Source organism: Coenobita brevimanus, chromosome 87, assembly GCF_032717465.1.
Source record: "Coenobita brevimanus isolate Jiangsu-jjx chromosome 87, ASM3271746v2, whole genome shotgun sequence".
In the NCBI taxonomy this organism is placed as follows: domain Eukaryota; kingdom Metazoa; phylum Arthropoda; class Malacostraca; order Decapoda; family Coenobitidae; genus Coenobita; species Coenobita brevimanus.
Window position 1 is genome coordinate 27,726,200 of NC_137040.1, and position 72,089 is coordinate 27,798,288.

General features: G+C 42.7%; 1 protein-coding gene across 1 annotated transcript; it reads right to left on the bottom strand.

Moving 5' to 3' along the window:
- Positions 1–6,444: 6,444 nt before the first annotated feature.
- On the bottom strand, positions 6,445–45,819 carry LOC145411042 (ionotropic receptor 93a-like). Its single transcript, XM_080281104.1, has 6 exons — positions 45,806–45,819; positions 45,512–45,647; positions 43,966–44,231; positions 42,861–42,995; positions 31,678–31,864; positions 6,445–6,720 (listed from the first exon to the last, which is right to left on the bottom strand). The coding sequence occupies exons 1-6, from the start codon at positions 45,817–45,819 to the stop codon at positions 6,445–6,447; spliced, it is 1,014 nt and encodes a 337-aa protein (XP_080137230.1).
- Between the last annotated feature and the right edge of the window lie 26,270 nt (positions 45,820–72,089).

Below are 72,089 nucleotides of genomic sequence, written 5' to 3' on the forward strand. Positions count from 1 at the left end.
TCCTATTACACTAAGAAGGCAAATGCCCCTATGATTACCACACACTTATTTTTCCCCTTTTCCTTTGTACAACGGAATAATCATGCCTGACTTCCAATCCTCCGGGACTCTGCCTTCCTCCCAGGCTAATCTGCACGTCTTCCACTTCCATTCTACTGCTATCTCTCCCCCATGCTTCAGCATTTCACCACACTCTCCATCAATTCCTCGGACTTTCCCCAATTTGGCTCTCTTCATTGCATCCACAACTTCCATCGTACTGATTTCCTCCTGTCTTCTCACCTCCTTCTTTCTCCCAGCCATTCCCCAGCCACTTATACTAGCATTATTTCCACTCTCTGTGTTCAACAAATTAATAAAGTGTTCTCTCCATTTGCTCACTTTTTCTCCCTTCTCCACTAGTAATCTACCATTTTTATCTTTCACTCCCCTGCTAGCTTCACTGCCACCCTGTCTTACTCTCTTCACCTCTTTCCAGAACATTTTCTCACAATCCCTCCACTTTACACTCAAATTTCTTCCAAATTCCTCATCCACTCATTCTTACTCTCCCTTACTAATATTTTCACCTCTCTCTTCCATTCTACATATAACTTTCTCTTCCGCCTTTCAACTTCTTCCACGCCCCTATTTCTCATCCATTCATTGTATGTTTTCTTCTTTTGTACCACAGCCTGTCTCACCTCTTCATTCCACCATGCTGTTCCTTACACCCCCTTCCGTGTTCTCTGCACCCCACACACCACATCACATGCTGCACATATTTCTTCTGTGAATATCTTGCACACACCTTCCACGTCCCCCATCTACTCCAATTCATATATACCCAGTCGTTCCTCCACTTCTCTCTTATATTCTGCCTTTTTCTCATCCTCTTGTTACCTTTCCACTCTCCTTGCAGCTACTCCTTCCTCTCGTCTTTCCCTTCTTCTATTCCTCCATCTTACTTGAATTCTAATTCTGGCCACCACCAAGTAGTGGTCAGAAAGTCCACTCCCCCAACCTCTATGAGCTCTTGCATCCATTACACATCTTCGCATCCTTTCATCCACACACACATAAATCAATCATTGCCTTCCTTTCATTCAGTTCACCACCCACCCTTCTCAACACTCGCCATGTATACCTGTGGATCATTTTGTGCCTGAAGAGGGTATTGGCTATCATCAACCCCCTCCCGGCACAAATGTCCACTAACGCACTGCCTTTCTCATCTGTCCCAGCAGGCACACCCCACTCACCAACTACTCCATCCACCTTCACATTCCCTACTTTACCATTCATATCATCAATCAAAAACACTGCCATTCCCTCCAAACTTTTCCATGAACACTTCCACATTTGTCCAGAACTCTTCTCTCGTTTTGCTTGCACGATCTTGCATTGGCGCATACACGCACACAATTGCCCACATTTGTATTCCAACTTTCAATCTTAGCCACACAATTCTTGATCCAACTGATCGATACTCTCTTATGGTCTTCTTCCATCTTTTACTCACGATAATACACACTCCTTTTGCCCTCTCATTCTCACCTACTCCTGGACATACGCCCCATCCATACTCCCATTCTCTCACCCTCCTCACCATTTAGTTTCAGTTACTCCACATACATCCATTTTCGCACCCTCAAGCACCTGGACAATCTCTCTCTCTTTCAGCTCATCATTCACATCCCTTACATTCCACGTCGTGATCCATACCATGTTCTTTGTCCAGTCCTTGGTTGTCATATTTTGGTCAGTCCTTGTCCAAGGCTTCATGTTCGTCATTTTAGTTAGCTGTTTTCCGGGGAGGGGTCCTACTCTCCGCCAACCTTTTTAGTCGCCTCATACTGGGGGAGTATTCTTGAAAATCCCCCTATCCCCAGGGGGGAAAACTAAATACGTTAATTTCTCCAACAGAAAGAATCCCTCAGACTCTCACATAATTTTATATGATGTCAGTATTCCCATATCCACTACAATTGATATCCTTCGTGTCACACTAAACACCAACCTAAGCTGGAGAGCTTATGTTAAATCCCGTGCTAAAAATGCTTCTAAAAATTTTGGACTTCTGTACAGAGGTCGTGAATTCTTCACTGACGAGCAGTTGACCAAAATATACAAAAGTCATATGACTTCTCAGATTGAATACTGTTCGCCACTGTGGGGTGAATGTGGAGCGGTTGCATTGAGGCAGTTGAACAAAATTCAAAATAAAGCCATTAGATTAATCAGTAATCTGCAGGACCTTCCTCCATTATCTGTGCATAGGGATGTTGCATCTTTAGCATTATTTTACAGATACTTTTACCTTAAGTGCTCTGACGAACTTGCTTCAATTGTGCCTCCCCTTCACATTTTCTCCCGAAATACTCGGGCAGCTGGGAGCGCCCACGAACTCACACTCTCTCCTCTGCAATGCAGAACCTCTGCTTATCAAAATTCATTTTTATCCGCAGAGCTACTAATTTCTGGAATTCACTTCCTGGGAGTGGCATCCCACTAACATTTAACCCACTTTTATTTAAATCCAGTTGTTATAAACATTTTGTGAATTTAGGATGTCTTTAGGCACATTTTTTAGAATTTTCTTTGTTTTTCCTTCCTCCATTCATCGTCTTTGATAAATGTGGACTATGATATACATTTAGATGTTTATTTTCTGATTTGATGGCACTGGTGATTTCGACGTTAATATTATGTTTTTTTTTTTTTTTATGGGACATTCTTCCTCCAGTACTGTTGATTTAGGAAGTTAATTAATTATTGGAAGAGTTTATCCGAATTTAAACTCTGAAACCGTTGACCAATAGGGCGTGCGTTTCACATTCTTTTGTACGTATAAGCCGCAACATTAGTATATTGTCGTTTCCTCTTCCTTAATGCGAGATATTCATGGTAAAAACACTAATATATTGCTATTTGAAGTTGTTTACCTAAATACTGCTCTTTCCGGTGTGCAATACAGGAAATATAACTAGAGTGTAGCAGTTGCCAGATAGCACTTTCTGAGCGAAAGGTACTGAGAATCGAGTCATCACTTCCTCGGGCATTTATACACACCAAAACGCAAACACAGCCGCACACATCCTCCAACCTTACCAGAACACACGGAACGACTGGTTCATCAGAAACAGACTCACAATAGCCTCAACTAAATCTACAGTGACCCTTCTCACAAACTGCACAGCATAACATAGTCACATTCCACACCTAACTATAAAGAACACCCACCTACCACACACACACACACACACACACACACACACACCTTGGTGTAACATAAATACATCAATGTCATTTAAACAACACATCACAAACATTAAAAATAAACCAACATTAATTCTCAACGCCCTAATGGCACTTGCTCATTCATCATTCGGACACAACAAAGAAACCACCACCACAGTATACAAACAATATATGTGCTCAGTGATGAGCTATGCAAGACCTGCCTGCGTTTCTAACCTCACTGCAACACACTACAACACACTACATTATCCTACAGACCATACAGAACAAGCCCTTAAAAATAGTTGCGTGCTGCACAGCTACTACACCTACGGACCACCTACACCAAGTCATGAGAGGCACATAATTTCTTGCTGCAGCCTCCACAAACCCACACCATCCACAACACTACATGGCAGCACATCCACACACACTATGGAACGTCAAAACAACACCCAGCACACGACAGCTCAGTCGGTAGAGATGTGGCCTGCCGTCCTACTGGACCCAGGTTCAAATTCCCGCTGGGACAGGAAACAGTTTAAGGATTTGAATTTAATAAAAGCAGACTTTACTGATCTACCAGAAGACCCGCCGACATGTCGTAAAAATATCCCCGCTAATACCAATACACACAGCCCTTGCATGTATTCAATATAGATAGTGGGTGTTAGTGCTGAAGTGGTGACATGTGGGGGTGTATGGTATGTAGGAGGACTACTGGGCCTTTGGAGCAGGCTGTGAAGCCTATGGCCAGAGTCGGACACAAAAAAATAAAAAAAATACTGTCATCTCTCCCCCCCCCCCATGCCCGCCTCAAACCAGCTTCCAGAACATATGCATGCTTAAATCACTCACCGCTCCATTCAGTCACTCACAGCTGCATACACGGCCTCCTGAAATCCAACCCTCTGAATCCTACCTCCCTTGTGAGGACAGGGTTTACCTGGCCAGGCTGAGATATGGGGCATCATCCAGCCCTCTTGAGTTATCAGGAGAGGCAGGATTACTCTGTTGTGGATGCCTGTCCAGGATGCAAGACAGCACCTCATACTATTAAGCACGTTATGGAGGACTGCATTGCACACAATTGCCTGCGCCAACAACACAACATGTATTCCTTGAGAACTCTGTGGGGAAGCCCGGTCTCGGCCGTGGCCTTCCTTAGGGACTCGAAGCTGTTCGGCCAGACTGCCTAGGGAACAACTACTACTACATCAGCATAAACAACAGCAGAATTAATGAAGCAGATGGATCAGATAAAGTCATCAAGTATTTAAGACACTTTAATTAAACACTCAATCATACAAGAAACTTGTGGCATTGTGGCTGATGACGAAACACAAGGAAACTTACCTACAGTACTTAAGAACTACGAAAGTTTGGTAGTAAACATATGGACTATACGGGATTTTGTTAAAGGACCATGTAGGGATTCACGGGAATTAAAAACTTGCGTGATGAGTCCATAGGGACCTACACTGAGTCATCACATGGGGCTCAGTAAAGCACAGCTTCTTGTGCATAAAATCGTTAGTCGCTTATATGAAGTACTATATGAGACTTTGCTAGAATGAATCGCATAAGGATGAAAATTCTTAGTGGTGACTCAGTGACTAGATAGTCCAGTAAGCTTAAAATCTGTAGCGTACAATCATGAATACCAATAAAGAGACAAGGGGAATGCCAATACTGTAGTCTGCCAATTGAGGGCAGGTTAATCACACACGTCCAACTCCCCCCTAACACACACAAACACCCACCTTACCCCCACCAAAGCACTGATTTACACAGAGGATGAATTGGAGTTCTAAAGCTTCTCTCTCCCTCTCTCTCTCTCTCTCTCTCTCTCTCTCTCTCCAAATATTAATAAAACACATTTTATATTATCACATTCTTTAATGATGCTGCCAGCACATACTGATGTATATACTGACAAACTCATGTTAAATCAAGTTAGGGAGTCTAGATTTTTAGGTGTTATAATTGATGGTAAATTAAACTGCAAGTCTCAGGTAAGTGAAGTAATGGTTAAACTTAGCTCAGTAACCGGTGTAATATATAATATTCGAAATAACATTATCATTAAATGTTTAAGACAAATTTACTTATCATTAGCTTATCCACACATGTTATATTGCTCAGCTATATGGGGAGGAACATTTAAAACAAACCTTGATAGTCTTTTCATCACACACACAAAAATTGATACGTGTTTTGACCAACAGCCAGCGTTATTGTCCACACAAACCCTCTGTTCAAGGACTTAAAAAATTACATAAATTACTTGACGTTTTATCACTCCAAACTCATATTTGTATAAAAAGCATTGCACATATATCCAATTGACAGTGGTTTTCAGTTTATATCACAGAGTCCAGACAGCAGAAGGCCTAATGATCTGAGGCTTCCATCATGTAGAACATCCCATGCACAACAGAGTATAATGGTTAGAGTAGTGAAATGTTGGATCCAGTTAACAGAAGATTTAAAGTGTATTACATCATGTGATGTTTTTAAGCACAATATAAAACAAAGCTCTCCAAATAATTATTAGTATCTCTAATTCTTTTTATATATTCATTATTTCCTCTTGTTGCATTGTATAAATTATTTGTGTTACTTGTGTATAACCTGTCCAGTTGCGTGTACATCTTTTCATTATATACGATGTGTTTATATATGTATATCCATAATGTTATGTATGTGTGTAATGACTAATGTGAGAATTAAAGTTACAATTTTTTATATAAGTTTGTATTACATGTAGGTCTCGCTTTCTTCGGCATGGTATGTCTAGTGACAGGACTTCTGTATTGGAATTAGCGAGGGTATTTCTACATGTCGGTGGGTCTTCTGGTAGATCAGTAAAGTCTGTTTGTATGGAATTCAAATCCTTAAACTGTTCCCTGCCCCAGCCGGGATTCGATCCTGGGTCCATTACGACTGCAGGCCACCTCCGCATACACCTCATAAGAGTATAAGGATTTGTGAACATTTTTTTTTTTCTTAGCCCTGAAAATACAATATTAATACCATATGCCATGTACCCTTGGACGCCTTTTCTACATTATTCATGTTTCCTCCAAAGATTACTAATAGTATGAATGCAACAGTAATGTTGCCCTTAGGCTGAAGAGATCTAATACTAAATTATGCTATGGGCCTGTTTTATTAAAAAAGAAAAAAATCTGCCTGTGAGAATCGTAGGGAAAACTAATCAGTCTAATGCTGGTTTTGTAGGTCTCGGTGTAGGTGAAGGGTGAGGCTCCGACACCACTCTCTACACTCCACTACAAAGGCCACACTTCCCAGGGTGATGCCCACCAGGAGAAGTAGCAGAGGTCCCTGCATGTGGATAGTAGACAGACTCATGAAATTACTTTGGCTGTGTTCTGTTCCATCCTGTCCCTGTTGTTTTATTTCTTCCCTCCTCTTCATTCGACTTTCACGTGCAACGGCTTCCAGTGTTTCCTTTTTCCAGTGCTCATACAGACCAGCCTGAAAACAGAAAGCTACAGTAGTGAGTCATGGAAGAACTTAAATAGACTTCGTCAGGTTGCAATGTAGTAAATGTTCTAATTTAATGTAAACCTTGTAAGAATCTCTTATCCAATAGTGTTTTGACATTTGTATATATGCTTCTGTATTCTAATGCATTGGACATACTGAATTTATGCGTAGTCACCAATTATACACACAGCGTTTAATGACAATACAAAATGTTAAGAATCGATTTAACAATCTATTCTACAACTCTAACAAAGTAAAATATACTTCTTGTGGAAAATGGTACGGTGCATGGGAATCGAACAAATACAATAATTAGCACATTTAGCAAAAGCAAAAAGGACATCTTGGTACAATGAAATGGTGGCCAATACTTTTAATGATGCAAAATTCTGTATTAGATACTGTAAAATGCATCTGAAAAGAATGCTTACTACTTTGTTACAGGGTGAAAATATAAAATGGCACTTTTTAAAAATATGAATGCTGATATATTTTCAAGTTACATTCAGCAAAAATATGCAAAACACTGGTGTTTAATCGCTGAACGGAGTCTTCTGTGGAACAGATTATCTCATATAAGTCACATAGCTTTGGTTCAATCATGAACCATATATCACACTACCTGTATAAAAGAAAATGCTAACACTCCTCAAAGTTCTTGGTAATCTTTTAATTTAAGGCATTATTTTCATGTTTTAAACTTTTGATAATTATCACTCTTCCGTACATAGGCCTATATAGGACTAATGTGATTTGTAGTGCCGTCTGATATATTCCCATGTATCTCTACTGTTACTAGGGAGATACAGGTATAAATTGCAATGAATAACACGTTTGGGCTACATTTGAAGTATATGTCACGTTTTCAAGGGTTACCTGGCTCAGACTGACAAAACTGTCTGATTACAAACCTGCCCTACGGGCACATGAACAAGATCCGTTAACACTTCCTGTAAAATCCATCATTGCTAATAAAATACCTATGCTAATATAATATCTATTTGAAGCAAGATTCCATAGCATCAGTTTTGTTTTTCAGTAATCTTCTTACAGGCTTTTACTATGCAATACAAATGCATAGTTTAGTCTTCAAAGAAAACTCTTCACCGGTTATGCCTCCAAAATATAGTCAACGTTTAGGCAGATTTCACCGATTTTCGCCTGTAAGATCCTTGGCATTACACATTGTAAGAAACGTTTCTTAAACAGACACAGAAAGAGAGAGACAGGAGGGGAGGTCCTTCTAAGGAGTAGTAGTATATCAAAAGGTATTACGACCGGTACCTCAGATGTACCATGAATGAATTTACCAGGTATTAGTTGTCTTTCAAATAATGAGAGGAAAATAGAGTAGAGATGAAGGCTATCTCCACCCACCTCTCCCACCTGCGAAACTATCTATCCAACCATATACCTAGGCTGCTTCCCCCAAGGAAAGGGAGGTAGCCGAGACAGGACAACACACTCCCAATTTACTCATCCACACAAACACATTCATTCGCATCTTAGCCCCAAAGGAAGAAGGGATAGATTCTCACCGCAGAACACTGTACGAGGGTCAAATGTGCAGTGCAATCAGCGACATCCGCGGCAGGGCCCGATAGCAAAGCTGGTTTACCCCTGCCACATCATAATGGACTGATCAGCTGATCAGACCAAATGTAGGAGAATATCCCCCCAGGGCTGTGTCATCATTTATTCATTCACAATTTGTCTCCATTCATTTCTATCACGCACAGCCACTCTTCCTTGGTCAACAGACAGCCGTCTCGAATCCAACGCCCTCTTCACACTGTCCATCCATCCTATTCGTGGTCTTCTTAGCGTTACACCTCTCACATTTAATAAAGTTGTCTTCTTCACCAATCACAAGTTATCCATTCTCTTCGTATGCCAAAACCATCCCAACACCGCTTAAAGCGGTTAAACTCCGTTTATTTTTCTTATACAAAATAAATCTGTAGGAGACACACCACATTTCATTATTTATGGGACAGATAAAAAACTATCACACGAAATTCTAGAAGGTGAAAATCTGCCCATATACAACTACGATGATTAAACTCCGTTTACGTGAATTCCAAGACATACATAAAAGAGTGAAAAAACAATTAACGATGTCCAAGGAAGAAATGACACGAGGCATTTAATAAACAGGCAAAAGAATCGCCTATCAGCTTAGGAGACATTGTCTATGGTATCATTCATACGAGAGACAATATATTATCCCCGAAATTTGAGGGCTTATACAGGGTATCTAACAAAAAAGCAAACAAAGTTATAATTAGGTCACTGTCAAGTAGCGAAGAGAAACAAGTTCATATTGACCATTTAAAACGAGTTTCAAGGGAACTATCCAATAATTATGGAGCCTCGGATACCACAGAACAACCAAACATAACTCATGAAACCAATCAAGAAAACATCAATAATTACAGAAATAAATTAACCCTTCTCAGGTAAACCTATAATTTTATCCTTACTTAGGTAATGTGGGGTGTGTCAGACCCCAATCTTTAAAAAATCGTCAAGAATACTTACAACAACTTTATTGAAACAATCGCTTTTACACAGCTTCTGTAGGCCTTTTCCTTCAATTTAGTGCAAAATGTATGGAAATATATGTGACGAATTATTTTATGGAAAATTAAATGAAAAAACATTGACAAATTTTATACCATCTGAAATTAGTGGCTGCCATACCAACACTGATATGTTCCACCAGTGTTCTATCATTGCATGCTGTACAGTAATGGCCAATGTTTCTGTAAGCAGCAAGAGAAGCACGTCATAAAAAAAGAAAAAAATTGTATGGAAGATATATATATATATATATATATATATATATATATATATATATATATATATATGGGAAAATAATCACAGGTTAGGTAAAGTGGGGTCCACTGGACCCCAAAGGCCCTTTATCGCGAAAACAGAGCCAGATCCCGAACTGACCCCATCACCTCCCTAAACTAGTCTACTAGTCAGGAAGGTAGAGGGAAAACCAGATCCCAAGACCTTATAGTAATATATGAAAAACACTAAGAAAAATAGCGTAGGGTCCCACAGACCCCACATTACCTGAGGAGGGTTGCCATATACCAAACAATCAAACAGGTGCAACTGTTCCAAAATAATCTACAGTACATCATTTACATGATTTAAATATCAATTTAAACTCCTTCTATAAATGAAATAACAAGCAAGTTACTGTTCTCCGTTAGTCAACCGTAACGCACATCATCACTATCATCGACCACAGCATGATTATATTAGAAAATTAATAGATTTTTTTTTTGTAGGTAACGACGAAGGGACTTACACAATGGATTCTCCTCTACATGGCAAGAGGATATGCTCGCTTAGACCCACAACACATAGTACAGCAAGGATGCCTCATAGCTCCAACGGTCACGACGTCAATCGTAAAAGATGTCATGAGTGCTGGAATCAGTTTGGATTATTCATACGAATTACCTACTTATTTAGAGAACATCGCCAAACCCATGAGGACCCTGGACTTCATGATAGGAGACTATGTTTCACAAACACATAACACAAAGGAAGTGGATGAAATAGTGAAGTTAGCGAAATGGAAGATAGAACAGGCGAAGTCAACTATGCTCATCATGATCCAAGATCTCCCATCTCATGGAACTGAGGTATTCAGCGACACGAACAACATCACACGTACTCACCAAAAGTAAGGATTGTTTGACCTGGGTGGTTCAATTCTTGGGAGCATCTTTGGATTGGCTACAGAGGAAGACCTTCAAGAAATAAACAACACAAGTATTAAAACCGCTCAGGTACTAACATATCAAAACAAATTCGTCGCCGTACAAAACTCAGCAAGGAAGACAATCGTAAAAAAATCTACAAAAGGCAGCAAACATAGCTTATCAGAGTGTAGACAAAATAAATGCCATGGAAGGGAACATAACACTCTTCCATCACTTCTCCATTATCACGGAACACACTGACACAATTATACTCCAGCTAGATAACACTAGAGTTCGTTACAGAGCACTATTGCAAGGAATTGCAAATGCTGGTAATGGTAGGATCACAATTGACCTAAGGTACTTCCAGTTCATGAGCTACGTCAGATAATTATCCAAGGCATACATAAACATAGTTTGAAGCCTTTGTTTCGTGGTGGAGATTTCATGCTATATTATCCATATTTAGAAGCAACACTAACACCAACATCAGTAGTAGTTCATGTACCATTCATACCTGACGACCTGTTCACACTATATCAAATACACCCCTTCCCTTCTAAAACTAATAACACTTTGGTCATCATCAACATCAACACAGACACCGAACTCATGATGGTCTTCAAGAAACGGAACACTGTCACTCTCGCCAGTGAATCAACGATTGAACGAAAGTGTCGTACATCCCTACATGCTGTTCACGTTTGTCCTGCGTACAACTTCACGTTTCAGCCTACTGGAACAGTCTATTTTGAATAGGCTATCATAAGAAATCACGACATTCATAATCACTGCAACTTCACTTTTGCTCCAGATAAACTTGTACACCATCAACGCATTGGACACTCACAGTTTTTTTATTTCCCTCATAACACATCAGTTTACATAGTCTGTCCAGATATACCACCATCTCATACTTCAGCATCAGGATTATACATAGCACCAGACTACTGTGCAGTACTTACACCACCCATGTCCTCTTTATCCACCATCAATCACTACGCCATCCTCAATCATACACACAAATACTTCCACCCTCTACCTAATATGGACTTAAACATGAGTTGACTTCACCTAAGTTTGAAACTATGCAACTAATCAATGAAACAATGAAGCCCTGGGAAGATTTGAGTTTGAGTATTAAACCCATATTATGTGTATGGCCCAGCACCTACTGTCTTTAAAATCTTCTATATTGTATTTGCAGTAGTGCTGTTTGCAATGAACAGAATGCATGCAAGAATTGCAAACTTGGAGTCAGAATTTAGTGGGGGTAGAGTAAGCATTCGAGTTAACCCCCCTGAATGAAGTGTACATATTTTGTATATATTATTAATTTTATAAAAAAAAAAAAATGGAAAGACACATGATTTAGAAGTATACCAGTATCATTATATAAAATATTAATAGCTCTTACTATAATCTTAACACTGAACTATTTTTTGCATATATGCATATGACTGTTATACATAAACATTTTACAATATGTCATACAATATTCTATAATCATTTTAACTATAATACATTTGTTCAATTATGTATACAACTTGTTTAAAATGTATTATGTTTCTAAAATATTACTGAATCATTGCAATATTAACATGAATATTATATCTATGGATATTTATAATCAATGTTATGTATTAATAGATTAGCGTATGCCAATGGTAATTGCTGTCGGAGGATCGCTAGCTGGCATGACCGAGCGATGTCAGGACTCCATATAATAATAATAATACTACAACTCATAGCATGATAGATAGATAGATAGATAGAGGACAGTGTAATAGATAGGAACATCAGCCAAGGTGTGGGAATAGGAAATGTCTCAGCGAGAGTCGATGAAAGGAAATGTGTCCACATTTCTGTACGGAATGCCAAACGAACACTATGTCACCGGAAACGCTACATACACACAGACACACGGGCTTCTCGAACATTCACATGCGTCTTGCATACGTGACACTAGCCCTCCTAGGGAAGATTGGAAGAATTAGAGAGTCAGAAAGGGGCTAGCCATGGAACCGAAAGGTTGTGGAGAGAGGAAGAGAGAAGAGGAGTCCAACGAGACTTCGCTATTAAATTACGTTCCTGTGTAATACATACACTGGTCAATTTAAACTTTTCCTTAAAGATAATAAACTACAATCAACTTCTTGTATCCATCTTTAACTTCTACCTTCGAGTACATAATAACTAGAACCAAATCTCAAGATTAACATATTACAAGCTCAAGATTCACACACGCACATTCATAGATCCAATCTTCAGGGTACGGGGGTTAACTCAGTCCCCCACCCCTTTCTATGGCCTGTCTCTTATTAGGAACTAAAATAACAGAGAAGAGGGTCCCTAGTCCCCTCACCCCGCCCCCTGAAGTCTCTTTTTACAACAGGCAGGGAATACGGTGGCAGAATTCTTCCTAAACCAACCTGGCCGCAGAGTAGTAGTACCACCCCATAATGCTGCCAGATTGTGTCCCCCCCGCCACAGGGGCACGGAAAAGGAAGTTCAGCTAACACGGGGGGAAAAGGGTAGGCTAGGAAATTGGAGGAAATATTCACTCTACCACAAAGTGAGGTCTGGCATAACTCTGAACTGCTCTGTTGACGAAGTCTCAACTACCTGTGCTGGTAGACGATTCCAGATAGAGGAGATCTTATATATGAAAAAATTGCCTAACGTATCATATGGAAAGCTCACTGGAGGGAAATCAACTGCCGATTCAGATGGACTAACGAGGCTATTGTAATGAAAGTAACTTATTCAATAGGCAGTGTTGAGAGATAAATAACAAAATACATAGGTCAGTTATATATCCGTGTTTCAATATGATTTTCTCTTTACCTGCTGGTTATTTAACATAATTCTGGCATTGGAGTTTGATATTCATACTTCTTTATAGCACACACTGTTACCAGACCCATAAACACAGCTGGGATGCTACAGACAAGTAATGATTTTTATTGTCCACTTTTAACAAGGTGAGGTGATATATTGTGTGTGTGTGTGTGTGTGTGTGTGTGTGTGTGTGTGTGTGTGTGTGTGTGTTCCCGAAATATCTCAAAGAGTTGTGGAATATCCACCATGGCAAAATGACAGAAGTGATTAACTTTTGGTGAGGACTTGAACAAAGATGATCGAATACCAACCATTACATCAAATTGCATTTTGTCCAATATGTCAGCAATGGATAAAGATATATTGTTAACACGCTCCGTGCCAGTGCCATTTTAAAACGGCGTTACGTAACTGCACGCTAAGTGCCAGTGCCGTTTTAAAACATCATTTTTTTTCAAAAAATCATGGAGAGCACAATTTTCAAACTAGGCATTTAAAAATTGGTGAGGATGTATGTCAACTCTTCCACGACCTTGCCTCAGGTGCTCAGGCCTATACACCCATGTGCTGAGTCATAGCCCTCGCTCAGCCTCATTCTGCTTGTACCACTCATACTATTCAGTCATGTCTCGCTGCGGTCTCTCAGACGACAAGATTCAGGAGCTCCTGAGGGTGCCCTACACTGGCGAAAGCAACGTTGACAACGACGAGCAAGATAAGGATTATGTGCAACTGGAAGAGGAAAGTACTAGTGAGGAGGAAATACCCACACCAAGGAAATCCAGGTATGCGGGGTATGCTAGTACCCGAGGGATGAGGGTCTAGCCCTACGTGATGAGGAGGAGGATTCAGATGAGGAAGGTGAGGCTTCTAGTATTCCTGGGTGGCTGGGGAAGCTGAGGATTTCCCCATGTGGGTTTGGAAGTGTTAGGAGGAAGAGAGGGAGATTTGGGAATATTCCACTGGCCGGGGACGTGGGTGAGTCATCTCGCCCCCGTTATCCCTCACACCCACATGATCCAGCCCACCCTAGAACCTCAGGACAAAGTGTTCCTCCATTCCCCGCACCCAGCACATCCACAAAAAGTGTTCCCCAATTCTCTACACCCAGCACATCTCGTGAAAGTGTTCTTCCTTTTGCTCCATTTCCCAGCACATCGAGGGAAAGTGTTCCCCTATCCCCCACACTTCCCTGCACCTCCAGTGAGACTTTTCCCTCCTTCCCCACACTTCCCCATGCTTCCCCACGGCCCTTGGATGAGGGAGGTGATGATCCTGGTGAGGAGGAACTGATGTGGGAGTGGGAGAATGGGAGTGACTTTGTTCCAGAAAAACACCCGTTCACATATGAGCATGTTGCTGGGTGTACTGTACCTGAACTAACCCCAGCTTCAAGTAGGCTGGATTTCTTTAGAAATTTCTTTACTGTGGACTTTGTATTGAGAACTGTAGCCCTTACAAACGCCTTTGCTGCCTTTGAGTCTGCAGGGGCAACACAGACGCCACAGCCGGTTGTTTGAGGTGGACGTGAGCCTAAACGAGATGTATGTGTTCCTAGGCCTTGTACTTTTGATGAGGATTTTGAAAAAGAACCAGCTCCCATCCTACTGAACTGTAGATCCACTAATGGAAACATCAATCTTTAGGAAAGTAATGGGGAGGAATTGGTTCCAATACATCCTGAGCCGACAGCATTTCTTTGACCAACTTGACCCTGCAAATGCAAACAACACAGACAGGATGAGGAGGATACTTGTGGTTCTCGATCACCTACGTGAGAAATTTCGTACCTCCTTTTCTCCACACAGAGACCTCATCATAAATGACAGTCTTGTGCTATGGAGAGGTAATATTGCCTTCAGGCAATTTATCCCCAACAAAAGGCACAGGTTTGGTTTCAAAATCTTAGTGATGTGCGACTGTACGACTGGGTATGTGCAGGACATAACCTTGTACACAGGTGTTCAGACGGACATTGTCGATGATCGAACCTTGGGACTGTCTGGGGCTGTAGTGAAGACGATGATTGATGAGTACCTTCATCGTGGGCACGTCCTGTACCTGGACAACTGGTACACAAGCCACCTTCTGGCCAGGTACCTTCACTTTCAGGAGACAGATCTGTGTGGCACTGTGAAAAAGAGCCACAAGCACATGGTGAAGGTGGGGAGGAAGCTGCAAAGGAACGAAGTTGTATTTTACAAGGCCAACAACATCCTTCCAACAGCTGGTACCACAACAGAGAAGTCCCCCTCCTCTCGTCTGTACACAGGCCACTTGTACACCGCACCGACAGCATCGACTACAGGACAGAAGGGCGGCACCACGTCTGGAAACCAGAACCTCTCCTGGCCTATAATGTGAATATGCAACAGGTAGATCAGTCAGATGCAGTGAATTCCAGTGTGGATTGTGCCAGGCCTACGATGAAGTGGTACAAGAAACTATTCTTCCACCTCCTCGACATCAGAGTCCTAAATGCTCACCTGATCCACGCTCAGGTAAACGGTGTAAAGGAGACCTTTGAGGGCTATATTCGTGAGCTGGTGCGGGAATTACTGGGGGAATACTCAGAGGAAAGGACTGCCGCTTGCCACCGCCACACCGCTGCAACACCTATCTGCCTCACTGGTCACCACTTCCCCACGATCATCCCTCCCACTGAGACTCGTCAGAATCCTCAGCGAAGGTGTCATATGTGCGCAAATAGCACTGCAAGGCCGCGTACTCAGCAGAAGGACTCTAGGTACCTATGTGCACAATGCAACCATGGTCTGTGCATCTACCCTTGCTTTGAGGAGTACCACACTCTTAAAAACTATTGAGTAAGACAGTGAAAGACTCATAAGTGTAGGGACTGTATGTAGTGAAGTAATGTTGGTATCGTAAGTGTAAGACAATGTATTCACAGTGAGACACTCAGAAATACTCTTACAGTGCCTGTGTATATTGAAGGCATATTGTAAATAATTTACCATAAGTGTAAGTGCATTACATAGTGAAGTAAAGTTGTACGTAAGTTACCATAAATGTAAGACGAAGGATGCACAGTGAAAGAGATACGTGGCAGGTGACAGGTGTTGCAATACTAAGTGATTTATATGGGAAAAAAGTGTTATCTGTATGAAATCACGTGAAAAAAAAAATGCGTATGAAATGAACTGAAAAGTGTAAAAAAAAAACATTCCTAGACCTTCCCAGAGTAATGTTGGCCAGAATATCTGAGTTTACCTTCACAGAAAACGAGGTTTTCTCTCACCTTCGCTGCAGGCTTCTGGGAAACCACACCTGAGGGGTGGACCGGGTACTTTCAGAAAATGGACTTGTAGCCTCTGGTGAGTCTTTTAATGGTCATATTAGTTTTTCCACATCAAAATCTATCGTTTTAGCCTAAAAAAAAAAAAAAAACGAAAATTGGCCAGCACTGGTGTGCCATTTTATGTCTGAGGTGTCCAGCACGCGGCAGGTTAAAATTAGGTTTGGAGGTAGCTTGTACCTTTGCCAAGATATTTTGCCAGTGATTGGCATTTGACCCCTGAATGCTTTTGTTTTTCAATTCACTAAAAGTTTAAACAGACTTCAGAATGAGAATTCTCTTTTAAGTTTAGCCCACTAGAAACCATTATCACCCTAGTGTGAAGGTTTGGCGCATTTTCAAAACATAAATATGGAAGGAACCCCGGGTTGGGTCCTGTGATCTTTGAGACTATGACCTGATAGACGAATGGTTTTACACTAAGAACTTCCCCATAAAATCCCACGTGCAGCAACTCAGGGTTTTGGAGGGTTAAGTGTAGCGGCAGTGTATGTAACTCACTTTTCATAATATTCTTCAGAAGCAGCAGCAAAATTGTGTTATCTTTTGTGTGTAGATAACCAGCCATGTCTCGTCCAGTAATAGTTCTGCAGTAGGACTGTTGAGGTGTATGGGCAAATTGGGAGGAATTTCAACTGCTTGTGTCTAAGTTTCACCTTCTGTGTTTGCCCTCAGGAAACTATCATGGAAGGCAAGACTTTTCCTGCTCAACGAGAATATACGGTCATTCACTTATCAGGTCTCTTGGACTGTGGGTCTCGAGGTGGCTGTGCTCTCCTCTGTCGTGCTGATGTTCCATTTACGTATTTTTCTGTCTGGTCTCTCCTTCATGGTGTGGCTGGTCAATTACACCTGGGGAGGAGTGACATGTACTGTTCTCTTTATTTACCCCCCCCCTTCCACGTCCCACTGAGCCCTGACGACCTTATTTGTCAGCTTCCTAGGCCATTTGCTCTTCTAGATGACGTGAATGGGCATCATGCGTTGTGGGGTAAAAATATATGCAACACCTGTGATGATTTGGCATCACTGGCTGAGGGTTTGGACCTGGTTCCTCTGAGCACGGAAGACTTACACGGAAGACTTGATACATTTCATGTATAAACTGGTACTCTACCTGTTATTGATCTTACACTGGTATCCCATGATTCTTCACTGAACTTTTCATGTGAGATTTTGTCTGACTCGAATGGTATTGATCATCGCCCTACTGTGGTTAAAGCATTCAGCTCTGTGTCGGCGAAGCGTGTCCCTCGCTGGTCTTTGGGTACAACTGATTGGGAAAAGTTTGCGGATCACTGTATTCTCGACTGTAGTGTCCCCAACTTTCGAAGGGCTGATGATACAGAACAGTATTTCACAACTACTGTATATCAGGCTGACCTTTTTTCTATTCCACGAAAGTCTGAAAAATTCTGTAGGTGACCTGTGTCTTGTTGGCTGAGGCACGTGCTTTAGGTAGGTGTGTCCATAAAGCTCCTTGTTGGAACTTTAGGAAGAATGAAGATGTCTTCTTTTACATTCAGTTTAAGAAAGTTCGTGCCCGTTATCAGTGGATTCTAAGGAACTCATGTCAAACCTTGTGGAGAACCTATGTCCCCTCAGCCACCTTATCCACTCCTATACCATTGGTCTGGAAGAAGGTGATAAAAATAATGCGTAAGTAGTCACCTTCTCCTCCCTCGGTGCTTAAAATTCAGGGATTTTCTTTACCCAACTCCTCTGAAGGAGCTTCTGCCTTGGCAGCGCATTTTTACAATGTCTTTTGTTCAGATCCCTCCAAGCCATTTAGCTTATTCCAGCGTCGACAGGAAAGGTTAGGTATTTTATTCCTGTATACTGAATGGTAACCTTTTATGTTTTCTTTGCCGTCTGTGAACTCAAGGCTGCTCTCCAGAAGCGTAATGACTCTTCCCCTGGACCTAGTGACATTCCTTATGAAATTTCACCATTTGCCGTATGAGTCTGTATTTTTATTAATAATTTATAAATGGAAAAGGGATAAAGATAGAGTATCCACTAATTGGGGGATGCGAATGGTTCTTCCATTTCCTAAGCCACTGAAAAACTATTTTAATGAGTCTAACTATTGTGCCATTTGTTTGACATCTTGTGTATGCTGACTGTTTGAGAAGATGGTTAGAGTGAGGTTAACTAAAGAAGACGTTTATTCTCTCAGTCACAAAGAGTGCTTCACTGGATGAGATGTACATTGGACTAGCTCATCGGACATGAGTCAGCAGTCTGTGGTCTTTTGCATCTGGACGGCATCTAACAGCTTTGTTCCTTGACCTGGAAAAGGCATATGATACGGCATGGTGCCATGGTATTCTGAATTTCACAGTTTGGGTCTGCATGGCCACCAGCCATTGTTGAACCGCAGGTTTCAGGTCCGTGTGCTCTCCTCACTCTGTCCTACAAGTTGAGGCAGAGGGTGTTCCACAGAGGAGTGTGCTAAGCATTCCTTTACTTGCTGTTGCTATCACTGGCATACTTGATTCCCTGCCACAGAGGGTGTCTTCTTCCTTTTATGTGGATGACCTAGTGATATGGTTTGCTGTTTCCCAGATGTGTGCAATTGAAAGAAAGATTCAGCTGGTGCTGGAAAGGGTCGCCAGCTGGGCAGACTAGAGAGTTTTCCGTTTTTCTTCAAGCCTGAGTGTTGCAATCCAGTTTTATAGATTAAAGGGGCTGGCGCCTGCTACAGTGCATGGAGAAGACTAAGTTTCTAGGCTTAACATTTGACTCTCAGGTTACTTCAGTTTTACATTCGAAACTTCTCCGAGTCTCATGTATACAAACAATGAATTTGTTGAAGATAGGTCGCTGTCTCTGTATATACAAGGACTGATCAGCACCCCACTCCTCGTGGGGTGCTGATTAGAGTACACTCCTTCATTTACATCAAGCCTTAGTTGGATCGAAGCTTGCCTGTGGATGTGAGGTCTACTCCTCCTCTGTATACCACAGCTTAGTGTTCGCAGTCCTTTGCATCACGCAGTTTTGTGTCTTGCCACTGGTGCTTTCAGATCCTACCGAATTCTTGGCTTGTGGAAGGTGGTGTTCCTTCCTTTTATCTATAGCACAAGTTGCTAATCATTCATTGGTGGAGTTGCATAAGATGTATTCCAGAGTCATTTATTGTTGTTTGTGTATCATGGCAGTCATTTTTTCAGTATCATGTTTCTCATCCTCGCACTCCACATTCCTTTGGGTACAGGGTCAGGCAGATTGTGGGGGATTTAGGTCCCTCTGCATAGCCTGTCTGCCTCGCTCGGCAACCAAGAAGTGTACCATGGTACCTTGCCGAGGTGCAGGTGTGCAGGGATTTTTAGGATACTAAATCCTCTCTCTCTTCTGTGACGCTTCATCAGTCATCAGCTATTTTTGGAACATTCATCCACTTACAGAGGCACCCCTCCCTGTATATAAAGGCGGTTCAAAGTCACACACTTATTGTTTCTCATCCTCGCACTCCACATTCCTTGGCATACACGGTCAGGCCGATTAAGTGAGATTCAGGTTTCTCTGCAGTGTGTCTACCCAGTTCAGCTCCAAAAAATCCCTCCATGGTGCCTTCCTGAGGTGCAGGTGTGCAAGGATTCCGAGGTTACGAAGTCTTCTGCCTTTTCACTGGCTGTCCATCAGCTGTTTTGACACATTAGTCAGTTCACAGAGAAATCGTCCTTGTATATACAGATGGTTCAGAGTCAGACACTGGTGTTGGGTCTTGGGTGAATTTCCCAGGTTTTGTAAGGGTAGGAATTCTTCTGATTTCGACTATTATTACTTCAGAATTTAATACACTTCATCCCCTGTCCTTGCCTTTCTCGAGTAAGGCAAGGTTCATGCACGCATGTCGGTGTGGACAGCAATGTGATGGCATATATTTTAGCAAAAATTCGCTTCCTCCCGATGACCCCTGCCAACTACCCCCTTCCAGCTTTCGATATGACACCTTATTGGAAGTATGTGATTCTTATTTGTTGGCAGAGCCTATGGAATGCTGTTGTTATTAATAATGTTAAGAAGCAGGATTTTGTAGTCAGGTAGTCTAGAAGTTTCTCACTGATTCCCGATGTTTACAGTAGTCTGGTATGAGTCAGAGTGGCCAGTTTGCCTGCTGTTTGTGAGCATAGTTGTTTTGTAATGAATGCATACATTTTTGTGTTTTTTTTCTGTACAATGTCTTATTTATGTGATTGCTTGTTAAATTATGTAATTTAATTTAAGTTTGTATGTTAATTAATTTACAGTGTTATGTAATGTAAGAAAACTCTGGCATGTTTTGGATGTCTCAGAGTTGGTAACTGTTGTAACCGTGCTCTCTCTCTCTCTGGAATACACCAGAACTGTGAAAATGTAGAAGTTTCTAGAGTACTGTAAGCTTATATAAGGATAGGGAAGAGACTAGAGCAAGTTCAGTCGGTTTTTCAGTTCGGTTTGAGTGTAGCGCAGTGTCAGTGCAGTGTCAGTGAAGTTTGGATATTTTCAGCACATGTGAAAAGAGTGAAGAGTTGTTGGCAAACAATGAAGTGTTACTGAAGTTTGTATATCATCAGTACTTGCGAAAATAGGGAAATGTTTAATTGCAGTTAGTAAAGTTTTGTATATAGCTGAGTGCTTGTGAGAATAATGAAGTGAAGTTGGAAAGCATTAAGTGTAATTATTTGAGAAATAAAGACAGTGAACTTAAGAAGCCAGTGTTTATTTACAACGCCTTAGCTGATCTTGTGTACCGTACACCTAAAGGCTGACTATAGGAAGAACAACTCACCGGGCAACGTCCTTCCTGTACTGAACTACTGCTATTGCAGCCTGTGCCTGTGTGGGGCAGGGATATAACAGTGGTGTCACGAGTGGAATTATTAAAGGCTGCAATGAGTCTAACCTTCAACATGAAGGCAGAAGGTGTACAGACACGAGGCGAAGCTAGGTAGGAGGAGGCACTGCTGGGTGCAATTATGAAGCTATTACAAGCACAACTACAGGCACAGAACGAAGGACAGAAAGAACTCAAAGAACAATTACAAGCACAAAGTATACAGCTACAAGCACAGAATGAAGGACTATAGGCACATGATGAAGGACATAAAAAACTCAAAGAACAATTGCAGGCACAGAACGAAGAAGAGAAAGAATGATACGAACAGCTTCAAGAGGCATAACAGGAGCAACAGGGGGAAGTACAACTGAGGATGCAAGGACAGCTAGATGCTTTCATGGGGGAAATGAAGGAAGAACAGCAACAGCTTAAGGGGGAAGTTGATGTCAAAGCAGCAGAAGTATGATAGAACAATGCAGCTTACTACTAGCCTCAAGGGTGCTGCAATGGAAATTCTGGGTCAGAAGTCAGTAGAGGAGAGGATGCAGATAGAGGATGCAGATTTACAACCAGTGCTAGAATGGCTGCAGAGGAGTACAGTCCGACCATCTTGGGAAGATGTTTCCAGGTTAAGCCCTGTGACCAAGAACTACTGGAGTCGGTGGGACCTTCTTCGTTTGAACAAGGGACTACTGGAGCGTCAGTGGGAGACATTTGATGGCCTCAGCATGTATTGGCAACTGGTGGTTCTGAAGAAGGTGAGGTCTGAGATCATGGATGAATCTCATAACCAGAACACTAGCGGGCACCTGAGAGTGAAGAAAACTCTAAGCCGACTGCAACAGAGGTTCTAATGGATTGACATGCACCAAGTTGCTGAAGAGTGATGTCAGGCCTGTGATGTATGCTGTGCCAGGAAGGGACCAAAGAAGTGTACTTGTGCCCCTCTCCAGCTGTACCAAGTGGGTGGACCAATGGAAAGAGTCGCGGTGGACATTGTTGGGCCTTTGCCACTCACTGAAAGAAGAAACCGGTATATATGTGTCGCCATTGACTGTTTCACAAAGTGGACAGAAGCCTATGCTATCCCCGATCAAGAGGCTGCGACTCTTTGCTCAGGTGTTGGTTGATCAGTTTTTCTGTCGTTTTGGGATACCACTAGGGCTAAATTCTGACCAGGGTAGAAACTTCGAGTCTCCTGTGTTCCGTGAATGCTGCAAGTTACTGGGGATCAAGAAGACAAGGAGGACCACACTAAGGCCACAGTCAGATGGGATGGTGGAGAAATTCAAATGGACCCTGGGACAAGAACTGGCCAAGTACTGCATAGATGGACAAATGGAATGGAACCAGAAATTTCCTGTGTTGCTGATGGCATATCGGTCTGCATCCCATGAGTCTGCCGGCTGCGCCCCCGCAAAACTGATGTTGGGCCACGAGTTACACTTACCCATTGACATGTTAATGTGAAGACCACCTGGTGAAGAGCTGCCTACAGACACCTCCAGCTATGCGAAGCATCTTCAGGAAAGGCTGGCTGAGGTACATCACCAAGTGTGAGGAGCCCTTAAGTTTTCAGGAGAGATGATGAAGTGCAATTATGATACCAAGGCAGCGAGGTGAGCCTCAAGGATGGTGACCAATTTTGGTTATACAGTCCTCAGCGAAAGAAGGGTCAGTTGCCAAAGCTGCAGAGCCCATGGGACGGGCCGTACACTGCGTTGGACTGCCTATCAGACGTAACATGTCAGATTACTGAAGGAATGAAGTTTCGCCCGAAGGTGGTACACGTGAACCATCTGTGGCAGTAACATGGGCCAGGACCGTACAGCTGGGACATCTCTGAGGAATCGTGTTCTCCTGCAACCGAGGATGTTGAGGAGGACCAAGCAGCTGAAGTGCAAATGGATGTTGACAGTTTCCCAGGAGAAGAAATGGTGCAAGAAGAGGACCAAGACCTTCCTGGAGAAGTGGACTGTGTGGAAGATCAGAGATGTCATTGGAAGTGGCATAGAAGAAGAGCTGATAAGTTGAAGAATTATTATGTTTATAGTTAGATGTTTCATTAGGATTAAGGTTTATGTTTGTATATATTCTGTAGTTTTATCGGGACGACAAAGGATTAGGGAGGGGGTAATGTTAAGCCCTTCGTACACATTGACACATTCGTAGTCAGAAAAGCATAAAGACTTTCGTTAGAGAAAATGTTTTTGGTTGATCAGCATCATTTTTGGAGGCATCATAGCTTAGCTGCTGCTCGTCAAAAGTAATGAGTTGGTAACTGTAGGTCCCAGTACCGGCAAGAGAGCGGACAGGTTATTCAGTACCAAATGAGCTGTGAGTGGGGGAGGTAATATGTGGTTTGGCCCTTTAAATTTCCACTCTTACCCCTGTCCTGGCCGTGTAACATATTTCACTACACCAATAGTGCTTGTGAGTATTGTTTTGTTGTGATTAGAGCTGGTGTTTGGAATAGGAAATTTGGTGTTTGTGAAGCATTCCTGGTCGTTACCAGCCGTTGGCCCAACGAAGATTGTGCTACCATTTCTAATAAACTACACTGCCTCTACCCTGCACCAAATGTGAGTATTCAACTATAGAAGTTGTGACAGTGAATCATGAGAATATAGTGTGCATATCTAGTGTTCAAGGAATTGGTGAAATACATGCAGTAGCTTAGAGGAAGGCAGGAAACTGCCCTACAGTCATGACACAGCATGGGTACACCATAGTTTTTCGCATTTTTCTCGAAAATATGAGACCTAGGATCACCATTGTTGGCTCAAATGAAAGCCAGTGAAATTCTACATAGGATGATAAAATAAAAAATAACAGTGGCAAGAAAAGTTTTTCGCTAGAGCTCCCCGAAAAAATAAAGATGTTGTCTGTTGGAAATGGGTTTTCCTTTTTTGCTTATTATTCGAACACCATACCTCATATCAAACTGGGACCTCCGGCATTCAATAGCTAATAATGATGTATAACATGTGGAGATTGATTAGTAAACATTCGACTTATGATGTTGGGAAGTGAGATTTATGTTCTCAAATGTTAATTCCCACAGGCCTCATGTACGTACAGTATAGTTTTTTTTTTTATGGTTTGTTTTGCTTATTGTGTAGGACAAACATCGACGAATAGGAATATGTGGTTTTTGTGGCAAAATAAATATGTTTGGGTGGTGACAATAAGCCGAGAATAAACTTATTTGGAGTATGTGGCAGCTGGGGGGGAGGGAGGAAATGCCGACGTGTCGTAGAACACAAAACTTAAAAACTTATCCGACCGCAAAAGGGTTAAGAAGCGTGATTTGGTAGATAGGTAGTCTAGAAGTTTCTCACTGATTCCCAATGTTTACGGTACTCTGGTACAAGTCAGAGTTGCCAGTTTGCCTGCTGTTTGTGAACGTAGTTGTTTTGTAAGTTATGCATTAATTTTTGTGCTCTTTTTTTTCCATATAATGTTTTATTTATGTGATTGCCTGTTAAATTATGTAATTTAATTATGTTTATATGCTAAATAATTGATAGTGTTATAAAATGTAAGAAAACTCTGGCATATTTTGGATGTCTCTGAGTTGGTAACTGTTGTAACCATGCTCTCTTCTCTGGAATACACCAGAACTGTGTAGAAAATGTAAAAGTTTCTAGAGTAATGTAAGGTTATATAAGGATGGGGAAGAGACTAGAGCAAGTTCAGTTGGTTTTCAGTTCAGTTTGAGTGTAGTGCAGTGTCAGTGCTGTGTCAGTGAAGTTTGTATATTTTCTGTACTTGTGAAAACAGTGAAGAGTTGTTGGCAAACAGCGAAGTGTTACTGAAGTTTGTATATCGTCGGTACTTGTGAACACAGTGAAGTATTGTCAAGTATTAAGTATTATTGCAGTTACTAAAGTTTGTATAGTTCATGTGCTTGTAGGAATAGTGAAGTGAAGTCGGAAAGCATTAAGTGTAATTATTTGGAAAATATAGACAGTGAACTTAACCTGCGCAGCCCCGGCAACTTTCAGACCTTAGTAAACCCCCAGACATAGCAAATTTTTGACCTTGGGCTTTTTGCCTAAAACCTCTGCTTTTGATGAGAAACAATGGAAAACAATCTTTAAAGTCCTCAATTGGGCCAAGACATGCGATTTCTCAGTACTTCCTTGGCGACGGGGTTCCCTATGAAGGCCCACCACGTGCCCTCATTCTCCCAACCTGTGCAATGGGTAGCTGTACCATACATGGCTAAAACACTCAAGGAACATACAAAGAGGTTTAATACATAGAAATTGGTAAGTCTTACAAGAATAAAATATGTTACATACAGTATTATAGGGTATATAAGCATATTTGTACTGACAGAACCATAGAAATCGGCAACTGATTGCTCACTGTACTGACTGTGTGTGTGTGTCTTTTCCACTTACACTCTACTGTTTCTCACTTTACACAATCGCTACAATATATTTACAGTGATTTATAATTATTTACAGTGTCATATAGCTCGACTACACACATTATTAGTAGTAGTGCTGAAGGCTGTGGTACTCTGAAACAAGGATCGCTCACTGTACTGACTGTGTTTGTGTCTTTTCCAGTTACACTCTACCGTTTCTCACTGTTCACAACTGCTAGAAAATATTTACAATGATGTACAGTTATTTACAGTGTCACACACATTATTAGTAGTGCTGAAGGGTGTGGTACTCTTTGAAACAGGGATGTAAGCATAGTCTTACATCGCACTCAACACACTGGTATCACGTGTCTTTTCTAAGACAGGCTGGCCTTGATTTAGAGTACCTGCACACATGGCACTTACACTGAGGATAAACACGGGTCAGTGTTGGGGGAATGAGTTTGGAGAAGTGACACCCAGAAAGTCGCACGGGAGTGTGTGCGACAGTGGGTGTGTGGTGTCGATGGTGGGGCCTGTCCTTAGGATACTTTGCAATTATCTCCCTTGCCAGGTCCCTCACATACCTCTCGAAGGTCTCCAAGATATTCGTGGTCATTGCGTGGAGACAGTGTGCATTGAGGACGGTTATGTCAAGCAGGTGAATGAATAGTTTTTTTGTACCACTTCATTGTGGTCCTGGGACAATACATGCTTGAAATCATGGAGTCAGATTGATCAAACTGCCTTAATATTGATGTTATATGCCATGAACTGAAGAGGTGAAACGGGCTGTGGCACAAAAGAAGAAAGCATACAATGAATGGATGAGAAATAGGGGCGTGGAAGAGGTTGAGAGGCGGAAGAGAGAGTTATATGTAGAAAGAAAGAGAGAGGTGAAAAGATTAGTAAGAGAGAGTAAGAAGAGAGTGGATGAGGAATTTGGAAGGAATTTGAGTGTAAAGTGGAGGGACTGTAAGAAAATGTTCTGGAGAGAGGTGAAAAGAGTAAGACAGGGTGGAAGTGAAGTTAGCAGGGGAGTGAAAGATAAAAATGGTAGATTACTAGTGGAGAAGGGAGAAAAAGTGAGCAGATGGAGAGAACACTTTAAGGAATTGTTGAACGTAGAGGATGGAAGTAATGCGAGTATAAGTGGCTGGGGAATGGCTGGGAGAAGGAGGGAGGTGAGAAGACAGGAAGAAATCAGTAGGATAGAAGTTGTGGAAGCAATGAAGAAAGTTAAATCAGGGAAAGCCCCTGGAATCGATGGAGTGTGTGGTGAAATGCTGAAGCATGGGGGAGAGATAGTAGTAGAATGGATGTGGAAGATGTGCAGATTGGCCTGGGAGGAAGGTAGAGTCCCGGAGGATTGGAAGTCAGGTATAATTATTCCCTTGTACAAAGGAAAAGGGGAAAAAGAAGTGTGTGGTAATCATAGGGGCATTTGTCTTCTTAGTATAATAGGAAAAGTGTATGGTAGGATACTTATTGACAGAGTTAGAGAAAGAACAGAGAAATTAGTTGGAGAAGAACAGGGAGGCTTTAGGAAGGGAAGAGGTTGTGTAGATCAGATATTCATTCTCAGATCTTTAGTGGAAAAAGTTTCTAGAGAAGGGAAAGAAGTTGTATGCGGCTTTCATGGATTTGGAGAAAGCATATGACAGGGTGGATAGACTAGGATTGTGGAAAGTGTTAAGAATATATGGAGTAGATGGGAAGTTGTTGAATGCTGTGAAGAGTATGTACGATGGTGTGAAGGCTGCAGTGCGTGTGGATGATGAACTAAGTAAATTTTTCTCTTTGAAAGTTGGGTTGAAACAGGGATGTGTCATGTCTCCATGGTTGTTCAATCTGTACATGGATGGGGTAATAAAAGAGGTACAAGGTAGGGTAATGGATGTTGGAGTGGCCCTGGTGAGAGATGATAGTGTTTGGAAACTCCCTGTACTGTTGTTTGCAGATGATACTGTGTTGTTGAGTGAAGACGAAGGGGAGCTGCAAGGCTTGGTGGATGAGTTTGAGAGAGTGTGTAAGAAACGGAATCGAAAGGTGAATGTAGGGAAGAGTAAAGTGATGGTCTTTGAGAGAGGTGAAGTCAGTGAGTGTACAGCGAGGTTGGATGGTGAGGAATTGGAAAATGTGAGTACGTTTAAGTACTTGGGTAGTGTGATGAGTAAGGATGGAGGTTTGGAGGGTGAAGTGCTTGAAAGGGTACAGCAGGGAAGAAAGGTTGCTGGTTCTTTGAAAGCAGTGATAAGAAACAGGGAAGTGATCATGGAAGTGAAAAAGTTACTACATGACAGTATTGTGATACCAACTCTAACGTACGGAAGTGAAGCTTGGACGTTGTTGGAAGGACACAAGTCAAGAGTGAGAGCAGTGGAAATGAGTTATTTAAGAGGAGCCTGTGGAGTCACATGGAGAGACAGGCTGACGAATGAGGATATAAAGGAGCGTTGTGGTGTTAATGTGGATGTGATAGGAAGCGTTATGAGGAACACACTGAGGTGGTTTGGCCATGTGGAGAGGATGGAGGGTGAAAGACTGACGAAGAGAGTGTATGTGAGTGAGGTGGAGGGGGAAAGAGGGAGGGGGAGGCCGAGGATGAGATGGAGGGATGGGGTGGAGAGGTATATGAGAGAGGGGTGTGTGAGTTGGGAGCAGGGCAGTGAAATGGCGGGGGACAGGGCGACTTGGAGGCGATTTGTTTGTGGCCACCCCAAACGGGATTGAGGCGTCTGGCAATAGATAGATAGATAGATATGCCATGACTGACTCAGGTTTCCAAACGTGGTGCCTCTTCTCGGTATTGTAATCAATGGACTCCGTGCGGTGAACCAGGGGCAGTGTACCGTTGACAAGAGGAAGACTTCTCGATTGTCGTTCCAGGCAGTGGTGAGGATATCATTTGCCTTGAAGAAGACCACCGCCTTCTCGAGCTTCCTCTCCATCCTCGGCATCTGGCGACAGTTCCTCTTGACGGTTGTGCACATTCCAGTCTCCTGAAAGTGGAGGTAACGAGCGAGAAGAGGGCTTGTGTACCAGTTGTCCAGGTACAAGACATGAGCACAATGAAGGTACTGCTCAATCATTGTTTTTACCACGGCCCCTGAGAGTCCAATACTTTGATCGTGTATGATATCTGTCTGCACCTGTGTACAAAACTATGTCTTACACATAACCAGTCTTACAGTCACACATTACAAGGATCTTGAACCCGAAACGGTGTCTTTTGCTGGGTGTATATTTGAAGGAAATGTTCCCTCTCCCCAGTAAGAGACTCTCGTCTATGACAAGGTCTCTGAATGGATAAAATGAGGAGCTGAACTTTTCCCTAAGATGATCAAAAACCATATGTATCCTCCTTATTTTATCTGTGTTATTTACGTTGCTTGGGTGATCAGCATTGCAAAAGTGGAGACAGCTCATTATCTACTGAAACCTGTTACGACCCATTATCTTACCAAATAACGGTGTGCTGACTAATGGGTCCATAGTCCAGTATACCTTGACTTGGGTTCTTTTTCATAATACCCATCAAAAGCACCAGGGCCAAAAATAGGTACATCTCACCCGCACTGACTCGATAATCGTATTGCTTGCCGTGCTTTCTCTGGGTCCCTTCACACTCGCCAGCTTGCACCTGGCTTTGTCCATAGGTCTTTGTTTGTACACAATTCTCCACAAACTTAGGGTTGAAAAATAGATGGAAAAAATCCAACCTAGAGGACCCAGCATTCACGCCAGGTGCAGTGCAGCCTGACCAAGCCTCCGTGAAGGGGTGATTGATGGAAATAAAATCACTCCCATCTTCCAAGACCCAGGACACGTCTTGTTCATTGTTGTCTCCATTGCCCCCCTCATCGTGGTGGGAAGAAGGTTGGGGAGGAGATGGTGGTGGAGTAGACTGGGAAGGTGGAGAGTGGCATCCTTCCCCACTTGCACTCCTCTTCCCTCTTCCTTTTCCCTTCCCCTTCCCCTTTCCCTTCCCCTTTCCCTTTCCCTTCCCTTTGCTTCCCTTCCCCACCACTCGGGGCTGTGGGGAGGAAGCACAGGAAGAAACTGGGAAGAAGGATGGCCGTGGCTGAGTGCAGGATGTGCTGGGCTCAGCGTATGAGGTGCTGAGCCATGGTTCCTCACCACGTGGTCAACCAGATGCGGACTGCCTTCCGCAACCACTCTCACTTTCTCCCGCCTGCCTTCCCCCAACACTCTCACTTTCACTACCTGCCATTCCCCCAGCAATTTCACTTTCCCTGAACACAGAAATAAGGGTTGACCTTAAGCTTTTTGGGATTCGTTCACGGCCTTCCCATGGGGAAATCCATTCTTTCCCCAACCAGGAATGCTTATGACGTCCTTCCACCTCTGTCCTTGTTGTCGCTCACACCTTTGTCTTGAGGCAGGAGAGGGGCTCGTGAACGTGCATGGGGTGCGGGAGGTCCTTCCCTAGTCCTGCGGTACCCCACTTATTTCACCTTCCTTGAGGAAGGCACCTCCTCATCACTACTACTGGATACTTCCTAAACCAGCACGTAATCTTTGTCTTGGACATCATCATCAAGTGGGAAATCACTACTACCTGTAAATGTGTCCAGTAGAGTTTGTATAGTATCGTCAGAAAGACCTCAGCACGCTATGTCCATCTCTGGTCAGTGCAGGTAACAGAGTGGACGAGCATGCAACCCGCACGGGTCAAGCAGGGTTAGCGTGGGTTGCTGCCTGGCGGCAGGTAGAGGAAGGTCTGCCCAGCATGCCTGCCAAAAATCACATGTGAATTTTGAAAAATGTGGCCGTGACAGAGTTTGGAATTGTAGGATGTTAATTCACGTCTCTGGGGCTAGCCGTGACAAAACGTCAGGACGTATGTTCACGTCTCTGGGGCTAGCCGTGACAAAATGTCAGGATGTATATTCACGTTTCCGGGGCTGCACGTGTTAAGAAACCAGTGTTTATTTATAAAGACTCTGTTGATCTTGTGTACTTTACACCAAAAGGGTGACTACAGGAAGAACAGCTCAATGGGCAACGTCCTTCCTGTACTGAACTACTGCTGTTGGAGCCTGTGGCAGTGTGGGATGCGGACGTAACAATGAATTAAGGGATGTTTATCAGAGGGTGTTATTACCGAGGGTTCTCCCCTCCAAGTCTTAGTGATTGGAGGTGGCTGTTACCCAGCTACGCACTGGGCACCCATGGCTTACTCATGGGTTACTAATGTGTGGTGGGGCACAACCGTATTGTGATGATTGCTTTGTTCCCCTTACTGTCCATCACATGCTAGTCCTGTGTCCGAGTCTGGGGGACCTGCTATGGCGGTTTCTCTAAAGGTATAGCATGACAAATGGTGCCTACTCTCTGGCCTTCATACTTGGAGGAGCCTCTGGTTATCTGACTGATATTTTTATCTTAAGGAGGTGAACTTCTTACACCTTATATAGTTGACTGATTGTTTACTTACTTTGTTGTCATCTTCTTCCTTGATAGAGGTATCGATTTTGTTTTAGTACACAGGTTTTAACGTTTATTCGGTGTCATATAATCGAGCTGTTGCAGCTTCACAATTTTTATTTCCGACAATTTAGTTCAATTCTCTTGTCATCTCTGAGGATATAACTCGTCGACGGCTTGGAATTAGTGATGACTCATTCATTATCAGGAATCTGTCCGCAACTGGGTAAAAGTGCTTGGAGGATGCGAAAATAGACAATGTAAGACATCATCCTTGTGAAATAAATAATTTCTTTACTACAATGATATCTTTAAAAATATTGCCACCTGCAGTCATTGTTACTCAAATAAGCAGTGATTTCGTGTAAAAAAAAAAAAAAAAGCCAAAAGATTAAATTCTCTTACCCACCTGTGATATAATCCTCAGACATTTATTAATCTGAGGTGTGTAGGGGGCATCACGAGGCACTGGCCAGGCTAATGAAAGCTGTAGCAGGTTTTCCTTGCCTAGATACAAGGGAAAAGTGCCATCTAGTTTAGCAAAGTTCCGGGATATTATCAGCTGCAGGTTGAGAGGGATACTAATATGAGCACTCCTGAAATAAACACAACAATAGTAAAATGTAATAATTCACCCAGACGCTTTCCCCATCTAGAAACAGCATGAAGTATGATATATAAGGGCGGAATATGCGATACTGGGAGAATAATGAGCAGCATGACCAACAGAATGGACCACATAATCATTCGTACATCATACAGTCCTCTGGAATCCTGGCGGCTTGCCACATGCCAAACCTACTACACGTTTTGCTCCTTCAAATTCAGCTGCCAAGTTGCTTTTCAACTGACTATTAATATAAAATTGTTCCAAGTTGAATTGTTCCACTTGGAATACAGACAAGATACGTAAAATCCATCCTAGACAATTTACCAACCAACAAAGCTCCAGACCCAGATCGAATTCCTCCAATTGTATTGAAAAAGTGCTCCCCAGAACTTGCTTATGTTCTAGCTAAATTATTTAGGCTATGCTTACGTGCTTCTTAATTCCCTAATTCTTGGAAAGAAGCCAATATCCACCCAGTTCTGAAGAAAGGAAATTCCTCTAACCCCTCCGATTACAGACCAATATCTATCACGTCTTCTCTTGGTAATTTTAAATTGCAGTGAATAAGCACAAAAAGATATTGAATTCAACAACTTAATTAGTGATAGGCAGTATGGTTTTCGCAACGAGAGATCCACTAGTGATATACTCAATCTCATGACTCACACCATCCACCAATCAGTTGACTAACATGGAGAAACTGATGCAGTAGCCATTGATATTTTCTAAAGCTTTTGACAGAGTGTGGCACCATACCCTACTATCCAAACTCCCCAACTCTCGACTAACATCTTTTGTTCCTCTGATTTCCTCGTATCTCAGCGACAGAAATATAAAAGTAGATGATGTATATTCAAATATCATTCAGTGACCAACGGTGTGTGAAAAGGATCAGTTCTGGCTCGAACCCTAGTCGTTATTCATATTAATAATCTTTTATCTGTCACCCATAATGAATTCATTCACATGCAGTTGACTCAACACTTCGCAGTTCATTCACACTTATGCACCCATTCACAAAGTTTAATATGTCTAGCTCACAACTCAGCACAGCCTTCTCCGAATCAAGACTTATCTAGGATCACTGAATGGGGACAAAATAACCTTGTCTCATTTAATACTAGTAAAACCAAATATATACAGTCTACTAACAGACAGATATTGCCAGTTTCCCATATTATATTCAATGCAAGTAATAATCCCATCTCCAAAGGTATTGAAATTCTCGGTGTCTCACTTAACAATGCCCTATGTTGGACCTCTCATGTCAGATCACTTGCTAAAACCACCTGAAAGAAACTTGGATTACTGGGCAGAGTCGGTAACTTCTTCACTGACGAGCAGTTAGCTATAATTTATAAGAGTCATGTGCACTTTCAGCTTGAATATTGCTCGTCCTTGTGGAATGCATGTAGAGAGTTTGCATTAAAACAACTAGACAAAATTTAGAACAAAGCTGTTGGACATATTAATAACACTACTATTATAAATAAACTACCTCCACAACAGGTAAGAAGGAATGTTGCCTCCTTGCATTATTTTGCAGATATTTTTGTGGCAAATGCTCAGACGAAGTTACGTCCATTGTGCCACCTCTCCATGCCTTCCCTTGTGCTGCACGGACATCTGGTAGCGGTTATGACTGGAATGTCACACATCCATATTGCCGAACTACTGCCGATCAAAATTCTTCTATTCCTCGATATGCATCTCTCTGGAACTCGCTTCCCCAGAGTTGTTTCCCGCCAAATTTCAACCTACAGCTGTTCAAGTCCAGCTGTTACAGATATTTTATCAAAGCAGGACGCCAGTAATCTGGTATGTGGATTTTTTTTTTCAATTTTGTTTCCTTCTTCCGTTGTGTTATTAAATATAAAGAAAAAAATAAAAATTTGAAAGAAAATTGTATATAAATAAACAACTTTTTGTCCTACACGCTAATAACCGACTCCTGCTGGTAAGAACATAGATAATGGTTTATTTAGGTTCATACCAGGAAATACTTATTCAGCTGAGAGAAATATGGACGATGAATGGATTAAACAACCGCTGTACAACATCTCACTTTTCTTTTCTTTTTAATTTCTTCCTTTTCAAAGTCTTAATTCCTTTACTTGGAGGACAGATTTTCTTAGTTCTGCATGAAGTCGGATCATTGTATTCAGCCTGATAAGAAGGGATTATTGAAACCTGTATCAGGCTTTTCATCCTCATAAGGATCCAATATAATCGTGTGGGGATAGTATAATAATAAGATGTATAGTGAATAGATGTAGTACGAATAATAACCTGAACAGTTGCGATTTAGTCCACGGATTCTTAGTTTATAAGTTTGTATTACTATCCCACAAATATTTTAGTGCAAAGGGGAAAAAATCCATTATAAATGCTTTGTATTTTCTCTCTGTCATATGTGGCAGTAATCCCTGAAAGTACTATAAGTTCACTGTGAATGACATATAAGACTTAATTCATATAACAGGGGTCACTATTCAAGTAGCCATTGTGGCCGTATTATCGTTGACTAAGGAAGCTACTTAACATCTTTTCTTAAACAACTTATTATGCTCATTACGCCTTACTATTATACTCAGTGTTATATAAATCCGCCAATCATCGCCGTAGTCTGCATAAATAACGTACTAACGGATATTCACCTGCTACATCCAAAAATAAATTGTTACACATAAGGTGCTAGGGAGCCTACCTATCCAACGAGAATACTGGCCTGTGTCTAAAAGAGATGCATTGCTTTGTTGAACAGACTAAACCTAAAACAAGTACTTTTTCGCTAATCCGGAAAATTGTATCAGTGTGTTTACCCGCATTTTCTTTTTTTTTACTCAAGGAACATTATGTTAAAGTTTTGGAGATTCAGAGTCATAGGAAAAAAAATGTATTTATAATATACTGTTAAAAATTACAAGAGAAAAAAAATCTTCATAAGTTTCGCTCAATTGTAGCTATAATTTGTGTTCCTCCAGCCTTATTTGTTCTCAGACTAGTGCCATGACTCTTTGTGAGGCCATAAATACAGGACAAAATATCACCATACAGAATTATAGTTTGTCTTCTCAGGATAATACGCAATTGTTTTAAGTAATTACATCACATGGAAGTCACAGCTATAAATGGTCGAGAATAAGTACAGTCAACAAGAGCACTAGCGAGACCCCTACGTTCTACTGTTACCTTCAGTCCGGTGACATTGGACTTTTCAGCCATGCTATCTCCAAGCAATGTCATTCAGGTCTGGACAGATTTTTCACACAGGTGAGGGCGGATCGGACATCCATTTACCCCTTCATGACAAGAGCTCTGCCTTAAGTTGAACAATGTCGTCTGATGAAACATATGAATAAATGAAACAAATGCATTCGAGGGCCGAATGCTAATCGCCTGCCAAAATATTTCGTTGGATAAGGTACAAATTACCCACAAAATAGTTTTAAGAAAATTCACAAAACTCTATGGAATTCAGTCACCGCACGTGGCAAAAAGCCCATCCATATGGCGGCTGACATTCGCCGTCATTGATCAAATGCACACCAAAAGTAATAGGCTTCTGCACATACACATAGTTGCTGTTTCCCGAAGGTTTGGTGAAAATTCGTCCACAACTTTTTGAGACATGTTGGGAGCAGATACACATACAGACAGACAGACGGACAGACACAGACACTGGCTAAAATATTCTCTTTCCATCTTGCTAAAGGCAGACGATAATGATGTTTAAGAAACGAACCCTGGGTGATTATCTTTATCTATAGGTGGCCGAGTCGGTAGAAAGGTGTTCTCGTATCCCAATGGATGCGGGTCCAAATCCCTGCTTGGGCAGGGAACAGTTAATGAATTTGAATTTCGTTAAAAAGCAGACTTTACTGATCTGCTGTCAGACCCGCTAACATGTCGAAACGACAACCTCGCTGATATCAGTACACCAGTCCTGTGTGAGGCAGCCTTAGCATGTTTTAAATATGGATGGCGGATGTTAGCACAGAAATCGTGACATGTGAAGGTTTATGGAGCAGTACGTAGAGGGACTACTGGACTTCAAGGAACGAGATCTAGTGCTTACACCCTGATTCGGACGCGTTTTTAAAAATCATGTTATTAAATTATCCAACTGTAATAAGTAACGTAAGACTATGTAAAATATACGGTTTGTAAAGTAGAACAAACAATACTTACAAATATTTGATAATGCTGATACATTTTGTCTTTGCTTTTTCATTTTTTTAATACACTATAATAGTTATTTTTTTTTTCTACTGCAAACGTATATGACAAAAGGTTTACATACATAAAAGAATCTGTTTTTATTCATGCCAGCATCCCAGTAAATTTAATTATCATATGTCAGTCAATGTATCTCAGAAATACCAAAAAAATATGTAACAAGTCATCACCCATTCCCACACTAAAATCTTCAGACGATAATATTACAAATGACTCACTTGGTAAAGCGAATATCCTTACTAGTACATCTGCAAGAGTTGCTACGTTACAAGAAGTCAGCTAGAACGTCCCAGTACTAGAACTTGACTCCCGAAATTGCTCCACTTAAAATACAGACTAGATACATACAATCCATCCTAGACAATTTACCAACCAACAAAGCTCCATGCCCAGATCGGATTCCTCCAATTGTTTTGAAAAAGTGCTCCCCAGAACTTGCTTATGTTCTAGCTAAATTATTCAGGCAATGCTTACGTACTTCTTCATTCCCTAATAAGCCAGTGCACTGGGTGGTCCTGCTATCTGGTTGGAGTCTGTGAACTTCTCCCAGAAATACGTTTTGCGGGTTTAGAAGATAATTTTTTTTACGCCCTATTAAGTAGTTTCCTCAAATTACAAAAATTTTCAAATGCCTCTGACAGTCATGCTATTGGTGTGTAAGCGGCATTAGAAGAAAAATATGAACGCGTACAACAGGAATCACCATCTCCATGGAATTAACTTCTACATACAATTTTCTATTCAATAAACATCCCATATAATTGGTGTAAGACTATAACATGGTAAATATATGGGGAAATGCTTTCATGCACAAATTTTACCATATTTTAAACATCGCCACACCGGAGCAATGTACGACATGTTTTCCTTGTTGCTCTCCACTCATCATCTCTTCTACATGGCGTCTTCCGCAGCCTACGACGTTTGGCGTCCATCTTTGATGGAAACCCCGCCTATCCTTTCACTTATTTCATGAATGGGTGATGGTCTGCGTTGAAAGTTGAATTTGATCTGCAGTCAGCCAGGTGCAAAGTTCGTCCTTTTGCTAACTGTTCTTAGTGTCAATATCACACGGCTAACTGCTAAGTATAGAAACCCACAACTCTCAACACTGACTGAACAAATCACATGGTTAATCAATGAAAAACGTTATTCCCAGTTCTCCGTGAACATCCGGAATATGTACCACAATACTAACAAACACTATATTCTTGCTATCCTCTGTTCTATCCTCCATGCACCAGGAACATTCAACAAGCTCTCCGCTACCTAGCAATAGCCGCTAACAACTGCGCTTCCAAGGCAGTGTAAGGGAAAAAAACTAATAAAACAAAAAAAGTGTCATTTATAGACTGTATAGTCAACTAAACAGTTGTGATGATCTCAAACGGAGAAAGAGAGGTGTATTCTCACAGGGTGTGTCTGCCTTATGTTTCCTAGTCATTGCTTCAAGCCAGTGTAAGCAAAACTCTAGTGTGTATCAGTGGAAAATATATATAAAGTAAATGCACGACAAAAGAAAGGGAAGCTCTGAAACGAAGGTGTGTGGCACGACCCACCTCCTTCTTTTGTTGTATTAGCACTCTGTACCTTTACAATAATAAACATTTCAGTTCAACCAAGTCATCCCATCACCGACGCATCTCGCCAGTCTCGAGTTTGTTACAATCGTACGTATGGCAGAGCCGAGTACTGAATGGAAATGTCGCATGGCGAATTTATCCATATCTTTCATCATTGTTTTTTAAGAAATGGAAATCTTATTACCCTTATTCGAATTATTTGCCATCTTTATACATGCATGAAGGCAATATTTCCACAGAAACCCTCTTTAATACATCCATAGAAATCACCTGATAGATAGGAGTAGAACATACGTTTGAATGCTATTTTTTTTCCCAACCCATCTTCTTTATAAGGCCATGAATATCGTGGAATCCTTAGTTTTGTTGGTGTAAACCTGATGTTCAACGTAACAACACTCAGTTTTAGGTGGCTCTGGGTAGAATAACATCCAATATTGGTAGACCCTCACACCCACAACAGCTGGATCTGGGAGAAGTTCACAGACTCCCACCAGATGTCAGGACCACTTAGTGCACTGGCCCATTCTTGGAATGAAGCCAATACCAACCCAGTTCTGAAAAAAGGAAATTCCTCTTCCCCTCCGATTACAGACCAATATCTATCACGTCTTCTCTTGGAAGAGTTTTTGAAATTGCAGTGAATAAGCACATAATTAAACATAATGAATTCAACAACTTAATTGATAGGCACTGGTTTTCGCCACGAGAGATCCACTATTGATATACTTAATCTCCTGGCTCACACCATCCACCAGTCAGTTGACCAACATGGAGAATTTGATATTTCTAAAGCTTTTGTCAGAGTGTGGCACCATTTCCTGCTCTCTAAACTCCATTGCTACAGACTAACATCTTTTGTTCCTCTGATTTCCTCAAATCTCAGTGACAGAAATATAAGAGTAAGAGTGGATGATGGTTATTCATATATCCGTCAATGACGAATGACAAGGATCTGTTGTGGCTCGAACCCTATTCGTAATTCATATTAATGATCTCTTATCTCTCACTCATAACACATTCATTCATAAGTAGATGACTCAACACTTCACAGTTCATTCATATAAACACCCAATGACAAAGTTTAATATCTCTAACTCACAACTCAGTACACCCATCTCCATAAATCAAGATTTATCTAGCATCACTAAATGGGGACAAAATAACATTGTCTCATTTAATGCTATTAAAACCAAATATATACAGTTTACTAATAGACAGATACTTCCAGATTCCTTTATTATATTCAATGCTACAAATACTCCTATCTCTATAAGTATTGATATTCTCAGTGTTTCACTTAATAATGCCTACCTCAGCTGGACCTCTCATGTCAAAATAGTTTATAAGAGTCATGTGAGCTCTCAGCTGGAATATTGCCCACGCTTGTGGAATGGATGGGGACAGGTTGCAAAAAAAAGAAAAAAAAGAAAAAAAAAATCAGAACAAAGCTGTTAGAATTAACAGTAACCCTGATATTACAAATAAACTTCCTCCCCTACAGGTAAGAAGGAGTATTGTCTACCTACCATTATTTTACAGATACTTTTTAGGCAAATGCTCAGACGAAGTGGCATCCATTGTGTCACCTCTCCATGCCTTTCTCTGTGCTACATGGGGATCTGGTAGTGCTCATGAGTGGAATGTTTATGTGTCTATCTATCTATTCCCAGACGCCTTAATCCCGTAAGAGGTGCCCACAAACAAATCGCCTTCATGTCGCCCTGGCCCCCGCCATTTCATTGCCCAGCTCCCAGCTCACACCCACAACTCTCATATACCTCTCCACTCAGCCCCTCCATCTCATCCTTGCCCCCCCCCCACCTCACTCACATACACTCTGCTCGTCAGTCTTTCGCTCTCAATCCTCTCCACATGTCCAAACCACCTCAGTGTGCTTCTCCTAACGATTCCTATCACATGCACATCCACACCACAACGCTCCTTCACTTACTCATTTGTCAGTCTGTCTCTCCATCTGACTCCACATGCTCCTCTCAAATAACTCATTTCCACAGCTTTCACTCTTGACTTCTGTCCCTCCAAGAAGGTCGTCCAAGTTTCACTTCCATACGTTAGAGTTGGTTTCACAATACTGTCATGTAGCAGCATTTTCACTTCCATGCTCACTTCCCTGTTTCTTATCACTGCTTTCAAGGAACTAGCAACCATTCTTCCCTGTTGCACCTTTCAAGCACTTCAGCCTCTGAACTTCCATCCTTACTCATCACACTACCCAAGTACTGAAATGCACTCACATTTTCCATTTCCTCCTCATCCAGCCTCACTGTATATTCACCGACTTCACTTCTCTGGAAGGCCATAACTCTACTCTTCCCTACATTCACCTTTAGATTCCATTTCTTACCCTCCCAAACTCATCCACCAAGCCTTGCAGCTCCCCTTCGTCTTCACTAATCAACACAGTATCATCTGCAAACAACAGTACAGAGTGTTTCCAAACATTGCCCTCTCTCACTAGGGCCGCTCGAACATCCACTGCCTTACCTTGTACCTCTTTTATAACTCCATCCATATACAGACTGAACAACCGTGGAGACATGACACATCCTTGTTTCAATCCAACCTTCAAAGAGAAAGATTCACTCAGTTCACTATCCACATGCACTGTAGCCTTAGCACCCTTATACATACTCTTTACGGCACTCAGCAACTTCTCATCTACTCCACATTTTCTTTATACTTTCCACAATCCTTGTCTATCCATCCTGTCATATGCTTTCTCCAAATCCATGATGTCCACACACAACTTCTTTCCCTTCTCTAGAAACTTTTCCATTAAAGATCTAAGAATGAATATGTGATCTACACAACCTCTTCCCTTCCTAAAACCTCCCTGTTCTTCTCCAACTAATTCCTCTGTTATTTCCCTAACTCTGTCAATAAGAATCCAACCATGTATTTTTCCTATTACACTAAGAAGACACATACCCCTATGATAACCACACACTTCTTACACCTGACTTCCAATCCTCTGGGACTCTACCTTCTTCCCAGGCCAATCTGCACATCTTCCACATCCATTTTACTACTCTCCCATGCTTCAGCATTTCACCACACACTCCCTCAGTTCCTGGGGCTTTCCCCATTTTAACGTTCTTCATTGCTTCCACAACTTTCATCCTACTGATTTTTTCCTCTCTTCTCACATCCCTCCTTCTCCCAGCCATTCCCCAGTGGCTTATACTTGCATTACTTTTATTCTCTATCTTCATCAATTTCATAAGGTGTTCTCTCCACCTGCTCACTTTTTCTCCCTTCTCCACTAGTAATCTACCATTTTCATCTCTCACTCCCCAGCTAATTTCTTTGGCACCCTGTGTAACTTTCTTTACTTCTTTCCAGAACATTTTCTTACCTTCCCTCCACTTTACACGTAAGTTCCTTCCAAATTCCTCATCCACTCTCTTTTTACTCTGTCTTACTAATTTTTTCACCTCTCTTTTCCTTTCTACATATAACTCTTTCTTTTTTTTCTCAACTTCTTCCACGCATGTTTCTCATCCATTCACTATATGCTTTCTTCTTTTGTGCCACAGCCTTTCTAACCTCTTCATTCCACCATGCTGTTCCCCGCACTCCCTTTCATCTTCTCTTCACCCCACACACCACCTCACATGCTGCACATATTTCCTTTGTGAATATCCTGCACACACCTTCCATGTTCCCCATCTGGTCCAATTCATATTTACCCAATCGTTCCTCCACTTCTCTCTTATATTCTGTCTTTTTCTCATCCTCTTGTAACCCTTCCACTCTCTTTGCAACTACTCTTCCTCCAGTCCTTTCCTTCTTCTATTTCTCCATTTTATTTGGACTTTAATTCTGACGACCACCAAGTGGTGGTCCGAAAGTCCACTGCCCCAGCCTCTATATACTGTTGTATCGATTACATATCTTCTCATCCTTTCATCCACACACACATAATCAATCATTGCCTTCCGTTCATTCGGTTCACCACCCACCCTTCTCATCACTCGCCATGTATACCTATGAATCTTTTTGTGCCTGAAGAGGGTATTGGCTATCACCAACCCCCTCCCGGCACAAATATCCATTAAAGCACTACCATTCTCATCCGTCTCTGCAGGCACACCCCACTCACCAACTACTCCATTCACATTTACATTCCCTACTTTTCCATTCATATCTCCAATCAAAAACACTCTCTCATTCCTTTCAGCCTTTTCCATGCACACTTCCACATTTGTCCAGAGCTCTTCTCTCAGTCTGCTTGGACGATCTCGCGTTGGCACATACACAAACACAGTCACCCACATTTGCAGTCCCACTTTCAATCTTACCCACACAATCCTCGAGCCAACTGATCCATACCCTCTTTTATTCTCCTTCCATCTGTTACTCACAATAATACACACTCCTTCTTTTGCCCTCTCATTCTCACCTACTCCTACAAATATACCCCATCCATACTCCCATTCTCTCACACTCTCACCTCTTCATTTAGTTTCAGTTAACCCACATACATCCACTTTTGCACCGTCAAGCACCTGGACAATCTCTTTCTTTCATCTCATCATTTGCACCCCTTACATTCCAAGTTGCCATCTGTATCATGTCCTTTGTTCGGTCCTTAGTTGTCACCTTTCAGTCGGTCCTGGTCCGAGGCTTCTTGTTCATATTTTTAGTTAGTTGTTTTCCAGGGAGGGGCATTAACCTCCGCAAACCCACTTGTTGTTACGAAGGGAACACATGTCGGTTGGTTATAAGGTTACCACCTGCTGCTGTAAATGTTTTCCTGGTTTACAGGATATAATTTGGCTTGCCACTCAATGTAGAGCTACCCTAAAAACTGAATATCACTACACTGAGTGGGTGGATGATGGGCGCCCACACATACAACCTACCACACTGGAATGTCATACTGCCATATTGCACAACTTCCGCCTATCAGAAATCTTTTATTCCCTGAGCTGCAACTCTTTCCAATGCACCTCCCCAGAGTTGTTTCCCCCCAAACTTTAACCTGCAGGGTTCAAGCCCAACTGTTACAGATTTTTATGAATCGAGGAGGCTAGTAATTTGGTGTATGGCTTTTTTTAGTCATTTGTTTTTCCTTCCTCTGTTCTGTTATTAAAAAAAAAAAAAAAAGTATCATTGTAAGTAAAACAAACTCACTTCATCTTCAGAGCTGTGTTGAGTCCGTCCAGAACAGCTCCCCCGATCATCATGCTCCCAAGTTCTCTAAAGGCACTTGATTCAGAGTTCAAAAAGAACTTCTTATATGAGCCATCAAAAGAGTCTATTGTCACCCTGTAACGTGTACAAATAATAATTATTCAATTAGCATTACAACTCAGGCCCCTAGAATAACGCAGCACGAAAACTTAACTTCAAGATTCATTTAGTAATTTTCATTTGTTAACTTTAAAATTGGCCTAAAATTGCCATATTTGCATCTAGAATGCTAACTTGTGACAATAAATTAAAACCAAGATATGATGCTAGTCACGAAGACGTTCTATGGAAAGAAAGTGAGACGTAGCATTGTTTCTTCCTGCCACTGAGTTTCGTGAAATAAGCTACAAAGGAAAAAAAAAAAAAAAAACAATGGGACAAGTTAAATTAGAAAGGGCTATAGTGTTATTATTTGGTCTTTCTCTATACCGTTTATTACAGCACATTCCTCACATTTATCCTATTGTAGTATAGGAATAATAATAATAAAGTTACACAACTGTCTGAGTATAAGATAAACAATGAATTGAATAATATCCAAAGTGCTACATGATGTGTGGATCTAGTCCATGTATTAAGGCTTACAGGGGAGGAAACATAAACGGACGACTGTACGGCATTGATGTCTCTGGAGAACAATGAATATGGACGTGAAGAAGGTTACGAGAGCGGTGAGCATAAAAGTAATGAAAAAAATTAGAAAAAAGCAAAGCCAGAGATAAATATTGGGGGATGGAATATTTCAAGTATAGTTTATGTGGATGATGTATTACGTGGTACTTGAGAACACCATTTGTTGATTCTTTCAGTGTTGCCGTGCTTTTGATTAATCAGATCTGAAAGTAACGTATCGAATGATTTGGATAAAACACCAGCAGCTGGGTGAAAACTAACCCATTGTGTGATGTGTTGGTGAATGAGGAGAAAAACAGAACTTTGATGTAGTGATAGAGCAGAGATAACTAACCAAAGGGCCCAGTATTAACTTACATTTCAATTTCCTCCAGTACCTTCGCATCCAAACATTTGTTCTTCGATATCTCACCTGTCAACTACTTTGACCAGCTCCTCAACTGTCTCTGGTCTGGGTGGCAGCCTTGGGAGGGTGAGGGAAGCGATGAGACTGGCGCGATATGCTGTGCCCACCACCACACCGAAGAACAACCAAGTGCCGACCAGGATGTGGTTGGACTGGCTGGTTGAAAGGCATCCGTACAGTCCCTGGCCCAACAGGGTACCCACAGACTCCAGCACCACCGACCCAGTACTCAGCACTCCATGTCGCGTTTGCCACGTTCTTCTCCTCGTAATCTGTAATACATATACAATGATATACATATTAGGGTGGAATGGAAACCAAAATTTTCGAATTTCGAAATCAAATAGTGAAGTTTTGGTGCTACAGTGGCTTTAATAAAACATGTTAAAAGCATATTGCATTATTATTATTATTATAATTATTATTTTTTTGTTTGAAGTGCCCTAGATGTGTTGAAAATACGAGAAAAGGCAAATTTATACATATTTTCAAGATTTTCATAATCTATTTCTAACCGTTTCGTCATTGTATCTTTGCAATAGTAAAAATATTTCAGTTACTATTGTAATGAAAACGCACACAAAGACAGCATTCTATAATGCAACATCTGGAAGTGCCCCAGTGTAATGGAAAAACCTAATGCCTGTGTCTGTTTCTCCACAGTGATTACCAGCTGTGTCAGGGAATGATGTCTTGTGTTTGTTCTGCTCACAATTTCACGCTATTGACTTATCACTAAGGTGTATTAATATTTTACAAAGTGTTTTCTAAGACTCAATGTATGCCATAATATTTTGTAAGTTGTGATGATAATAAATGAGTCATGATGTCTGTTTTACGGAAAATGGCAGACTGTCCTATATTTGGCAGCTTCAGTTAACTCAGTGAAAGAATTCTTCCCACTTATGAAGATGTGATTAAGTGCTATTTATTTGAAAGACATCTGATTAAGCAAACTTCTAATATCCTTCAGTTAATGAAATTGCAACCATTGTTGCTAAGAAAGTTGAATCTGTTTGGAAAAAAACATCTGTGCATAAAACAAATGATAATAGCTTGTCAGAAGAAATACCGGTGTATTCTGAAACCAGTGAAAGGCAGGAAAGACACACTGTCTAACAAATTAAAATGCACTGAATTCAGAGATAAATCAATAAGTGCATTATTTGATATTTCATGTTGCAAATGCAAAACATTCTCTGTGTTTGTGTGAAAGCGAAGAAAGTGCCATAAAGAGAGCAATCATTTTTAACAGACCAGCATACTGAAAGAAAAATGGTGATAGGCTGTGTTGACATTGTCGTTTCGCTGCCGTAAGAACAAGTAAGCACGAACGTTTCATCGATGAACAACAGAGCACGAGCAGAACAGAAGAGACTGTTTTAATTACTGAATCATCGTCAACATTAAGTGAAACAGATGAGGAAGGAAAGGACAAAGAATTTCCCACTCCAAGAGCCCTGCAACGAAAAATAAAAAAAAGTATCTCACGCTCTCACACTCCAAAGAAACGCTTACATTTTCCCAACTTCGTGTATGTTTGTGATCGTACTGGGGTATCAGGCCACCTTGCTGCTATGATCTCCAGACCTACTTTGCGTGGTGCAGCAAGTTCTTCCGAGGCTAGCTCTTCTTGTGTAATAGATCGATCCAGAGTTCGAAGAGAAAGGCAGCGACAATGAAGTTCTCTTCAAGGGAAAAAAAAAAAAATGAAAACGCTTTGATCAGCATATATTTTGATGGTAGAAAGGATACTACTCTAATTCAGGAGGAGAGAGGAAACAAATCTTATCTTAGGAGAGACCAAGAAGAGCACGTGACTTTAGTAGAACCAGGATCAAAGTACCTCGGGCACATCATGGTGCACATGAGTTCTGCTAAGGCAACTTCTGATGGTAACTCACGATTTTTGGAAAGCAACCAGATCCAAGAAAAGTACATCATAGCTCTAGGTTGTGATGGCACTACGGTTAATACAGGACCAAATGGAGGTGTCATTAGACTTTTAGAACTAAAGCTAAACAAGCCATTGCACTGGTTTGTATGCCAGCTGTACGCCAATAAGCTTCCTCTTCGGCATCTCGTTGATAAACTTGATGGCAAAACAGAGGGGCCTAGAGGCTTTGTTGGAGATTTAGGCAAAGACTTGAAGGATGTGAAAAACCGAACGTCGTAAGATTTGAGAGAATACCGTCTGATTTGCCACCTGTAAACCGAGAGAATCTAAGTACAGATAAAAAAATACTTGTATGACATTCATCAGTCTGTTTCAAAGGACAAAAGTTCTACAGATTTAGCTCTACGAAATCCGGGAAAGTTGGTTAATTCTCGATGGCTGACAACTGCAAACCGTGTTCAGAGAGCATGTGTGGTAACAGAATTTCCATCTGAAGAAGTGAGAGGAATTGTGGAATGCATCACAAAAGTCTGTGCTCCAATGTGGTTTACAATTAAACATGATTCCTCTCTAGGAAATGGACCTATCAGTTTATTCAAGACCATTAAACTTTCAAGAGCAATGAATGCTGATGTGAGAGAAATTGTTTTTTCAGTGATAGAGTGCAATGCCTTTTACGCTCATCCTGAAAACATTTTACTGAGCATAATAAACGATGAACGAAGCCACATACGAGAACTTTCTTGGAGGCTCATTAAAAAAGCAAGAGAGCTATACAAAGGAAAGTCAGACTATACTGACATAATTAGGTGGCATGACGCCGAAGTTACTGAACCTCCAATTACTAGCAACCTCTCAGACGAAGAAAGTGATGAGCTAATATAAACGACGGGGATGACAAACTTTGGAAACTTGCCTTGCCACACTCAAGCTGTGGAAAGGTTTGTCATACTCGTGACTGAAGCTTCGTCTTCAGTGTGTGGTACCATATCTAGAGATGGTTTCATTCGTGCAAGAATTAAGTCTCGGAAAAAGATGCCTAGCTTTGAAACGAAAGCTCAGTTTTTTTGCACATAAATTCTTGTAAAAATGAAGTGACAAAGCTCAAATGGCTGGGCGGATGGGTTGGCCTCGGGTGGAACTCGCAGTACAGCCACCCCCTCGTGTTGAGTTCTGGATTCTTCTGATTTGAATCATTCAAATCAGAAGAAACTGAGAGCTGTACATACAGTACATCAACTATATATAACGCAACTAGTGATAATAATATGGTACAATGAAAATAATATAGTACTATTGAAAATTGTTACAATTCACATTGTACATGGTACGATATAATCTACTGATAGGTGAATAATGGAACATTCACTATTGAAACTGAAGATGAATCCAGTATAATGTTTATAATGATTTATGGAGATTTTTTTTACTGTTATGCCATATTTTGCTAAAGTTTGGGTCACCCGAAGATATATTACAATCAAAGTTAACTTGTTTTTCCTTCTTTAATATGTACTAAATGAATATAAAATTTACTCTTTGAAATAAATAATTGTTGACAATTGGTCCTTAGAGGAAAATCGGTATCATATGGTTATTCCTATATTTGAAAAATTTAATCAGCTCTGGGCCACCTCAAGATATCAATTTAGTAATGTGTGAATTTAACGTATCCTTTTTAGTAGCATGCAGCATCATAATGTCACTACAGGGAACCGCACTTCGAAAAAAAGTGCAGAACCACTGTTTTGCACTCCACCTTAATATATATACAATGATATGAGTGCGAAGCTGTTTCTTTATTGTGTCATAGGGGTGAGCAGTTATGTTTCGGACAGTGGAATGGTTTTGATAATACCAGCCAGGAAAGAAAGTGCACCTCGGCGCACCTGCTACCGTTAGGAAGACACAATTTTAATGAGGTCATTCGCGCCATTTTTTTTTTTTTTTTTTTTTTGCGAAGTTGCTTGGTATGTCCGGTTTCGTAAGGTAATTTTGATCCTATTCTGACCTCCTTAGCCCTGGAGAGGAAAAGTGGGGCCAGAAACGTTCCAGGCAACTGCACAAAACATAATTTTTCGCGTTCATGCAGTCAGGTGGGCTGATACCTGAAGGGTCGGAGTGCAGCAATTCAGTATGGGCCTTGAGTCGATGGTGGAGGTGCTGCTCCGATCCCTTCCATATCCTTGGCGACAGCAAGTCTGCTGGGCATGAAAACTATCCCACCTTACATAGTAAGTGTTATGCTAGGTGTTTTTAGGTCGGCTTCCCAACCTAATAACGCCTAGGGTATAGCTGGGTTCCCTTTCTAGACCGGAGCTTAGACACAGTGTTAGAGGAACAGGGCATAAAATCACAGGGCAACAACCTTACACTTATATTACCAAATTCTAGATACAGAAAGCTAGACTTTGTCCAAAGGCAAGAAACTGGAATGGACAAGCGTTTATGAGCTATAGGTATCTCGCAGGATAACCGACAGACTAACAGACATTGCACTTAGAGGAGGATGTGACTACACATTACTCTAGGGCTGCTGGTTCTTTATAGTATTTCTATATCTGTCCCACGTTATACACTGAGTGTGTCTTACATTACTTTTCACTACAGTTTGGCTGCTTTAACACTGTCGCTGAACTTTACATTCGGGCAGTCACTTTCACTTTCACTCGCAGGCAGAGGGATCACAGTCACTATGGGGATATAGGGCAGGGAAGCTGAACAGCCAAGGGGGGGGGCAGCGGCTCATACATGGCTGCCCAGCATCGGCTGTGTCCCCTCAGGTGTCCTCTAGTCGAGGGGCCATGGAACTATTTGTGGGGGCGTTGTCCTCCGGGATGGGCTGTGATCAGGCATGTTGATGGGCCCTGCACTGGAGGGGCTTGGTACAGGCAGTCTGGTCCTTGGGACTGGGGCTGAAGATCCTCTGAAGGCGCTCCTGCAGGTGTCCAGTGTGGGAACGGCGTCACTCCTCCAGACTGGAGAGGCCGCGTCCTGCAGTGCTAGGGGCGGCGTGAAGGGCCCGTCATCTGTGGTCTCACTCCTGCAGCTTTGCCGTCAGGGTGGGGCTGCGGCGTTGCAGGCAGCAGGAGTCTGACAGGCGTTGGTCTCCCTCTGGCGCTGGCTGGATAGAGTGTAACCCCAGGGTCAAGATGGGTCCTCTCCACCAGTCCTGGATAGAAGGGTGCTCCTCCTGGAGTCTGCCTCGGTCAGGGGAGCTGAGGGCAGGACTTGCGCTGCCACCCGAGGGGCGGCTCGAACAGGGGTCTCCCTCAGGTAGTGAAGTCAAAGGGGGGGAGGGGCTTTTGAGATGCCCCTCCCCGGCATGACTACCGGCCGTCGCGAAGGTCAAAGGCAAAGAGAGGAGGGTGGCTACAGGCCATCCCTGTCCCGTCAGTGCGACAACTGGCCATCACCGGGGCCTGACTTCCAGGTTCTCCCTTGGGTTGCGGAGTCACAGAAGGCGAGGGACTTTTGAGGCACTCCTTCCTGTTGCGGCTACCGGCTGTCGCTGAGCTCCCTTGGGCAATGGGAGGAGGGTGGCTACAGACCGTCCCTTTCCCGTCAGTGTGACAACTGGCCATCACTGGGGCCCGACTTCCTGATGGGACGGCAGATGAAGGGCGGCCACAGGCCATCACCTGTCTGCGGGCGCGGCTACAGGCCATCGCCAATGCCCTGTATGAGGTGCAATGTGTAGGCGAAGGGCAGCTACAGGCCGTCCCTTGACCACTGGTGCAGCTGCCGGCTGTCACTAGTGTCGTGCCCCTTGAGGCAACTGCAGAAGGAGTGTGTACCGTTCTCTCCCCGCGTGCAACAACTGGCCGTCACGGGTTCTGCAGGGGGTGTGGGCAGCACTATGAGCGGCTGCTAGCCGTCCCTTTAGGGCATGGCTACTGGCTGTCGCTGTTGCACAGCTACTGGCCATTGCAGGGGCATGGCTACAGTCGTTGCTTTAAATGTGTGGCTACCGGCCGTCACTGGTGAACAGATACTGGCTGTTCCAGGGGCACAGCTACAGGCCATTGGTTTAAATGTGCAGCTACCGGCCATCACTGGGGTCCAACCTGAAGCTACGTTTATAGCTCCACCCTGATCCTGATGCAGGCTGGGTCAGTGAAAGGGTAATGCACCCAGACTGAGGTGTTCATCCTGGGTGCATTCCGGGGAATGGGGGCACGTGGCTATATGGGACTTACATCCTTGTCGCACAGACGTCCTGCGCGCTCTGTCTACCCCTCCATTGTCGCCTCCTGGGGGTGCCGTGATGCCTTCTGGTGTTGTCATTTCACCACCGTCATGGTGGGAAAAGTCATGTCCCCATGCTTTTTTTTTTATATATATGAAGAAGAAGGAACCAAAGGCCGTGAGCCCACAAAATTGTTTCTTCCAAGAGAAAGACAAAATGCACGAGAGAGCCAAATTCAAAATCCGATCATTTCGAGATGCCTGGACAGAGGGAGACAGTTCCAAAGTTGACCTGTTGCATAAATGAAGGCCTGGGAGTAACGTTTAACTCTTGCATGAGAGAGTTGGAAAGAAACGAGATGAGAGTTCGCTGATAGACAGGTGCTAAGTGCCCATTGTAGAGGTGGAGGAATGCAAGCAGACAGTTCAGAGGAGCAGTGACCATTGAAGTAGCGATAGAAAAGAGATAAAGATGCAAGAGTGCAACAAAGAGACAGAGGTTGAAGGGAGTCAGTAAGAGGAGGAGAGTTAATGAGACAAAAAGCCTTTGACTCCACCCTATTGAGAAGAGCTGTATGTGGGGAGCCTCCCCACACATGAGAGTTGTACTCCACACAGGGGTGGATAAAATCCTTGTATAGAGTCAGCAGTTGTGCAGGGGTAAAGAAGGAACGGAGTCAGCTTAGCACACCTGATCTCTTGGAAGCAGATTTTACAAGAGATGTAATATGATCTTTCCATGATAAGTTCCGAGTAAATGAAACCCCAAGCATGTTCAAGGATGATGCAGGATTAAGCTGAATATTATTAAACATTAGTGGGTATTCCTATGGAAGATTTTGTTGGGTTGATAGGTGTAAAAACTGAGTCTTTGATGCATTAAAAACAACCAGATTATTATTACCCCAGTCACAGATAGAATCCAAGTCAGACATTAGGTGTGCCATAGCCTCATCCCTTGTTTGCTGAAGTAACTGCCGCGATGAAACTTGCAGGAACTGAATGGAAAGGTGAAGGGTGGAGTCATCAGCATATGAGTGGATAGGGTTAGCTGTACAGCTTAGAAGGTCATTGATGTATAAAAGAGAGAGAAATGGTGATACAACAGAGCCTTGAGGAACATTATTGTTAATAGATCTAGGAGAAGAACGTTGGCCGTCTACAACAGCGACTATAGAACGACCAGAAAGGAAGCTAGAGATGAACTCACAGATAGAAGGATAGAAAAAGAGGGCAGTTTGGAAAATAAAGATTTATGCCAGACTCGATTGAAAGCCTTTGAGATGTCAAGTGCAATGGTAAAGCTTTCGCCAAAGTCCCGAGTGGAAGACGACCAGGAGTCTGAAAGGTAGGTGAGAAGATCGCCAGTGTAGCCTCCCTGACGGAACCCATACTGACGATCAGAAAGAAGGTTGTGATAGGACAAATGCTTTAAAATTTTTCTATTAAGAATTGACTCGAAACTTTTGAGATACAGGATGTCAAAGCAATTGGACGATAGTTAGAGGGTTGGGAAAGGTCACCCTTCTTTGGGACAGGCTGAATGAGAGCAAACTTCCACCAAGAAGGAAAGGTACAAGTTGATAGACAAAGGCGAAAGAGTTTGCCTAGGCAGGGTGTAAGTACAGAAGCACATTTCTTGAGAACAACGGGAGGGACTCCATCAGGCCCATATGCCTTATTATTATTGAGGCCTATGATGGAAGAAAACACATCAGCTGAAGAAATTTTAATGTCAGCCATGAGGAAGTCAGAAGGGGGAAGTGATGGAGGAACAGCACCGGAATTGTCTAAGGTGGAATTTGGAGGAGAAAGTCTGAGCAAAGAGACCTGGTTTATCAGTAGAAGAAATAGCTACAGAGCCAAAGAGTAGAAAAGAGGAGGGAACGATGATGAGGTAAAGTTGTTAGAAAGGTTTTTGGCAAGGTGCCACAAGAAGTGGGAAGAATTCGAGTTGGAGAGTTGAGAGCATTTAGTATGGATGAAATTATTTTTAGCAGAGTGAAGAACAGACTAGAACAGACTTAGCACGATTCTGGGTAGAAACGTATAAAAGATGTGATTCAGGGGTGGATTGGCTCCAGTACCTTTTATAGGCCCTTTCCTTGCTGCGGACAGCATTAGAATAAGCATGATTAAACCAAGGCTTTCTTGCATTAGTCAAAGGATATGCGAAAGGAATGTATGCTTCCATGCCCGAGAGAATAACCTCCGTAATGCGCAATGCACACTCAGATGGCTCCTGGCCATGAAAGCAATAATCATGACAGGGAAAATCAAAGAAGTACTGCCTAAGGGCCTCCCAATCCACAGCTCCAAAGTGCCACAGACAACATTTCTTTGAAGGGTTCACAGGCCATACCAGAGCGATAAGACAGGTTAAGGTGATAAGGTTGTGATCGGAGGAGCCCAACGGAGAGAAAAGATAAACAGAGTAAGCAGAAGGAAGTAGTAGGTCTTGACGTTGCTGGTTTGTGAGCTGGGGCCGGGTGTTGGAGGAGGGTGGTCCAATGTGTGGTTGCTCTGTTCTCGCCAAGGTGTGGGATGTAGGTTAGGTAGAGGGTGGAGCGCTGGGAAGAGATGCGAAGGATCTGGCAGAGATGGTGTGGTCCACGGATGCAGTGCTTCCTGCTGCAGATCGGTCCCCAGGTGGTGCATCTGACTCTCATGGTGGGTGGTTGCTGCTCCGATGGTGTCGGCTGAATGCTGGTGACGTAGGTGGGGGTGGGGGTTTTATGCTGGGGAGAAACGCAGGTGTTTTCTCCAGGGATAGAGATGGAAGGAGATTTCAGGTGGGCTTCGTGTAGTCTGAGGGTGATGGGGGTGGTGTTGGGGGTGATTGAATCCGGTGGGGTGGCGGTGGATCGGGTGATGGTGGTTTTTAGGGTGGGTGTGGGTGGTGGAGTAGGTGTGCGGCTGCATAGTACTCTAGGTGGGTGTGGTGTGGATGTTCGGGGTGGGGATTTAGGGGTGGAGGGGGAAGGTGAGGTGATGTTGGAGGGTGGTGAGTTAGAGGTAGGGGTGGTGGAGGAGGGTATATGGGTAAGTGGTGGTGTGGGTGTTGTGTGCAGTCTTGGCGGGCTGAGGTGGCGTGGCGGTGGCAGGCGAGGTGGTGGAGATGTGCCTTGTGGTGTTTTGACTGCTTGCGGTGGGGTGGTGTGGGGGGCTGGTGAGGTAGATTGGGGGGAGGTGGTGGTGTGGAATGGGCACACATGGCGATTTCTGTATGTTTATGGCACGTTATGATAATCTATGATCACTTGGTAAGGGTTTGGGATGCTGGTGATGGTGTAGAGGCCCATGAAGCAGGGGGACAATTAATGGGGAATGGGGAGCTTGGCAACCATCATGGAATCACCTGGTTTGTAAAGGTTCAAGGGGGTGCTGCCGGGTTGGAGGTCCAGGCCGTTTTGCAAGTGGTGAAGGTGATGGTGGATGGGGTCGGACGTAGGGGGCATGGTGGGAGGTTGTAAGTGTCGGCATAGTGGCAAGAGGAGAGAGACCTCCCGGAAAATCCATTCATGAGGGGATATGCCAACTTCTTGGGGGCAGGAATTGATTCCCCACTGGACGATTTTAACATGTGCAGGCCAATCGTCATTTTTCATCTCCTTGATTCTGGTCTGCACTTGATTCATGAGAGTGCGGTGGCTCCTCTTGCAAATTCCGTTCCCCTGTGGCCAGTATGGAGAGGAGTGAGAGATGCGATAGCCGAATAGGTCGGCTAGCTCTCGCTAGATGTTGCTGGTAAACTCAGGGGCGTTGTCTGAGTGTAAAGCCTGTGGAATTCCAAAATAGGGGAATACGTGGCGGATGAGGGCATAGGCCACGGCAACGGCATGATGCTTTTTGGCTGGGCACGCCATAAGGAATTTGGAATAAGTATCTCTGAAGGTGATGATGTAATGGTACCCGGACTTAGGTTGGCAGGGGCCCCACCACATCTACTGATAGCAACTGCCAAGGCTTGTGGGCAGTTATGCTGCCTGATGAGCTGCGGTGCGGATGACGTCCTTGCCTAATGTGCATGAGCAGCAAGACTGGGTGACCTGCTTGGCTAGGTTGCTTGGGATGGGGGTCCAATAGGTGTCGTTGAGCACCTGGAGGAGCTTTTTGATACCTAAGTTATTCCATTATCGGCGTGGAGATGCCTCATGGTGTCTAAAGCAGAGTCAGGGTCGAGGAGGATGTGTCATGATGGGGTGAATAAATTGACGCCCTGTTGGTGGAGTTTGGCGAATAGGTGAGGCAGGATCCAGGGGGGGAAGTCCTTGTCATGCCACTGTTGGAGGAGCTCCGGCTCGCAGCAGATGGCGCAGAGGGGCAGTTGCAACAGTGCGTCGGCGTTAGTGTGGAGCTTGCTGGGGCGGTAGGTGATCTCATAATTAAACTCCTACAACGTCTCCCTCCATCAGATGAGCTGGGCATTGTGGGTGTCAGATTGCTGCAGCCATTGGAGCGAATGGTGATCTGTGATGATGGTGACATTTGTTCTGGAGAGATAGGCCCGGAAGTGCTCCAATGCCCAGATGATGCCCAAGCACTCGCACTTGGTCGCAGCGTAATTCTTCTCGGTCTGGTTAAGGGTGCAACTGGTGCAGTCGATGATATACTCTCGTCCCTCCTGGACTTGGGCGATGATGGCACTGATTGCGATCAGGGAGACATCTGTGTACAGTCGGAAGGGCAGGGAGTAATCAGGGAAGGCTACAACCGGGGTGGTTATGAGTTTGTCTTTCAGTTCATGAGAGGCAGCCTGTTGTTCACTGGTCCAGGTAAAAGGTTCTCCCTTCTGGGTCAGGTCATGCAGGGGCTTGGCGATGTTGGTGAATCCCTTCACGAACCGATGGTAGTATGATGTGAGGCCCAGGAAGGCATGGACCTCATGGACGTCTCGCGGTAGGGGGAGCTCCGCAGTAGCACGTAGCTTGTCAGGGTCAGGTGAAATTTCGTCTTTCGAGACTATGTGCCCCAGGAAAGCAATAGTCCTGACTGCCAGGATGCACGTGGAAGCTCGGTGTTTAAGATTGGCCTGGCAAATTTGTGGAAAGACCTTTCTGAGGTGCTGAAGGTGATCGGCCCATGTCTTGCTAAAGATGATCACGTCGTCTAAGTATGCCAGGCATATTTCCCAGGTAAGGCCACCCAGGATGGACTCCATCAATTGGGAGAAGGTGGCAGGTGCGTTGCAGAGTCCAAAGGGCAAGACGGTAAATTCACAATGCTTTGCATTGCTAGTGGAAAACACAGTTTTCCCTCTATCCTCGGGATATACGGGGACCTGTCAATACTCAGACTGGAAGTCTAGGGTAGAGAACCAGGAAGCGCTGTGCAGCGAGCCAAGGGAATTATCAATCCTGGGCAGTGGGGTGGCATCTTTGGTGGTAACATCGTTAAGACGACTGTAGTCCATGCAGCACCGCATGGTGCCATCTTTCTTTTTGTTGAGGACGATGGGGGAGGACCAAGGGCTGGTGGAAGGTGAAACAACACCGGCATCGCGCATTTCCTGGAACTGCCGATCTTCCCCTGCTCGTTGTTTCGCGTTCTTCCATCGAGATGGTTGGCGGATAGGCGGTCCTGTGGTGTGAATTTCGTGCACCAGATTGGTGGTGTAGCCAATATCGGTAGGTTCCGACGCGAAAAGGTCCTGAAAGTCCAGGAGTAGAAGGTGCAAAGTGTTGGCTTGGTGAGGTGAGAGATGCTCAGATATGGAGGGTAGTGGAGCAGGGGAGGTGGGGGCACATGGTTCTGCTTCTTCCATTTCTCCTACCACCAGCCCCTTAGGTAGTGTGAGGGGAGTCATGGTGATGTTAGTGATTCAGACTGCCATGATGTGGGGGGGGGGATGAAGGTGGGAGATAGGAGGCAGGCCGAGAAAGTTCTGGGCAGCAGGTCTAGGGAGAATAGGAGAGACATTCCGGTGGGCCTGTTCAATGGCAACCATACTTCTTGGTGAGGGGGAATTGTGATGGTGGAAGTGATGGTAGCAGGGAAGGTGAGGTCAAGGAGGGGGGCTGGGAAGGGGATTGGGGGAGGGGGGGCAGGTGGGCACGGCGTGGTTTGGGGGAGTGGGGAAGGTTCTGCAGGTGCACAGGGTTGTGGGGGATTGGGGGAGAGGACTGGTGGTTCCTAAAACTGAAGCTGCCGCTTGTGGCAATCGATGGTTGTCCGTAGCTTCTGTAGGAGGTCCAGTCCTATGTATCCGTCGTAGGAACGACAAGATGAGCCAAACACGATGAATCTGTGCTGGGTGGAGACTTTTTGGTGGGTGTCAGTAGGTTAGGCCCGGGTTTCCCCATGGATGGGGGCCAAAAGCCGATATGTGATGGGAGTAGAAGTGACTACAGAGGCACGATCTGGCCGCTCCCATTTCGACCAGAAGCCTCGCTTTAACACCGTTGAGTCTCATCGTAGACTGGGGGGTGATACTTCTAAGAGATGGCCCCCACCACTGTGGAGAGGTGCAGGGGTGGATCTAAAAATCCAGCCGCTCTGGAATCTCCTCTTCCTCTGACTCTGTTTCCCTGGGATCGGTATCTCCTGGTGGTGTGATTTCGTCTTCGGGGCCCTCGTAATCAAACGAGGATATCTTGCATTGGCCTGGTGTGTTAAATTTACGTCAGGCTGCTTTAAGCTGTTCCCGGATGTCATGGAGTGGACACCTGCGGCTACAGCAGGAGAACTCCCAGGGACTGATTGTGATTAAATGCTGGTTTTCCTTATACGCTGGGTGCTTGTTGGTGGTGTGCCCTAGGTGGGGTTGGTGTAGGGTTGGTGTGGGTTGGTAGTGGCAGAGGCTTGTGGGGTGTGGCTGGTTTATTCGAAGGGACTTTACGCACTACGTTGATTTGTTGAGGGGTGGAGCGGGAGGTCAGGAGTTGCTGTATTAGCTGGACGTCCCTGTCCAGATCTCCATTAGGGTTGTTTATGGTAAAGTGTTCTTTGACCATACTGGGGAGGACTCTGAACAGGGTGTTAAACGTGTACTGCTCCTGGGTTTTTGTGTTAGTTTGCGGGTAAGCGATGGAGACGAGCCGCCTGGTATGGATGAGTGTCATCCAGGCTTCAGTCATATGTCAGGCTGTCCAGATAGGACAATGCCACCACTCTTCCTAGAGATGGTGTGATCGCTTCTACTTCGATCTTGGTCAAATTCGCCCAAGTTAGGTCAGGGACGACTTTGGGTGGAATACTGGCTGCTGCGTTGCCCGGAAGTGGTAGGATGACTGCGATCTTTTGTGTGTCATCCTCAAAACCAATATTCAACAGTGGCTTGACTATGGACAAGAACATATGAATATCGTACTGCTCCTGATCAAATTTGGGCAATTGTACGTGCAGTTTGGTTGCCATTTTGCCGATTTCCCTGTCTGCTCCTCTCTTTCTATGCCTGGGTCAAGAACGACTGCTGTCCACCAGTGTTACAGTAGGTGTTTTTAGGTAGGCTTCCCGTCCTAATAACGCCTAGGGTATAGCTGGGTTCCCTTTCTAGACTGGAGCTTAGACACAGTGTGAGAGGAACAAGGCATGAAAACACAGGGCAACAATTTTACATATATATTACCAAATTCTAAATACAGAAAGCTAGACTCTGTCCAAAGGCAAGAAACTGATATGGACATGCATTTATGAGTTATAGGTAGCAGGATACCAACATACAGACAAACACTGCACTTAGAGGAGGATGTGACTACACTTTACGCTAGGGCTGCTGGTTCTTTATAGTATTTCTATATCTGTCCCGCGTTACACACTGAGTGTGTCTTATATTATTTTTCACTACATTTTGGCTGCTTTAACACTGTCACTGTACTTTACATTCGGGCAGTTACTTTCATTTACTCTTGCGGGCAGAGGGATCACAGTCACTATGGGGATATAGGGCAGGGGAGCAGAACAGCCAAGAGGGGGGGCGGTGGCTCACAGGTGGCGGCCCTGCGTCGGCTGCATCCCCTTGGGTGTCCTCTAGTCGAGGGGCTATGGGACTCTCCGTGGGGGCATCGTCCTCCGGGATGGGCTCCGATCAGGCATGTTCAAGGGCCCCGTACTGGAGGGGCTTGGTACAGGGGTCTGGCCCTTGGGACTGGGGCCAAAGATCCTCTGAAGGTGCTCTTGCAGGTGTCTGGTGTGGGAAGGGTGTCACTCCTCCGGATTGGAAAGGCCGCGCACCGCAGTGCTAGGGGCGGCATGAAGGGCCCGTTGGCTGCGGTTCCAGTCTTGGGGCTTCACTGTCAGGGTGGAGCTGCGGCGTTGTAGGTGACAGGAGTCAGACAGGAATTGGTCTCCCTCTGGTGCCGGCTGGATTGAGTGTAACCCCGGGGTCAAGATGGGTCCTCTCAACCAGTCCTGGATAGAAGAGTGCTCCTCCTGGAGTCTGCCTCAGTAGGGGGAGCCAACAGCGGGACATGCTTTGCCACCCAAGGAGTGACTCGAATAGGAGTCTCCCACAGGTAGTGAAGTCGAAGGGGGCAAGGGGCTTTTGAGGCGCCCCCTCACTGGCATGGTTACCGGCCGTCGCTGAGGTCCCTTGGGCAACAGAAGGAGGGCAGCTACAGGGAGTCTCTTTCCCAATGGTACGACAACTGGCCGTCACTGGGACCCGACTTCCAGATTCTCCCATGGGTTGTGGAGTCACAGGCATCCAGGGGCTTTTGAGGCGCCCCTCCCTGGTGTGGCTACCGGCCGTCGCCGAGGTCCCTTGGGCAATGGGAGCAGGGCGGTTCCAGGCCGTCCCTTTCCCGTCGGTACGACAACTGGCTGTCACCGTGCCCCAACTCCCTGACCGGACTGCTGACGAAGGGCGGCCACAGACCATCACCTGTCTGCGGGCTACCAGCCATCGCCAATGTCCCATATGAGGGGCGAAGTGTAGGCGAAGGGTGGCTACAGACCATCCCTTGACTACTGGTGCGGCTGCCTGCCATGACCGGTTTTGTGCCCCTAGAGGCAACTGCAGAAAGAGAGAAGGAATACTGTTCTCTCCCCTCATGTGACAACTGTCATGGGTTCTGCAGGGGGGGTGGACAATACTATGAGCAGCTGCTGGCTGTTTCTTTAGGGTGCAGCTACTGGCCGTTACTATTGCATGGGTGCTGGCCATTGCAGGGGCACGGTTACAGGCCATTGCTTTAAATGTACGGCTACTGGCCGTCACTGGGGTGCTGCCTGGAGCGAAGTTTCTAGCTACACCCCGGTCCTGACACAGGCTGGGTCGGTGAAAGGGTAATGCACCCAAACTGAGGTGTTCGCGCCGGGTGCATTCCAGGCAATAGGGGCACGCGGCTATATGAGACTTATGTCCATATCGCACGGACGTCCAGCGCGCTCCATCTACCCCCCATTGTCACCTCCAGAGGGTGTCGTGATGCCTTCTAATGTCGTCATTTCAGTAAGTACTTTTTACTTTCTTCACTGTCTTGCCAATTTCTGCCTTATAGCACAGGGTAACAGAGTTTGGTTTATGATGCTCATAGGCAAAACAGCCAGATGTTTGTGCCACATGATACAACTTGACATAGTGGTTTTTGTGGTATCTATTGCATTGTGATGCCCTCTTGTCTATGGTGGCAGTGTTGTTAGATGATATGGGCATTTTCGTGCCTATCACTGTATATTTAGGTACCCCTAAGAATTTTTAAAAGTGAGGGATGATTTTTTTTGGGGAAAAAAAAAACTTACCCTATTTTATTTTCTTTCCCGTTCGGCTCCCATGGGCACTACAGGGCCAAGACTCCTACCACAAGGAGATCCACCCTTCCCCTCCTTACTGTCCAAGAGGCAACCCACTCAGGAAACGTTATTATTATAATTTTTTTTTTACTAGTCGCTTTTTTACGTAACTTATTTTCTTTAAAAAAATGAATAAAATACTAAATATCTTGTAATTTTCATAAACTTTTGTACTTAGTATAAAGGGATAGTTGTTTGAGTTTTGGACATGTGTAAACAAAGTCTCCAACCGCAACTTTACAAACACTTTATTTCTAAAGCTGCTGGACCACATTTGGTACCAGGTTACCTTTAAAAACATGATTTTGAAGGTTAGCTGTCTAGGGTTAATGTAATTTTTTGGGTACATATAGCGCACTCTAAAATAGTGAAAATGTCATGGAACAGTCAGATATTGGTCATAGTGAAGGTATGATGTATTATTCATTTTTTAGAGATCATTTGATTAGAAATTGCTAAAGTTCTTTCTTCATCGAAAAAGGCAGACCAAATTAAAATTGTATGAAAACATATTTAATTAACAATTCCATGCTGTGGTTTCAAGAAATCAACAAGTGTGAATAGCCTACCACTTACATGACAGTGGTGGCTGTAGTAGAGGCTCGGGGTGGAAGTAACAGTCCGAACCCCTTCTTTACTAATCTGTACCATAAATATGTATTCCAGCAAAGTGTTTAAGAATATGTTGTATAAAAACAGCAATATATATTCGTTAATTTCTTATTGCATGAATCTGCCATCATCCAAGAAGAGTCGTTGTACTTATAGCTGTAAAATGAAACTAATATTTTTCCATTATATTTCTTTATCACTCTGATTTCCACCTGAGAGTCTCATGTTAAACACTCACTGGAACCTATCGTCTGGAGTTAACTGGAATAGATGATAGAATTAACCCGACCACGGAAGTGTTCATGGTACCAGAATAAGCAACTGTCACCATTGACACATTCATTCATTCATTGCCAGACGCCATGTATCCCACACGGGGTGGCCAAGGGCTTAGAGTTAATTGTTTTACAGGGAGGGGCACTAATCCTCCACCAACCCCACTTGACACATTCACCTGAATAAAAATCATATACTGTTGGCTCATGTTATATAAAAAGGAAGAGCAAGAAAACGCGACCAGGAGATGGTTACATGCATCATTGTCCTCGGTGAGTATAAAACAGTAAGGAACAGTGAAAACTGACAGAAGTGGCACCATACGGGACCTCGCTAAAATGAAGAACCATATTGTGCGTCGCTAGTGTAAAGCACGTATGTGTAAAAATCCTGCAGGACCTAAACAGAAGCACCTGCCTTGTGAAGTGTGACTAACACTGGACGACGGCCCTGGGCTGCTTCTTGATAATGTTCCACGTTTGTATCAATTATGATGATAAACAACAACAACAAGAACGACAATACTACTACTTTCTCTAATAATAATAACAACATAAGGAACCGTTTTCTGCTGCCTGTCAATACTAATACTGGATGCACCCGTGCCTGACCACTTGCATGTTTACCTTGACTAGTGTGAAGCAGACAGTCAGCGTACAAGCCAAGACACCTATCCACACTTGGCCACTCAAAGGGTAGTAGAAGCTCAGCCAACTGGGTGTTATGACCGGCGTGGCCGTGGCGAATTTAAGAGCAGTTTGATCAAAGGCGAAAGTGAAATCCAATCTGGAAACATTGTTAGAAATAAAGAGGCTACGTATGTAGATGTTATAGCCATTTGTTACATCCAACCATAGGACAGAATTTGTTTTCAAACAATAATAATGATAATAATAATAATAATAATAATAATAAATTAATGATAAAAATAATAATTATAATAGTAATAATGTAAATAATAATACAGTAATAATAATAATAATAATAATAATAATAATAATAATAATAATGATAATAATAATATTAATAACAATAATAATAATAATAATAATTATGAAAGATAGTAAAGCATTCTGAATCCGAATGCCAATCGCCCGCCAGAATATGCTGTTGGCCAAGTCCAAGATTTTGGCCGTATCTTGATTCCCTGAAGGTCACGTTTATAGCTCAAGCCGTTTATAATTGCGCCACAGGCGGGCTATAAATAATACTTGATTTTTGTCAGCCATGCTTCTGACCTAAACCTTGACCCTGAGTACCCATTTTCGAAGTCGGCCAAGATTTTGCCAACATCTTGATACCCTGAAGGATTCATGTTGATAGCTCAATCCGTTCATGAGATATTGTAGTACCATAATTTTAAGTGTTAATGTAAGTTAGTATAAGCTAGTATTGTAAGTGTAACCTTAAGCTTCAGTATTGTAAGTATAACTCATGATTTAACCGTTAAGCTCTATATTTTAGTTTAGTCTTAGTTGATATTCATAATCTGAACATGATTCCGCTATTGAAGGAACTAAGTCAAGTATTGATGTGAATATGATTGTTATACATATAGACCAGTTCTTCCCTCCCAACAAAGATGTATAACCGCGAAATTTTAGTAGAGATTAATAGTCACGAATGTCATTCTTCGTATGCTGATCTAGAGATTTACCTGCCGAAGCTAATAGATTTCCTCTTTTGAACTATGCGGTGGTGAACTGAGAATGTCTGAAGTAAGAGTGTTGAAGGTTGTCATTTGTGAAGCGCGAAATATATGTCATTGAATACTGTTAGCAGTCACGTAGGCTTGTAACTGACAAAGGGTAATAAAACTGTCCGAATTCTTAATTAATTTGGCTTCATTATGATTAAAGTTCCTATACGCTTATTACTAAAATTTCAACATCGTAAGTCACTTTTCTATGCATGTTGGGTGCAAACGTATCTTTTGTATTCTTTGAAGATCCTAGAGAATCGATAATAGTATAATCAGTTTAAAGTTTTAGCCAGTACTGTCTGTGATGCTTATAAAAAGGCAGGGACAGCACCAACCCACACACACACACACCACAAAGCCCGCCAGGAGACAGGACGTGTGTGCTAGGCAATCCCTAGGTCCTGTTCTCCCCACTTACTGTTTTTTAACCAGCCCATACCCCACTGACCGGGCTAATGTATGGCCCGGCCTGCAATAAAGTTGCAGGAAATCTTCGAACGAACGAACGAACGAACCAACCCACAGTTCCTGTCCAGCAGCGGTGGCAACATCTCCTCAGCCATGCCTTCTCCTGCTACCTCGGCCTTCGACCTGTCGAGGGGGGTCACCACAGGCACTGAGGAGTCACCACGAGCGCAGACCATCACAGGAGTTGTGAAATGGTACAGCGTGAAGGTGGGATATGGATTCATCAGGCGTCAGGACACTGGCACTGATGTTTTTGTACACTGCCTGGGAATCGCTGTTCCCACTTCACGGCGCCTCAGGCGCTCGTTGGGCGAGGGCGAGACAGTCGTTTTCCGTCTTCGTCAGACACCAAAAGGTCCCGAGGCTAGGGACGTCACTCGGCCGGGGGTTGCGGCCGTGCAGGGCTCTGCCCATGCACAGCGGCGCCCCACAGCCCGGGGTCGGCGGCCTTTGGATACCCGAATCCTGGTGAAATGTATACGATTGTCGCCATGTGCACTGCGATGGCAAGGGCGTTCTGTGGTGACGACAAGGCCGCGATGCTCATTCTTCTTCCTCAGATAATCGAGAAGAATGGGCTGCTGCGCCTTGTTATCCCACAGAGCTTCGCCCGTGGTGCACAGACAGCTCCTCGTCAGGAGCATCATGCCTCTCAGCTGCAGCCTCCCCAACCCCGCAGAACACTGCGGAAAAGGCTGCTGCTCGATGCTCCACTAAACAGGGCGACTATCACCACCACCGCCACCTCTGTACAGCCTATTGACACCGACCACGCCCACTCTGGCAGCGACCTGCACCACTCACCGCCAGCTACCGAAACTGACTCCGCCTCTCTCGTCCCGCCCACCTTCCAGGATGTCGAAGACTTGTCTCCATCACCTACTGCTGACAGTGTGCCACCAGCTCCTTCCCCCTCGCCCAGGCCACCATCACCGAGAAAGAAGGGGAAGACAACAGAGAAGACACCTGCCCACCTCGCACCCAGGAGCCCACCTGCCGACGCCGACCTCCCGCCACTCTCCTTGGACTCTCTTACTGGCCAAGCAATTGCTGATCGGTTCATGCTGCAACTCACCAAGTCGCGCCTGTTTAACCTCGGCTTTCCACCAACGTATATTCTAACTCCTTTTCTAGCATCAGTACTCACATACCATCGGCTATTCACTGGCGGGACCCACACCCTAGGCCCGCTTCCACTCAGACAATGTCAGATGGAAAAATCTTAACAACAACAACAGCACCAACCGCCACACACACACCACAAAGCCAGCCAGGGGACAGGACGTGTGTGCTGGGCAATCCCCAGGTCCTGTCTTTCTCCCCTTACTATATTTTTTTAACCAGCCCATATCCCACTGACCGGGCTAATGTATGGCCTGGCCTGCACTATATGTGCAGGAAATCTTTAAACGAAACGAACGAACCAACCAACCGCCAGATCGCTGTTTCTCTCCTCATCGTTTAGGTTAGTGCCCGAGCTCTCTCACCCCTCCCCCCCTTTTCTCTCCCCCGTGTATTAAGTCTTCATATATGTTCATGAGTTAAATTAGTGATATTTTCCCCTGATCCTCCTTGTGCTGAATAATGAGACCGCTGTTCCTCTCCTCATCGTTGCAGACGAGAGTTATGGAGGGCGTGGATGTATCACAAGGATTCGAGCATTCTAGCCGCGGCCTAACCGCTAACACACTAAATCCCCCCCCCCCCTTTAGTTCATGAAATCAAAGTGAATATCGGTTGGTTCATTTGTCCATTTGATTACGGTTCATGTGATTATTGGTCCTTTTGATTATTGTCTAATATATATAAGATTCTTCAATTATTGTGCATTTAGTCTTAGAGAATATTCTTCGGTGATAATCTTTAGGTTCCTGCCCGACGAGTCCATCAGAGACCACGGGACTCTATCCATGCGTACCAGTGTTCTTGGTATATTAATGTAGTGTGTAAAGCTACATAATTCTTGAGTTAAACTGTAAATCCTCATTAATGAATATTAATTTAGTTCGCGAAGATTCATATTTCTGAAAAGTATAACAGTATTCTTTGAATATTCAGTTTGAGAAGATTCATATTTTTGTTGATATAGATCCTCATTATATTTTGTTTGGTATCATTCCCAGTTTGAAGTGTAATCTGTATCTCAGTTCTTAATACTTAGTAAATCTTAGGTTTAAGTCATTTTGAGTTTGAAATTCGCTATCCTCCAAGGAGTGGTACGGACGAGGTTGAGCGGCCCGCAAGGTGTGCTAATATCTAACTACTCACGCCCTGTCTAAACTGCTCACGCTACCTCATTTGTCCATATATTCTCAAAATAAGAACACGCAACCCCATTTCTCTATAATCCCTAAAATTCTCGGCGTTACACTGGATGTATCTAAATTCTGATCATTACACTGGTGATTAAACTTCAGCATCATATATAGTGGTGTATCCAAAAATTCCCATTATTACACTGGTGACAGTATTCAAATTTCTTACAATATAATGGGAACACACACACACACACACACACACACACACACACACACACACACACATAGTGAGGCAGGGAAAAACATTAGTGCTCTTCCTCGTAAGGTGGGCAATAACTAGAGGTCCTTGCAATGGGGGAATCACACCAGCCGCGAGCGATACATATCTAGCGTGGCTCGGAATATGGCCGGAATTGACCTACTTCAATTTCGAATTCGTAGATTTTCATCTTTACTACACACCTGTAAAATATTGTGATATCTTGAACGGTTGCAAAGTTATGGTAACAGACACACAGATCTTGTCCTACTTTCACCAATTTCGAACTCGTTGAAAATTTTCATCCTTACTACATACCTGTAAAATTCTGTGATAAATTGAGTGGTTGCGAAGTTATCGTGTTAACGGAGACACAGACCTCCTACTTTCACCAATGTCAAACTCATAAGATAATTTCATACCTTCTACACACTTGTAAAATTTTGTGATGATATCTTCAGCGGTTGCGAATTTATCATGGAAACAGACAAACAGAGCTTGACCTACTTTCACTGATTTCGAACTCGTGATCTATTTTTTTATCTACTACAGACCTGTAAAATTTCGTAATGATATCTTGTGCGGTTGCAAAGTTATCGTGCCAACAGAAACTCGGACAGACGGACAGAAAGACGGAGATTGAAAACAATACCAGCTTCGCTATCGTAGCTATTATTATTATTATTATTATTGTTACAGCTGAAACTGAAGTCCCATCTGGAAAAAGTACCGGAATATTAGATTTTTTTTTTATTTTCAGCTGCATTTTCCCATAGCTCCATGCATACCATCCAGAGCATTTCCTTTACCATCGAACATTGTCAGACTACAAGAAGCTGCGGTATATTATTTACAGCTCCATCATCATCTTCCTATCCATCTATCCTCCCCAGTTCTGTTTATTATGTTGGGAAGACGAAAATAACCAAGAATTAAGCGCAGGTAAAATATTTTTCTCGCAGATGAATATCTGGTCGTTCTTGGATGCACTGCCAGAATATGATATGTTGGTACTGCCTTTTTTTTTTATCGGCTGAAATATTCTTTTTAAAAGATGAGTTAACCAAGCCAGTTTCTAACCCCTTCATTATGGGATGGACTTTCTTAGGCTTACTATTTTTGCTTAGTAACTTAAGTGAACCAAAAGAAGTGTCATTATTGTGAACAAGTAAAAGAAGGTAATATGGGCAAATTTCAGTTCCATATTTGTAGGCAGTCAGTAGAAGAATGCTCTTGAATTTTGTGCACTGAAAGGTTCATTTTCTAGTTACTCCACTTTAGCAAGTAAAACAAAATTTAATAAAATATTTTCCTCATCACTTACGTTATCTATAATTAATAAGAAATTAGGCAATTTCAAATTAGATAGGCTATATCTATCTTTTGACAATGTATAGCTTTTCTTTGCTGAATAAAACTATCTGCAGTTAAAATGGATTATCAATAACAACAGTGAACACTGCAGTGCAAAGGTTACCCTTAGCTTAGAATCTCACCTCTCTAGTTCTTGGGGAATAACACCATATATCACTGTTGCCATGAATGATTTACGAATCTCCACCTGGTCTGTCACCTGCAAGTTAATATAACATTAAAATAAAGAAATGAAAGCCCCAGTTGATATATATATTTTTTCTCGTGTGTCATTTTTAGCATAAACTCTTTTCAGGGAAAAATTTCGAATTAAAAGTTATGATGTGGCATTCCTTAAAACTTACCAGCAATATGCCATTCCTAATTTGAAAGAAACTGATCATTCTAGTGCGTAATAAAGTACGAGTCAAAGGCCCCAAGTATAATAATGTATTGTTTTTCCTAGGAAGAACTAAAAAAAAATAAATGTCGCGTTTATTTCGAGATGTCTGGATTGGACACAGTTTAAAAGTTTAGAGGTCATAGGCAGTGTGAAATACTGAATGATGACAGTTCCTTATGTGATCATCTGTATACATAAGGACTGAGAATACTCAGTAACTCTTGCAAAAAAAAAAAAAAAAAAAAAAAAAAAAGAGCTGGACAGGAAAGTGGGGTAGAGTTCACTGCTTGGCGGATGCTATATGGCTTCCGTTATTGGGGAGGGACAGAGGCGTTCACTTCAGAAGAGTAATAATCTTTGAAATGTCAGTAAAATATGGCAGGATATAGAACGCTTCAGTGAAGTGTTAGAAGCACGGTGCCACAAAGAAGCAGGGGGATGACAGGAAGTTATTCTTTTCCTCCACTGTGTTTTAAATGAGAGAGAGAGAGAGTGTCAAAATTATCCCTTGGACGATGCCAGCAAACAATCCAGGGATAATGGACGAGCTATGGCAATTTTCTTTGTATTTTCTAATTTTACCAGCTAGGGAATATGTAGTCAGAATCAAACATATATTATTGCTTTCGGTACTAAACTTTTTCAAGAGAAATTTAATAACATCCTGTAAATAATATGAAGTTTAATAGGATACTGTAAATAATGAGATATATATCAAGAGTCGAAAGAAACCCACTGGTGCACATCAAACAAGAAAAAACGACGTCACTCACATACAGCAGTGCACTATGGTTGAAATTATCTATGTACATACTGGAGGTTCATAACGACACCAAACTGGATATCCCTAGGGTTTATCATGAAGTTCTAGGTGAAACGGACGAGACCGATGCCAGCGACAAATTGTACAGTACGTTTCATTGATTGACATCGATCATCACTGAGATCAGTGATGTTAAAGTGCTGTTTCAGTATGATTACACATTTCATCTAGGATATTGTAGAACACCGATATGCTGGAGCTGAATCGAATTTGAATAACACCTTAAAAGAGATGACATCGTATTTCAAAGTAGGTTTCTGGCAGTAGGAGCCAAAATGAGATCATATCCAAACCCTTGTAGTGAGTACTTTCTAAATATTAATTTTGTGAAAAACAATGCAGTTTCCGTAGAGATCGCATTTTAAATAATCGAACACATCACATAAGAACGTGAGTGGGCTACTAAATATTGCAAAACGATGCTGATCTTATATTTGGATGAAATAAACATATTGATATCTTAACAACAGCAACAGATAGTAACAGCAAAAGTTTGAATGTAAACAAGTATATAATTCTCACCTCGATCCACGTGCGTGAATGAAGGACACGGAAAGTAAAATTCAGGGCCTGGCCAACCGCAACCAGCTGGTTGTAGTCAGTGCCTGAGTACTTGGTGGTGTTGCCCTCAATGGACTCTTGCCAGTAGGGTTCATATGGTAACGCCGTCACGTTTATCGTCGCACCATGGAAACTGCCAAAAATAATGTAATATTCTGAACGGACGGAAGTTGCAGTACAACATTAGGTGGAAGTTACTTTTTTTCAGCCTATGATAATCCTGTAGGAATAAAGGCTATTGCATATTATTCAAAGCAAGTACAGGTACTCCATGACAAATTTTTATCATTATTACTGGATTACTAATATGAATTTCATTTAAGTAACAGTTTCTCGACTCGATGTTCTCTTTGATTACATTGTTCATAACATGTATACTGTCAGCAACAAATTATACCTGTTTTACACTAATCTGCACTAGATTTTTGACCTTTCACAACATATTTCACATACCTCAGATGCACAAAAATTCAAAGCTGTGTCCCTACTTCAATTCCATAATACTTCCTCATGACTAGCACCGTATTCTAGTGTTAATCTCTTGTTAAATCCATTCAAGATGAAGAGATGACAGTTTTAAGCCAGGTTAGAATGAAATGGGTATAGCCCAGTCTATACTTGTGAGTAATCTGGATATATTACTTATATTTTTCCAGTATTATAATGCTCAGTAATTTCAACAGAGTACATAACATACTCCAGTTCTGAAATGGCCAGTAATCTGTACACATTACTTGGTGTATTTCTCCGGGAAAAGGGTTGGAGGTGTGAGATAGCGTAGACCTGATGTGGGGGTCCAGGAAGCCACTTGCAGCACCCGGGCACCGTCAGGACTGTACGGCAAGTGAACCAACATGCTGTACCTGCACAATACGTTTATAGATTTCAGGCAGAATGAATGATCTTTATTCCCTCGACACTACAAGGGTGTAATTTAACATTTCCTTAAGCTAATGAAGCGACAGTTCGTGTTGTCTTTGGAAGTTGTATCTAAACGAGGCTATAATTTAACCCCTTCATTAAGACAACTATATAACTAACCCCTCAGTCTGAAAATTGTCTCCTGCGTGAAATATTCTGGCGGTACCAGGAATAAAAGACTATATATATATATATATATATATATATATATATATATATATATATATATATATATATATATATATATATAAAGTTAAGTCCACTTCTAGTCTGTTCATCACATAGGTACCGGTACGTCTTTTTGATGCCTTGGATGATTTCTGGTAATAAATCTTGTACAATTAATTACTTCCTACGTGAGCCATTGGTTCTATAATACTCGTCACTGTTTTTCTCTAGACGAAACAAAGTCGTATGCAGGGTTTCTCACGGGATAAAGACCACTTACCCAACTCTTTTCACTTTAACTTGGCCTAATATTGTCACCTCTCCATCTTGAATGCTAAGCTGTAACTTGATACTAGCACTATGATACGTTGTTAGTCATGAAAATTGTCAGTGAAAGGATACATAACCACAAAGTTGTTATTCTGCCACTTAGCTGTGTGATATAAGATGCAAAAGGAAAAAAAAATCTGGGACAAGTTATAATGCAGGGGAAAAAATGAGAATATAGAAGGACAAGTAATAATATCATTGTACATTTTCTTTCTTTAATCCAACAAAGCTTTGGACTACCAACTCAGCACTGGACAGCAGGCTTTTATTCAGTGTGGAACTTGCTACAATTTCCTTCTGCTTGTTCCTAAAATTAAAGGCTTGGCAGATGCTATTGCTCAAAAGTGTATGTGTATATTAGACACCTAAATATTACAGAATCATTTTATTTATTTATTTATTTACTTATTTATTTTGGGGAAGGGGGGATTCTTACAACCACTAGATGATTTTTTTCAACTTTGGAGTGTTTTTAAATACAGGGGTGAAATATAGTCTTCATCAACTCTTTCAGAGAAAAAACTCCTTCCAAGACTTAATTTAAATTCTTTGGTTTTACTCTTGATTAAAATTTGAGATGTTACGGTTCTGCAGGTGCTAAGATCTCGTCTATGATTACGTATACGTCGTTGTTAAAGCTATTTAAATGACACATAAGCGCATAAGAGGGTGTCCCATGCAAAATTAGTAAAGAAAAAGAATCAACTTACTCTCGTAAGGCAATGGGGACTCGACACAAATGCCATTACACTTATATTACGAAGGTGAATACGGACTCCTAAATAGTAACAGAGATTTACGCATGTCTGTGGCCGTGGTGTACGTGGTGCACGTGCCCATTGCCCTAGTTCTCATAAGCCAAATGTGGGTAAAGTCGCCCCAAGAAGTGATGGCAGAGTTTCAGATTGCTTCGGTCACTCTGCACTGCCGTACGTTCAGTGAAAACAGTGAAAAGGTAAACAGTGCCTTCATCAGGTCATATCAAATAAATTATATATTATATTGCGCTAAGAATGAGGTAAAATGAGCAACAGGAGGAGTGATATTAGAAGTTAACACTTGGTTACCTTTCCCGATTTGAATGAATGTGAAATGTATTACTCCGGGCGCGGTGGGCAGCAGGCCTGTAACTCCGTGTTCCTGATTTAAATGTTTCCCAGGATTTCAAATACAGATGCTCTAGTTTTGAAGACCAGTTAAGGAAAATTATAGTGACTGCAATACACTGCCTTATTTTCAAATGCTATGGTGATGATACAGCAACAATAAGGATGCCATAACAATGAAATTATTCTTCGTTATGATGCCCTACCTGCGGTAGCAGCAAGACCATACTGCCTTTTATTCCGTCTTCCTCTCTCCAATAATAATTATAATTAGCAACTTTATTCCCAATTGATGCAAACTTATTATTAGCTGTAAGGAGGTATGACAGATCCTGCCTTTTCCTCTTACACTAAACAATAAACAGGACCAAAACATGAGTTCATAAACTCTTGCAATGCAAAACCACGCTCCATCTTTTAATCTTAATATCTGTCTTTTTACGAGTAATAAACTGTAATGTCCTGCTGAACAGAAAATGCTGATTTGGAAGTTTTGAACTCAATTATTTGTTTATGAACCTCTGCATTTTACTACTCTTGCTAATCGAATATGCACTGAGGGTATCAGACCATAACAGAGTTAGCATTCTGTAAGGAGCTCCGACTCTAGGCAAACATCGAGGTTCTTTTTTTATACTTCTTTCACCGACAGCCCTCTGGCTTATATTAAATAATCCAGAGTTTTTTCATAATGGAAAACTGGCCAAAGGCAGTGTAATAACTGCATGTCTTTGAGTAATTGTTATCTCTTTTCGTGCGTGTTGATCGAAACATTTAAAATAGCTTACTGGCTTACGCCGTCTTCCCGCTTTCTGTCATCGTCCATGAAGACATTGGAAACGGAAATAAACGACTTTAAATTATTCCCTGGTATTGTAACGGAAATTATTTTATAAGTAATAATTATTAATTTTTATTGTTTATTGAAGCTCTCTTTTGTTCAGTCTTACGCTACTAAAAAATTATTGCGTGTTACCATACTAGACTTGAACTCCACATATTATTCCTGACTGTCCCTGAGCGATAGTTGTGAAATTTAAATTAGTTCCGTTTAGGATCTCCAATTATCGTAA

Excerpts from the sequence above, each read along its gene's own strand:
- LOC145411042 (XM_080281104.1), bottom strand. Across the intron at positions 42,996-43,965 it reads CTGGTCAAAGTAGTTGACAG|GGTGACAATAGACTCTTTTG; the intron begins GTGAGATATCGA and ends TACACGTTACAG. Across the intron at positions 31,865-42,860 it reads AACACAGCTCTGAAGATGAA|GAGTGCTCATATTAGTATCC; the intron begins GTGAGTTTGTTT and ends TGTTTATTTCAG.